This window comes from Triturus cristatus, chromosome 8, assembly GCF_964204655.1.
Source record: "Triturus cristatus chromosome 8, aTriCri1.1, whole genome shotgun sequence".
In the NCBI taxonomy this organism is placed as follows: Eukaryota; Metazoa; Chordata; class Amphibia; order Caudata; family Salamandridae; genus Triturus; species Triturus cristatus.
In genome coordinates this window covers 700,981,856-701,053,944 of record NC_140591.1, presented here as the reverse complement: position 1 = coordinate 701,053,944, position 72,089 = coordinate 700,981,856, and positions in this window count along the sequence as shown.

The following is a 72,089-nucleotide window of genomic DNA, read 5'->3' as shown; positions in this document are numbered from 1 at the left end:
ATGATGTTCCACAAATGTCCTTCCAGTTCATTCACCGAGGGCTTCTGAACAGATGATATAACAGAGAACGAAAACAACGACAACATTGACTGGTCTATGTATCCTTATCCCCCTCTCTGCCCTCCCGCACACATCTCCCTAGCAATTTCTGATCAACCTAACATTTTGTAGTCTCCTGCATATATATTGTAAGGTGTTTTACCTCCCCTATTCAGCCAGTGCCTGTGCTCTGACTAATTGGAATGTTGGAGTCTGATGATGCCTTGGAATGTTGGAACTCAGAGAGGCAGAGTGACAGTTGGTCATAGGCTGAGCAGCTGACTGGTGGGGCTCTTCTATACCACTTAACTACCTGATGTCTTGAACCTTATTACTTGTTATCTTCATGAAATAAATCTTCCTGAATTACAACCTACCTGCGTGGACCTCCTCACTCCATTTTATGGTGACGAGTTGGTGACGAACCTACAGCTACGCTAGCGTAGTTTGCGAAGTTTGCGCTACTTCGCACTACGCGAATTGCACGTAGCACAGTGCAAACACGCGTAGCGTAGTGCAGCGGTAATTTTTTGCTTGCTCGCGGTCCTCAACGTCAAGTTGGGGACCGCGAGCAAGCAAAATGACATCCCGGCGAGACTTTTTCCTCGTTCACGATCAGCAACATCAAGTTGCCGACCGCGAGCGTGGAAAATAAACCACCCGGCGAAATTCTCAACTTGGGGAGGTCAGGTTCCTCATTGCGAGTGGTCGCGTATGCTCGCAACCGCTCGCGATGAGAAACTACCAGTCCGCGTTGAAAAAGCTGCCGCTCGAGTAAAAATCTACTAGAGCGGCAGAAAACTACAGCTCGCACTGTGCAAGATGCCGTTTTCAATGATTGCACAGTGCTGGATGTTTGTCCGCACTGTGCAATCGTTGAAAACGGCATCTTGCACAGTGCGAACAGGGTACTACGCAGTTCGCGAAGTGCTACGCGTAGCTCGCGTTGTGTGAAGTGCACTTTGCGAAGCTACGCGAAGCGCTACTTCGCGAACTACTCCCAGGGTTAGTTACAACCACATTGTACACAAGAGGAGATATCCACAAGGAAGGAACAACGGCAAACAAGAAACATGTAAATTCCTCACAGGATAACCAAGACGATTACAAGGAGGAAACAAGCTTCTCACAGAAAAGAAAAGAAGACATCACGAAACAAGTAAGCACGAAGCACTACGCCTTTAAGCCCCACCAGTGACCTCACCATCGGCCAGCCCTTCCCCAGGCGTGCTGTGCTCATCTACATTACGTACTTTGGACTCTGGTAACATCAACTGCCTGTTCTTTCAACCACATCAACTCCACAGGCAGAATATTCTTCTCCGTCACGCTGGTTCACTCCCAGGCACACACTCTTCGACCTTGTGGAAATACAATTACAATGCGGCATGTAATGGCGTCACCTGCTGCCTACGCTGTGTGACCTTGTGCACAACTACACTATGAATGGTGGACTTTGATTCTTTCATCTTCTGAGTGAGTTTTGAAGGTCATCTTGGTTACTGCAAAAACATTCTTCTAACCATTCAAAGCGTGAAATTGAGGACAATCAATAAAGTCTTGGAACTTGGGAACACATTTCTGACAACAAGCATATGGATTTACCTCAGATGATGTTTACGGCATCATTCCAGTCTTGTCATGACTGACCTTGATCATGATTTCACCACAGAAAGTCATCTTAACGTGTATGTTAATGAGGGGAATGTTGAGTGTCTTTTTTGCCCTCCTTTCTACAAGGATGTGTGGCGTTTTGCTTCTGCCTACGTTGTGCCTCATTCACTGGTGCTGAACTTTGCTGGTGAGTCAGTTATTCCCTTCAACATTTTCTTCATCAGAGACCGCTTTTCAGTTGGGCCTGTATTACTGTTTGGTTGTTGCGCACCGCATTCAAATTGTGAGGGAAGCGCGCGCTTCTTACCTCACTGCTGGTGCCGCGCGAATCTCTTCGTGGATGCATCATGACCACGCCACCTCTCACGCCGTAAGAACCCTCTAGTGAAACTTTTTGGTGCAGGAGCGCGCCGTAAGCCATTCGGCACGGCGTGCCTTGCGTGCCGCCATCTTTTGACTGGCCTTATCTACTCGTTCCTCTTCTGCTGTGGACTCCGTCACTTGTGGAGCTCTCGTTTACAGTTCTCACCTGGTTATGTCATTAACCGTGAGTACAGTCTGCTGTTGGTCCACTGGTCTTCTCTCTACAGCATGGTTACACGCCAATAGATGCCTGTTTTGCTACTTCTTGGACTGCCGGTCAACATGGTTAATGCCCTTATTTTCCTTACGTGTTTGTTCGTGAAATGCCACACTTTTACGTCACACAAACAGACTGGTGGTACACGCATTCCATACTTCTTGGGGGTGTGTTTCTTTAAACCCATCTCAATCTCGCTCAGTACAGTTTTTGCAAATTTTGCATGTGCCACAATACACATGTTAATTCTTCCATGTTACGCCAGTCTACAGCCGCTTTCATTACTAGGTCAGCTGTTCGATATCACTGCATATCTGGTTAACATACGTATTCCAGTGGGTGTCACAGGACTACGGTGACACGCACACCTAACAGCCAGCCAATATAATTCTAAAGTATTTTGGAATTTAAGTCGTTTTTAGGTCTCGCTGAGCCAGCGCTTGCGCTGACCTCGAGACTTTTAGTAAGGGGCTTCAGAAAATGCACCCAGGAGCCTAGAGCTTGAGTGCATGTGCGCGTGCCTTACAGCGCCATCTGGCTTTCAACCCTTACACGCACAGTGGTTTCACTTTTGTCGCCACACGTGCGCGCGCACCACTCGCGCTTCTCCCCCTCCCCCACCACATATCGCGGCCAATGCTTGTTTTTAGAATGCGTTTCATGCTCTTTTCTATCCCCCCTCCCGTTTTGCACTTTCCCAGCCGCGCGGCCACTCACTTTAATTTTCTTCCCGCGGCCATTGTGCTCCTCTCTGGAACACGCAGACTTTCTGGTTACCTTTGCATTTTACAAATTCTACCTTGTTTAAAGGCAGTGCTAGCGGATCTGAGCCCAGGATGTCTCCAGCTTGCTTTAAGTCGATGTGCACGATACAATGAAGATCTTGGGGGCACTGTGCGCACATCCTACTACTCCATCTATATTGCTTAAATCGCTCTCCCCCATCGCCGTATTATTGGTTGTCCCGCCACCCAATTACCGTCCTCCTGCTGTAGCTTGCTCCTTGCTGTGCCCCCGTACTGCTTGCCCCTATCACCATCATGGGGTATTGCTATTTTTTTGCCATCGGTTACATCTCTTTTCTCATCCCTGTCCCTCTCCATCATACCCACAGATACACCCCCATCCCATCTCTCTCCACACTCCCTTGTATATGTTTGTTCCCCTCCATCCGTTCGTCACCGTTTCTTGTTAACCCAAGGTGTTTACGATATGGAACAAAGCTGTAGTCAACTCGGGTGCCCGGCAGACTCTGCTGTTTGTTTACTTTTCGCACATCCGCTCCTACTTTTAACAGATTGTTGCAGATCAGTGCTCTACCTCTCTCGCTCTCACCACACACGCATATCTAATTCCCTCTTCACCCACTTACCTCAGGAAGCACTAATGAAAGTTTGCAAGCTTCCCTAACAGAAACAAGAGATTAGCAGCACTGAGTGAAGCAGTGCAATTGTTTTGCCCGCATACTGAACAGCTACCATGTAAGAAGCAGCATTGTGAGTCCCACCACACATAGCACAAACAGTGTGGATAGAGGTGCAAGCCTGACGCCCCCTCCTCCCCCGCGCACCGTTGTATTAACCCCTTCAGTGCCCATGACGAGATGGTCTCGTCATGGAGCGCGGTTGCGCTGTGCCCATGACGAGACTATCTCGTCATGAACCCCGCCCGCTAATGCAACGCCCGGCACAGGGCGGGGAAAGGGCGGGGCACTGAAGAGGTTAAGTGAATTGTTGTAACTGGTCGACAACTGGAATTGCTACCTGTCTACCATCGCCCACACGCTATACGCACGTCACGGGCAGCCTCAGTGCCAGCGACTCCCTAGAACACGGATCACTACAGGAAGTAATAATGCACGTTTGCCTTATTCTCACTGAACAGTGCACAATGATGAACTACAACAACACAAGCAGTCATATGTAAATAAAATACACCAATAGCAGATTATCGACACAGGTCAAGCATCAGCAGTGCCTGTGCTTGAAATTGAAAAAATAGAAGGGCTGGTACCCTGTAACAGAGTACCTGCGTGTTTCTGAGAAGTGCGTGTACACCGCAATTAATAGCATTACGTCTTTCTTGAGAAGTAAAGATACTATCCCTCCCAAAAAAAAAAGTGCTGATACTCAGTACCGGTCAGTACCGGCACATTTAAAGAACTGCAGCGCTAGCTTCAAGCAAATAGTTTAAGTTGATGTAGCAGTACAAACTGCAAGCTTTACTCTCGCTTGTAATGTGTGGAGCAGAGAGGTGCAGTCTCATGCCCCTTCCGTTGCCCACACACAATGTCAAGGGAACTCATTTCGATATATAGTGCACAATATGAGAAAGACAAACTTGCCGCATGTCTGGACATAAAGGGAGGCGTTGATGCCGGATAATCAAAAGGCAGTTGTTTGCAAAGGAAACTCAGTCATCTGGCGAGCTCTGTTGTGCTGGTGACGCCCCTTCAGGAAATCTTCAGATCTGTGTTACATGCCTGTTGAAGCAAGGCAGTCTCCCGAGGGTCACTTCTTCGTTGCATCCTCCGTTTTATCTTTTAAACGTGTCAGACGATTCCCTTAACGCTCCGTGGGGCTAGTATTTAAGTCATTCTGACTGTTTTTTTTTTCTACAAACATTTTTTGGGGCATGTGGTTTAGGTCCCCTTCCCTACCCCACCTCTGTCTCTTTGCTCCTCTCACTTTTCTTCTCTCCTCGATTTTTTCCATTCCTCCCCTCTTTCAATAATGTCTCCATTGTCTCTCAACTCACTCCTCCCGACCTCTTACCATCCCCACTTCCTTCACCTCCCGTTGTTCCTTCCCCTCTCACTCCTCCACATTTTGTACCATTCCCTCCTCATTCTTTGCCTTTATTTGCTTCTTTCCTTAAGTCCCCCACCCACACTCTTTTGCCTGTTCACTCAGCTTCTCAGCTCTTTTCTATATCTCTGTACCCTCCTCTATACCCCCTCTTCTTTAGCTCTCTGTGGCTCTCTGTCCACCACCCATTCTGTTACTACCTTCTCTGTGTTTATCCCAATTTATTTATTTCTCGCTCTTTAGCCTTCTCCGCCTGTGTGCCCTATAAGTATTTAGTTTTGCAGCACAATATCCTTGGTGCAGCAACATCAACTGTTGCATGGCTAAACACTTAGAAGGTACAAGGTTTAGCCATGCAACAGCTGATGTTGTTGCACCAAGGATATTGTGCTGCAAAACTAAATACTTGTAAGATCCAAAAAGTGAGACCTATTGGCTATGCCAATGCTTGTTAAGCTTGGCTGTGAATTCACCACATGTTTACTTATTTTTGGCTTGTGTGACGTTACATTAGGAATTGTCCTTCTCCACTGTTACCTACAGGGGTTACTCTTGGATCCTTGGTACATACCTTTGGGGGTTCATTTGTCCATTTTTGTTGTGTTCATTACACACCCTACTATTCCCTATTCAGGGATGGGAATGGGTACTAGCCCCATTTGCCCATATTCACTTGCCTACATGGGTTACATCCTTCATTTATGGACTCTGGGTACTTACCTGCATGGGGTTCATTGTGCTTAACACACGTGTACGTTTTACACAATTTTCTTCCCTACAGAAGAATGGGTACTAGCCCCATTTTCTCACATACATTTGCCTACAAAGGCTACACACGGTCTTCACCCTTACATAGGGCACCGTTACATGGGTTACAGTCCTATCTACGCTCACATCGCTACCCTCACACAGGGTGCGTCTTATGGGTCTTTGTCCCATTATTATTCTACAAGTGACCTCTACATGGGGGTTGTCCTTTAACGGGTTTTCACATTTTGGGTCTCAGTTCCATTTACATATTCACCCTTACACTGGGTACTATTTCCTGAGTCTTATACCCATTTTCATTTACACAGTCACCCTACATAGGGCGTCATATGGGTTACAGTCCCATTTACAGTGCTCCTCACACTCTTGCGTAGGAGTAGAGGACGGTCATGGGTCTTAGTTCCATCGGCTGTTATTGTCTTTCTACATAGAGTCATATTGCTGTGGTTTCAACGCAATGTTACTCTCATATTTTATTTGAATTGTCTTTTTGAAAATTGGGAGAGGATTAGTTGCACTTTTGTATTTCTTTTCCTCTTCTCTGTTTTCACTTATGTCCAGCTTTCCTCTCTGTGTCTGTGTGTAGGCTGGTGTCCGGTTTGCGTCGTGCCTTGTTCTTCCTTTCATTCCTGCCTGCCTGGCCAGAGGGTGCGTTTGTGGGTTTGTCCTTGGTGTGTCTATGTCTCTCTGTTCTCTGGTTGTTTACTTCTCTTTTTCCACTGCTTCCTTCTCCTTCCTACCCTTTGTTGGTGGGTATGCGTCTTACCTTTTCGTTCTTATTCACTCTTTGCTTCTTTCACCTATCTCTGCTCTCTCTCCTGTTCGATACTCCTGTGTTTCCTTATTAGTTTCTTTGTCGGAGTGTTTGGGTCTTTCCCACTTGTGTATTCTTGCTCTTTGCTGCTTCTTCGTATTCTCCTACCTGACTGTTCGCTCTCTCTTGCTCACACTTTTCCTCGGCGCTCTCTCTGTTACTCCGTTGTTTCTTTCTTGCTATCTGTCCTTGGTTCGCTCTCTTTATCTTTTATCGTATTTTGCATTGTTCTTCTGTTAGAAGGAAAAGGGATACATGTAGTATCCTGCATATATATTGTAAGGTGTTTTACCTCCCCTGCTCAGCCATTGCCTGTGCTCTGACTAATTGGAATGTTGGAGTCTGATGATGCCTTGGAATGTTGGGACTCAGAGAGGCAGAGTGACAGTTGGTCATGGGCTGAGCAGCTGACAGGCAGCTCCTGGTGGGGCTCTTATATACCACTTAACTACCTGATGTCTTGAGCCTTATTACATGTAATCTTCATGAAATAAATCTTCCTGAATTACAACCTACCTGCGTGGATCTCCTCACTAAACATTTGTCCCCCCCTGTCAGTGGTGTCCGCTTCTCTGTAGGCGGTCAATTAGTTTGAATGTGTCCATGGAATATCACGGCCTTTCCCTGGTGGTGTGTGTGGCTCCCGTTACTGGCTTGCACTCCTCCCGCTTGGGTCGCCCTGTAGGACCTCCCCCTTCCGCCTGCTGTAGTGCATGGAGGAAGCCCTCCCATTGGGTTGCTATCGGTTCTTTGCGCAGTCCCAGTTTCTTCCTGCTGAATGGCAATCCCCTCCGCTTTTGCCCGTGCTGGCAGCGAGCAACGCCATGCACACGTGTGAGGTGGGTCCTTCGCTTTCCACCGTTTAGTTAAAACGCGCTTAGCAACCACTATCCCCAGGTCCAGAAACCTAGATGTTACCTTTGTGGCAGGGGTCCTCCTAAAGTGGTGCAGTAGGTATACAGTCCATTCAAAGGTTATGTTGTTGCCTGTGCATGTATGTAGCAGTCTGCCTATTGTGTGCCAGTATGCATGTATTCTAGGGCAGCTCCATAACATGTGTATCAGTTCAGCCCCTTTTTCAGCACACCTCGGACACGTCGCATCCGTGCGGTGAAAGTACCTGTTGATCATTGCAGGCATGACGTATGCCCTATGAACAATGAATAACTGTATTTGTTGGAATCTCATGTTTCTGGGTATGCGTTCTGGACTCTTGAGCATCCGTTCCCATTATTTATCCGCTAATTGTCGCCCCAAGTCCAGCTCCCATTTGCGGCGGAGCGGATCTAAGCTGAGTGCCGCATGAGTTTGGAGAGACGCCGCGAACCAGCATATAAGGTGTCTTCCACGCCCCATGATATGCAAATACTGTATGGTGAGGTGCTGACTTGGCTCCGTGGTTATGTCCCCCTATCTGGCCGTTAGTGTTGCTACCAGTGAGAGGTGTGTGAGGAATTGCACCGGTGGGAGCCCTTCGTCTTCCACTAAGGACATATACGTATGAGTGCCCCATCCCGGTACAGATCTCCTAATGTCTGTAAATCGGCTCCTCGCCATTCCATGAGTGAAAGGGACATGAGTACCGTCAGCCTGCTAGGAGATCCCTCTAGTGGTATTGCTGACGCGTAGGGGACAACGGTTCTGGTAATATATAGGCACCAGCAGTAACATGTGTAACACTGCAAGTAGGAGCAGCAGTGGCGGTGCGGCCTTAGTGGCAGGATGAAAAAGCCTGACTATTTGTTCTAGCGAGTATGGTGGCAGCGTGGTCGCTGTGTCCACGTGGCCTCTATCCGTGAGCCAGCGGGCTATCCACTGCAATTGGGCTGCCAAATAGTAGTGTTCAAAACAAGGCGCAGCCAAGACTCCCTGGTTAGTGGGCAAATATAGTTTTGCTAGTGCCATTCCATGTTGGGCGTGAACCCAGAGAAAGTCCCTGAGTAGTTTAGTGAGCGTAGCAAAGAAGGTTACCGGTATATATAAAGGCAAATTAGCGAAATAGGACAGGAGTTGGGGAAGAATCACCATCTTGGCTAGCGCAACCCTGCCGGTGACCGTCAGCGTGTGTTCCAGAATCGTATTTGCAACTGGATTGCTGTTAAGGCCCTACCCAAGTTTCCGTCAAACAAGTCTTTCGGATGGCGATATATCTGGATCCCCAGGTAGCGGAAGGTGCTCTTTCTCCATTGTACTCCTGTACCATTCAGAGTGTATTCTGGGTCTTGGCAGAAAATTCCTGCAAGAGGAGCGCCAATTAGTCAGGTATGTTTTCTATGTCCTTCACATAGACCAATAGGGCATCTGTTGCAGCCTTCTCCCATGAGGAAGCTGATGCACTGGGGAGCCTAATCACAGTGCAAGACATCGGGGTGGAAATAATGGGATTGGGGTGTGAAAAAACACAGGGATCAGACGGACTCACAGCTGAATTTTATGTGGCATACGCCACGGGCCTGGCCCCCAAAATTGGAGGCCGTTTATCATTTGACACGACACATGGGCCACATATTGGACATCATGAGGGAGGTGCTTGTGATCCCCCTGTTGAAGCTGAGGAAGCCTGTGCAAGACTGCAAGTCTTATGGACCGCTATTGAGGCTCAACCTTGACTATAAAATATTAAGTAAAATACTACCCTCTAGGCTGCCCCCATTCATGCCCAAATTAGTGCACCCTGACCTGGAAGAATTTATACCTGGATTGAACACAGCATTCATTATCAGGCGACTTCTTTCCATTATTTAATTCGAGGTATATGACCATAACAGAGCAGCAGCCTTTGCGACTGATTTAAAAAAGGCCTTCGATAGCCTAGAATGGAAGCACCCATATGGAATGATGGCCAAGATGAAACTGGGACGGGACTTTCTGGCATGCACTAAGCTCCTGCACACAGGCCCCAGTGCTAGGGTACAAACGAGGCAGACTATCTTGGAGGGTAACAGAGTAGGCCAGGGGGCTCGACAAGGGTGCTTATTGTCACCTCTGCTGTTTGTCCTGGCGATGGAGGTCCTAGCCTGTCTGGCGCGAGAAGGGAACAAATACAGGAGCATCCAAGTTGGCAACAACTAACACCAAATATCTTTGTATGCGGATGACCTCATAATATTTATCAGAGGCATGGTAGTGGACCTGGAGAGTGCTAGGACAATGCTAGGAGAATTTTGACTCTGGTCTCGCTTAAGAGTGAATTGGCAGAAATCCCAGCTGCTGACCTACAGGAGGGGCTTAGAGACCTTGGCTGGGAGCCTAACTGCTTACCATATCTGGGGGTAAATAAATACCATGACAGACATATCCTGCTGGATGGTAACATAGGACTCGCCATCAGATCCTTACGTGCCTGCCTTGAGTTCTGGCGAACGCACCCGATCTCTGTAGCGGGCAGATTTGCACTGCTTCAAATGGTGGCCCTCCGCTTCTATTGTACTACTTCATGGTGCTACCGATCTGGATTCCCAGAGCAGTCTTCAAGGAGCTCAACTCTTTAGTAATGTCATTCCTCTGATGCTCAGGTCGCAGAAGGGTGGCACTAGCAACATTTTAAAGCCCATCGGACAATGGAGCGGTGCAGTACCAGATTTCGAATAATATTACTTGGTGGCTCAACTTCAATGGTACACTCAATAACTAGAGAGCAGACAATCCCCAGATCGCATTGTGGGACAATTTGTTCCAGAACTCCCCAGGCTAACAGGAGCATTTCTAAGAATTCTGTGACCCTCAGATGAAGATATACCAGACATCAAAGTGGTGTAGCAGTGTTGGACCTATTGCTTACAAAAAACACACACACACAGATTCCCTTCTCCCCAGCCACTCCCTTGAATATACTGCACTGCTTACCTTATGGCAGACATTGGGAGGGCCTGAACGAGTGGCTGGAGGCGGGAGTGGAGAAGATGAGTGACCTGTTTCGTGAAGGCGAGCTTCCCCCATTTGAGGCGTTTTGTGAAGAATTTGATCTTCCCCAGGGTCAGTTTCTGCTGCATAGAGTGGTGACAGGTGTGATTCCCGTGCACTGGAAAACAGGAATGTCTGAGCCATACCACCACAACACTGCCATTACATGGTAAGGTCTGTGGGCACTACAAAGGCAGTCTCTTGCCTGTTTAGAGCGATACAGGGGTACACACTACAACCACTGGAGATCCTGAAGACTCGCTGGGAGGAGGACCTGGGGATCCCATTCCAGAAACAGTTTAGGACAATATTTTGGCAAGACTATTAAAAGTCTCCAGAAATGCACGATTTAAAGTGATTAACTACTTTTCGCTACACAGAAAATACATGGCACTAGGCCATATCAATAAATATTTCCACACACTGATTGAGGGACCCAGACTTAGATACACGAGACCCCACCCTGGAGGGCTGACCAACAGCGACTCCCCCTCCACCTGGAGAGCCTTGCTTATCCCTATATTCTTGATGACCCACATAGTATGTGCATCTCTCTCCAACTGCGTGCGATGTGCAGTTCTCATCGGTCTAGGCGACCAGTAGTATGCTTGCCATCATTACATATCTCTTGTAAGATACAACCAACTCATGTAGGGGGGAGTTTGGGAGAATTGGGCTTATGGCAGCTGTCTATATTATATTGTGTGATGAAATGTGGAGATGTCTGATTTATGAAAAGGACTTCAGTTTACTTTTTTTCTTAGCTGGGCATCTTTCACGAAGTCCAAGAAGCCTATTGTGACAAACAGAAAAGTTACTTTCAGTTAACTTCATGAAAATGCCTGGATTGTCCAGCTTTAAAACTCCCCTAAAAGCTGGGTGTTTAGCCTGCCACTCCCTGTCAAGGGAGTGATGGAACGATGGTGACTGATGACTACTGTGGCTCAACATAGAGCACTCTCTTCCATACCATGTTCCATCAGCTGTATTCTTATCCACTAACAACTGGAAACCTAACAAGAAACTCACCATCCTTGTTTCCACTTAAAAGATTAATATACAAATGCAACAAATACCCCGACAAACCAAATCTGTTTGGTGTAGTAATTCACAGAAAAATAACTCTCTGTACATTCTGGGGCATGAGATAGATAAAGGCATCTTTATTATCAAATATTATTTTCAAAGGGATTCTTTTTGTACTTTCTGGGTTATCAATCCAAAGATAAACTATGCTGTATGGACAAAAGAAACGTTTTAAGCCACATTTGAGCCTCCTCTATATTTCTCGCCCTTAAACTAAATACTTTAGCACCTCATATGTATAATTTCCCTTTACTCCAAAGATTGGTGGTGAGAAGTGCTGCTTTTGGTGCCACTACAGACCAGCAACATCTTAGCTTCCTGAATAGGACAGCGTTGCCTTGCTACCATCTTTCTCTCAGATTGTGATATCATTGGTTCTTACCAGAGGGAGATGACTTTGTGACATCACAGAATCTTCAGGGTCGCTGAGGCGCTGGTATGTCAACACTGGCAGCTGTAATCAAAACTTTGCCGCCATCTTTGTCAAAGTTGTTACATGCTACAGAATTTGTTTCTGGTTTAGAGATTGTGTCAGACCTCAAACTACATCATTATAATATTTCGTCACTGCTACATCTTTGTGACATGACAGGTAAGGAATTCCTCATTTAAAATTTTAAATGGCTCATTTATTCCCATACGTATGGCTAGATTAGATTCAAGTCTGGACTTGTTGGCAGAGCATTGCAGTAATAAAGTAACTTGATATTAATGTCTCATTTTTCCCCTTCATTTTGTAAGCTTCACCATCAGTAGCAAAGACATATCAAGAATCAATATATAAACATCTGAGAGTCTTTCCTCCCCATTCCAACCTTATCTCAGTACTTGTAGCTCTGTAAGCACATCAGCACTGAAGACTTTCTACCTTGACTTGACATGTTAACACAACGTAGCTAGAAAGCATAGATAATCCCTGGAAAAATCCCCACCTCTGTCCATATTTTGTTTCCAATGATTAATACACGTTGTAAAGCTAAGGGCTAAGTTTCTAGGACATCAATAGCTCTAAACTCTTCATTGACATAACTGCCAGGCCAATAGAATGAGAAATGAGAGTGAGATACTAAAGAGAGTACTAAAGAAAGAAATAAGAAATGAGGAAGATTTAGTAATTAAAACATTCTCTTAATCTGATCAGCGGTTCAGGGACGTTGTACACCACAGACCTATATAAGTCAGAGACGCCTTTCCCCTCTATAGCCTCAATTGTAAGTCTGGCCTCTAGGAGGCTATACCAAGGAAGTGCCCTGACTGGCAGCTTGTATCTGTCTAGTGCATGCCAAAGTTGTAGAAAAAGGAAAAAATTGTGATTTATGCAAATCATATTTGGCCATTAGTTGTTCGTAGAATATCATGTGTTAGAGTGTCAGATATCATCCAGTTAGGAAATTCATGGCATTTTTAATTTTTGGAAAACTTGGAGCACTGATGATTTGGAAAGGCAGTTGTCTATCCATAATGGTGCCTTCCTACGGAGCACTCTATTTCACCAGATCCACATTAATGCTGCTCTCCAGCTGTAGAGGGGGATGGTAGTAAGCGCTGGAAGGTCTAGGGGATGGCCTACCTCTACAGGCAGGACCATGGGTCTTTTCCCAATAAAGCGGAGCGTTCAAGTTTCGTGGCCGGGTCGCCCAGTCTCCAAATATACAGGTATTCATTGAGAACAACTGAGCAACCAAATAATATAGTTTCATGTTGCCGCTCGCAGGCTACCGCTGTAGAGGGATTGAATACACATTTTTGGGAGGGAAACTCTCGATGCTGACCATACCCCCAAATGTAGGTGTTAATACTGGTCTGCAACTCAGTGAACTAGCTTGAGGGGAACTTAAAAGGTAGTTCTGTAGAACATATAGCAATTGTGGAAGTGCTTTAAAGAGTGTGATACGCCCCAATATATTAAGGAAGAGGGTGCTCCACCTGGCCAAATGACCCTTGATTTTCCTGAGGAGAGAAGTAATATTGCTATGCCAGCAGACCCAAGGGTCTTTATTTATGTAGTTTCCCAGGTATCTGAATGACCCTGTTACATATCAGAGATTCGTGGATCCCGAGGGTAGCTCTGGAGGGGCTCCTATTAATGTGATTGCGGCTGACTTGCCCCATAATACTCTTAGCCTGGCTGCCTCTCCGTAATTCTCCAGTATGTGCATCAGACGTGGAATCGATTGGTTCAAGTGCTGGATGTATACCAGGACATTGTCCACTTATAGGGAGATTCAATCCTTTATATCTCCACATCTCAGTGCCCAGATTTCAGCATCTCTCCCAATCCATTCCACCAGCAGTACGATTACCAGGATAAATAGAAGGGGAAGAGGGGACAACCCAGCTGAATGCCCCTGTTGATACAAAATTGTTGAGACATGGTGCCATTGACATAGACTCTTGCCCATGGGTCTGTGTATAACAGTTTCACATAGGAAAGTCCAATTGCATGAGGGCTATGGGGTCAGAGCGCGGTTGGGATAATACCATGTTCAGCCTCCTAAGGCAGTGCCGGGAGCCCCTGGTAGGCATAAAGCTGTTCTGGTTGTAGTGTACCAAGAACCTTATCCATGGGAAGTTTATCAGGACCTTCACCAGCAGCTTAGCCTCCATGTTAATCAAGTAGATTGGTCAATAGGATGCCGGCTCCCAAAGTGGCCTGTCCAGCTTGTGGAGGACCACCAACGTAGCACCATGGATATCATCTCGGAGAAGTGCCCCCTTACCGGCACTTATTAACAAGGCATGAAGAGCGGAATCAGGGTGGATTCATACCTTTTTAGGAATTCCGTGGGTAAGCCGTTTGGACCTGGTGTTTTCCCCGGTGGCATATCCTACTGGGGGGGCGAGGAGCTCTGCCGTTGTCAAATGCCTATTCAGGTCTGCCCTGCCTTTCGAGGCTAGCAATTCCACTATTAGATCTGCTACTAGTGGGGTTTGTAGTTCAGCCCGGCTCTGCTATATTGCTTGATACAGATACTCATAGTATTAGGCAAATGTTTCAGCTATTAGGAATACATCCTGAGTTGCCTTGCCTGTCCGTGTGCATACCTGAGGAACAAAACTGTCTTCCAGAGATTTGGTTGCAAGTCTGTGGATCAACTGTCCCGTTTTGTCCCCAAATTCATACAATCTATTTGGCATTTCTATAAGGGGCTGCTTTAGCTCCTCGCAGCATCTTCTATTTAAGAGCCTCTTCGGCCGCCTCAAGGTGGCGGAACTCATCTTCCTCCCTTCTCTGGTCAAAAAGTCTTTATATTTCTCTGAGACAATTAGAGACGCCATTACTTTGATTGTGCATTCTCTAGTAGTCGCTGGGACTTCATGCATAAAAGCAGACACACTGTGTGGACGCAACACTAGAAGGTCGGTCCATGTTCTAGCACAGCGCTTGCTGTTTTGAACTGCACATTGCACTTTGTTGCTCTAGATCATGTTTTACTGTTTTTAATGAGTTTGCTATTTTTAAATATGTAATACCTTTAATGTGGAAATCTTTGCTGAATGTACCGGTGCTTCTAGATCGGGGCTCTGAGAGGGGGAAGTTGCGCTGCACAGGAAAGGAGGAGAAAGGAGCCTTTCGGTTAGACAACTAGAGATGCCATTTCTTTGGTTGTGCCTGCTCTAGTGGTCACCGGGGCTTCTTGCTTAAAAGCAGTGACGCTACACGGACGTGCCGCTGGCACGTCAAAAGGCATGCCTCAGACAAGCCAGTCTTCGAGCATCAGAGTCCTGGAAGTGGCCAGTGCCAACCACACTGCCTGTGATCTTCTAGATGTAAGATGCACATCAGTTACAGTAGAGCTGATCTTCTGGATCTTGTGCCGCTGACTAAGGGCAAATAGAGCTTAGGTCATGTTCGGGGGGGGATAAGATAAACTGCTCAGACTGCCATTTCTATCATACGTGGGGAACTGAAACAGATAAGCGCACCCCGACCCGCTCCTCTAAAAAAGATACAATTCCAGTGCTTCCTGCACTAAGAAATGCACGCTCAATGCAAAAAAAACGCTTACAACATCTATGCACATATTTTTTATGTATCACAGAAACCTGGCTATTAGAAGAATCAAACCCTGTTAAAGCCAACACCATACAGAAGGGCTAAAAAATTTATAAAAAAGACAGACTAGATAGCAGGGCTGGCAGACTAGCAGTTATCCTCATAGAAGAATGGAGTTTCCAAGACATTGGGGTTAATGAATTGCTGGGAGCACAAGCCATGGGCTTTTGTATCTCCCTCTCACACCAACAATCAGTAGCTGGGATGCTTCTCTACAGGCCGCCGGGTCCTGCTGGCTCTTTTCTGAAATTTCTTGATCAAGCCATTACACATTTAGCCCTTAGATATGTGCATTTCATGATCTTAGCAGGCTTTAACATAAATCTAGATACAACAGACAATGCAGAAGTTTTGGTCTTCAAAAAGATAATGAATTTGCTCAATCTCAGCCTGCACGTGGTGAAACCGACACATCATGGAGGACACACACTGGATCAAGTTTGTTCCAATGTTGGAGGATCCACAACCACTGTCTTGGTCGGATCACCTCTTAATCAGATTTTCATGGCAATGACCAGTAACACAGGATCCTCTATGACCCATAATGGGAAAGCTTTCAATAGAATAGGCTCAAAGGAGTTCTCAAAGGTGCTAAAGCAACATCTCCCAGAGTTATCTGGCATTCTGAATGACGATCTCCCGAAATATGACAATTGGATCAGAAACGCAGCAGAAGATCTGTCCCCGGTTGTGTGGAGCAGAGCACATAGAAGTACGTCTTCTAGTCCATGGTTCTCAGCTGCCCTCATTATAGAGAAAAAACACTGTAAGACACTAGAGCGTAAATGGTGTATGAGTTATAATTCAGCCAACAAAGAGACCTTTAAGCTTGCGCAAAAGGAATATTATGCGGCTTTAATCAAAGCGAAGCAAGCTGAGGAGCGCATAGGAAAGGCAGGAAACAGATCAAAAGAGATTTCTCTGTACTCAAGAGCTTTATGTCTCTGGAAGCCTTCATTTACACCAAGGCAGCTTCAATCGACTGGTGTGAAATGCTGGCAAGCTTTTTTACTAACAATATCTCTAGCATTCAAGCCACCCTAGTGAAAGGTTGGCTACCCGAGGTCGAAGCTCAGATCGTACGCCTTACTAAGAAGATCCCAATGGCAAGGATAAACCTGAGTAGTTTTGACACTATCCAGTTGGACTGCTAGCTGAGGGCTCTTAAAGTCATCAAATCTGGCTCTCCCAATGATCCATGGCCACTGAAATTACTGGCTTTGGTGGCAGAGACTATCAATCCGGCTGTAAACTGGATTTGAAAAAAACTCAATAAGTACAGCCTCAGTCCCTAATGCATGGAAGCAGGTGAAGATCCTTCCCCTTATTAAAAAGCCAGAGGCTGACCCTGCTATTCTGGCCATTTACAGTATGATCTCCTTGCTGCCAGCCTTATCCAAAATATTGCAGAAGCAGGTGAATATAACTGTGAAACTTCTTGGAACCTAATAAGTTGCTACACCCTAGCCAAACTTGCATCGAAGTCCGCTATAGTACAGAAACCGCACTGGTTGATGTATCGGAATATATATTAAAGGAACCTTAGATGGGAGAGGGGGAGCAGCCGTACTGATCATGTTGGACCTGTCAGCGTCCTTCAATACCATACCCCACACACTGCTGCTTGACTGCCTCTAGGCCATTGTGACAGGGGCGTGCATTGGACTGGCAAATTCTTTTTTCAGCAGGCAGAAGCTAGCAAGTTTGGATTTGGAACACAGGTGTTCCTCAAAGCTCAACCCTAAGCCCAATGCTTTTCAGCTTATATCTTACGCACTGACATTTCTAGCAGGAGAATTGGGAGCAAAGGTGTTATGCTATGCAGACGGCACTCAATTGTTTTTCTCTTGGAGTAAGGGGTCTGCGCCAAAGGGCACACAGATTAAAATCTGCCTTACCGCAGTCTTCTCCTGACTAGCCAAAACTCAACTCAAATGCAATGAGGAAAAAATAGAAATCCTCTTCTTTGGGACATTCCCACCAAAACTCGGGCTAACGATTTGGCCAGACAATGCCTCCCCTCCTGGCCCTCAAAAGAACTCTGTAAAAAGCCTGGAAATAACATTTGACAATAGACTATCATTCTGTCCTGAATTCAAAAAGCTGGTAGGTACATGTTTTGGAATTCTGAGGTCTCTTAAATAAAATTCTGCCCCTGCTCTCCTTTTCAGCAAGGAAAACAGCCATCCAGGCATTAGTTACATCTGGAATACATTATGGAAATGCTCTATACCTGGGCATACCAGAATACCTAATGGGTAAATTGCAGGTCATCCAGAATGCGGCAGCTGGCCTTCTGCTAAATGTGCTGAAAAGGCAACATGTCAGCCCATATTTGCGGGAACTTCACTGGTTACCCATCAGGGAGCGGGTCAAATTTCAGTTTCTGACACTGGTACATGATGCCTTGCATCAGGCTGGCCCTGAATACCTTAGAGCTAGATTCAGCTTTTACATCCCTTCTAGACATTTACAATCTACCAGCAAACTTCTAGCTGTGATCCCATGTTCCAGCGTCAAAGATCTGGTTGCAGATCACTAACATTCCTGGGCACATCAGCATGGAATCAGCTCCCGCTTGAGCTACACTCCATTAGTAACTCATTACTGCTCAGAAATAAATTGAAGACCTGGTTCTTTGTGCAAGTCAAATGCCCACCCGGCCGACTTCTCTAACTCTGCACTGGGATACTCCTGAGAGTAGCTGTGCGCACTATAAATTTCTTATCATATCACTTTACCTTCCAATGCCTGAATTTTCTCCTCCCTTTCTCTTTTTCTGCCAAGTATAAATTCAGATATTTTCCCACTGAGAACCGCTTTTATGGCCTCCCAAAGTATCACAAAGTATTACAAGAGATATATTTGAGGTGGCTTTAACCTTGAAATAACAATCTAGTTCTTCTTGTACCTTATCCTTCAGCCACTCTGCGTGCAGGCTCAAAATAAGTCCGGATGGAGTGTATTTAGCCCCATCTCAATAGGTGAGTGGTTGGACAATATACTTGGGTGAATCCTATCTTATGACACATTAAGGAATTCCATAGAAGGGAGGAAAATGTAGTTTAACCATGAATGTGATTTGTGAGAATAAGAGTAACGTGTATAATCCTGTGCAGCTGATTTTATGCCTCCTCCATAGATCGCTGAACTAAGAGAGTCGGCCCAAGATGCCAGGGTCGTTTGTCGCCCCTCTCTTTCCCCATCTTCAATGTCCATATGCTGGTGCATATCGTCAGTCAATTTACCCACAACTATAAGCCCCCTTAACCACTGTGGAGGCTGCTGCAATAGTTCTCATCAGCTCTCTCATCGTGGCTACTGGCAGGATGGGGGGAAAGTATGTGTTCACAACAGTCCGCGGTCTCTGAAACAGGAAGCCAAATGTGTACCAACCCAATGCATCCTGGATGACTTTGTTGACCACTAAGGGGACATTTTTATGCAGCAGGGTATCAACCCCCTTGATCCTCAGTAAATCCAGCATGAGACATCCGGTTGAAGCCATATCCGGCCAAAAAGCTACATCTGTCCCCAAGCAGAGCAGATGGGTCTCCTGAAGTAGGAGGGCTGCTGGAGCCAACCTATGCACATATCTAAGGACTACTGACTGCTTGACTTTATCCAGCAGACTATTTACATTCCATGACAATATCTTACAATGTATGTCACTTTCTAGCACGGTGAGGCAGGTAATCAGTCATATGTGTCTGAAACACAGGGAAAGAGTGTTGTATATAGCACTTGTGTGTGACAAAATCAAAACAACCTAACTCCAAACAACCCCCTCTCCGCCCTCCATCCAATACTTCAATTATAGCGGCATCTGTCACCTAAAAACCAGCATACCCCTTACAAATGATAACCTAACATAAAACACAAATACTAAAGTCTGATTTAGTGGGGTTAACTCTCCCTGTGCGAGGAGGGGCGTGGCTTGGCAGCGGAACATGGGGGACGCGTGAGCTGGGAGCTCTGCACCAGTCTGCTTTTTCTCCGTCGGGATTGTGAAGCCGGGGCCAAGGCACAAGACTTTGGTGGTCCCTGGGGGTCCCGAGTGCTGTGGGACAGCCTGTGATGAGATTTGGTGCTTGACGGCGCGAGCGATTAGCACGACAGCTCGCCAGCCACGTAGGTGCATGGACACGGCCGGTGTCATGGCGGCAGCGTAAATCCCTGCAGGCCTGGTCCCATCGCTCCCTAGGTCGAGCATATGCTTGAACCCCCGTGATCTGTTTTGGAAGAATTGCGGCTTGGAGGGGGGCTCCCTACGACGAGGAGGGAACTGTGCCGGAGGAGGTTGTGACCCGCTTGAGGGGAAGCAGAGGAGCTGCATTGCCACCGGAAGGGGTCGGGTGAAAGGCAGCGCAGAAGAGTGGCTGAGTACAGCGGAGAGACTGGGCCATCGCCCATGTTGAGAGCTCCCTGGCTGGTCCTGAGGTGCGCGAGCTTCTGCTCCCAGACAACGATGGCATCGGCTACATCGTGTGAAGTGCGTCAGTGGGCCTACCAGGGTCTGCATTGGTGAAGCGGCCTGTGCTGGTGTTGCATTGACATTCCCTGAGGTGTGTGGGGTGATTCTGCGGTCTGCGCTGGAGTGGGCCTGCACTGCGGGGGCTGTGGCTTCCTCCTGCTGGCCTCTGGCTGGAGCGACGCCCTTTGACGGAGGGACTGCACCGGGGAGCCTGTGCAGGATGGTTTAGAGGCTCCACAAAGGTATTAGGACACAACACTGGCCTAGCGGGTGGTGCTCTTCAGCTCCGGGGCCTGAATTCGGAACAGCTGATCCGCCAGTGAGGCCTGGAGCATTGGACCTCCGCGGAGGGTGGCTGTTGCTGGTGGCCCTTGGAGTACCCTTTGTGTTCTGGTATTGGATCCTGGCGATGAGAGCAACGTCGATTGGCACAACTGATGGGCACCCAAGCATGGGAGTAGAGGTGCCTCTTTGCCGGTGCGGGACGAATAACTGTACCCCCAGTTCTTCTGCCGTTTTGCCCCCTGCTGGAGCATCTGTGTGCGGGGTTGGTCTGCCTAGCGAAAGGGAGAGGGCCAAGGCGCTGCAGGCAGTGGCGGAACTAATGCATAGTCAGAATTCAGCTCCGGAGGTGGTGACCAGTTCTGCCAGGGAGACGGACGGCAACGAAACAGACACCTCCCACAGTGATAGCGTGAAGTTGCCGGTGGTAACGCCGAACACTGCGGACGATATCATTTGATGTGACTGGTAAGCTGGGGCGGCTGAGCCACTTAGAGGGCCACCGTCTGAATGTTGCCCGTTTATGGCCCCGAGCTGCTTCTCCCTATGGGGGGCTGGTGCGCTCTCTTTAGCAGGAGTGTTCCCTTTCTTTTTCTTTTTCTTTTTCTTTTCCTTGCCTAGCCAACCCCCGTTGAGTGCCGAACTGGGTTAAGGCCTCACTTAGTGCGTACTGTTTCACAGGATGTTTGGGCCGCTGACCGTTGTTGGACTGCCCTGGCATTGGGGAGTTGACCACCATAAGGGTCCTTTTGTTGTTGTTTTTATGACCTGGTATGTTTGCAGAGGGGTGGGACATGATGTGCAAAGGGAGGGTGTGGTGGTGGGCCTGCTCTTAGGAATGTTACATAGTATGGTATAGTATGGTCTAGCAGGAATGACAGGGGCTCAGAGTGTTATACGGTTCCTAACGTGGAACATTAGGGGGATGGGGTCCATGGCTGAACGTCACAGCATCTACTCCTACTTGCGGCGCAGGGACATCCATATACCGTTCTTGCAGGAAACCCACTTGAACAGAGAGGAAGCTGGGAAACTTAAACGACGTTGGAGGGGCCAGGTTTTTGCAACTACCTGTTCAGCCTTTGCTAAGGCGGTGTTGATCTCAGTGAAGCCAGGGGTCCCTTTTGTAGTTGAGAGATCGTGGCTGGACGAGGGGGGACGATATGTTCTAGTTACTGGGAGATTGGCATGGCGCGAGGTTACCCTTGGTAATATTTATGCTCCCAACCAGGACCAGGTTAGATTCATTTTCTGCTGTCTTGGCGGGTGGCCTGCGGGGCAATCTGGCCTTTGGGAGCGACTTTAATTCTGTTGCGGATGTTGCTGCAGATCCGTCACAACCCCCTCTAATGGGGTACTATACTCGCCACACTGCTCCGGGGTTTCGCACTTGGATCGCACATTGGGGACTCGAAGATACCTGGAGACTGCAACATGATGGCCTCAGGGAATTCTCATTCTTTTTATCGGTGCACACAGTGCATATGCACCTTGATATGTTCTTGTGTTCCCCTGCCTTTAATAGCACCATTGCGCATACGGAGTACCTGGGCCGTACACTATCGGCTCATAGCCCGTTAATAATGACTCATCAACCCTTAGGGCGGTGTCCCCCAGGCTCCACTTGGAGGTTTAACCCGGCAATGCTGGATGACGACCCTTTTTGTACCTTGCTGCACACACTTTTAGAAACATATTTCCCTATTAATACCAATAATGCATCCTCTGCCCAGGTGGAATGGGAGGTGTTCAAGGTGGTGGTGTGGGGCCACTGCCTAGGACAGGCGACCTGTGCTTATAGGGAGCTCCGTCAGGAACTACTTGATCTAGAAGGGAGCATCCACAGGTTAGATAACATCTAGGGTACGGGAGACGCAGCTTGCTTGGCATTACAGGAGGCGCGAGCAAAGTATAATGAGGCCCCTAGGCGGTTGTGTTGTTACAACTACCACGAGTACCTCAATAGGGTGCAGAGAGAGGAAGGGAAGGCGGGCCGACTTTTAGCTAGGATAATTAAGCCTGGAATGGGTGGCTCCCCATCACACAGCTTGGATTGGATTCTGGTGAGGTATTGTATAGCCCTGAGGCAATTAATGACTCCTTCTTAACATTTTACGTGCGCCTCTATGCGGCCCTGACGGTGACCTTTTTTCAGCGGTGAGGGAGTTTTTGGAACCATTGCCTCTTCGGGTGTTGGAGGACGAGGACTGGGAGGAATTGCGGACCCTGTCACTCAGCAGGAAATTAAGGTCGCCATCCATGCATTGGCACCTGGTAAGACGCCGGGGTCGGACAGCCTCCCGGCTGCATTTTACCAGCGTTTCTCTGACCTCCTTGAGCTACATCTGGTCCGGTTGTACGCGGACGCCTATGAGGCTGGGGAATTGCCTGGCAGCACTCGGAGCGCCCTGGTAATCCCCCTCCCGAAAATCAAATCGCTAAGGGCGGGGGTTAAGGATTGTCGGCCCCTCCCCATGCTTCATCTGGATTTTAAGATCCTGAGCAAGTTGTTGGCCGGTAGGTTGGTCCCGCACATGAAGGCGTTAATAAACCCAGATCAGAATGGGTTTATTCCCGCCCGTAACACCTCATACAATCTTCGTAGGTTCTACTCCATTCTTTTTCATGCCAAGGCCCCGCTTCATCTCCATGCCGCAGTGCTTTCCGTCGAACTGAAAAAGGCTTTCGATGCGGTGGGGTGGGGATACTTGGTTGAAGTGATGCAGCGTATGGGATTGGGAGATGACTGGATACGTTGGGTGCAGCTTTTATATGCGGCGCCCACTGCCAGGCTACGAACAGGTAGAGTAATATCCAGGGAGTATGGGGTGTTTCGGGGGACTCGGCAGGGGTGCCCTCTTTCTCCCCTCCTCTTCGCCCTGGCGATTGATCAACTTGCTGAGCGACTTCGCCAGGGGGGGCGATGGGATTGGACTAGACTCTGGAGGGCGGACACATCATGTTTCCCTCTACGCAGATGACTTTTTTGTTGTACTTGTCGGACACCGTAGTGGGCACCTCGACGGCCTTGCAAATACTGGACGACTTTGCAGGCTTATCAGGTCTGCGGGTTAACAGAGCAAAGACGTATCTGTTCCCGGAGAGGGGCCCTCTCCCTAGACCGGACGCTCTGATGGCTGACATCGCATGGGCCCAGAATACGTTCAAGTACCTGGGTATACATATTTTCCATTTGCATAATGATTTGAAAGAAGGTAACCTTGGCAGAGCGGTGCGCTCCTTACGTGAGTGTGTTTATTTTTGGCGTACACTGCAATTGTCGGTAATGCCCCGGGTTTCCTTTTCTCAAATGGTTATGCTCCCACCCACGCCTGCTGTACTTCTTCGTCAACCTCCCAGTCCTTATGCCTAGAAGTTGGTTTTGCCTCCTGAATGGTCTGTTACGGGATCTGTTTTGGGGTGGTGGACGCCCTAGGGTGTCCCTTACAACGTTGCAGCGTCCCGTTCCTGAGGGCGGGTTGGGAGTGCCGAACTTTGAATATTACATGTTGGCTGGTCAACTGCAGTGGCTGGCGCAATGGATAGAGGAGGTGAACAAGGACGGTACGTTCTTGTCATTGCCAGACTCCCGCCCTCGCTTAGTAATGGCACGACTACTGTTACCAAAGACGCCCACCCCGTACTGTTCTTTGCTGCAGCGTACAGCCTTTCAAGTCTGGTAGAGATGCCAGGGCAGAGGACGGCAGGCCGCTACTTACAACCCTATGTTGCCTCTTGTGGATCTGCCACACGGCAACCCAAGTCTGTCTTCACAAATGAGCAGCTGGCCCCCTGGTTGGATGCAGGGCTGGATACTGTTGGGGACTGTTTCCTAGACAAGTCCCTGCTCCCATTTAAAAACCTTATGGAGGATTGCGGTCTGCCCCTGGGCCAATTCCTGCATTATGAGGCCCTGACTCGTACGTTTGCACAGTTATGGGGAGCTGGTAGAAACGAGCCGGAGACACACCCGGTGCTCCATGCCTTGCTCACGCTTGGGACAGTGGGACATCTAGTGAAGCGGTTTTATGTGGCCCTTCAGGAGGCATTTGTGCGTCCCTTGGTTCAGCTGCGTGCCAAATGGGATGAGACTGGGGGCGGGATTTTCACTGATGCAGAATGGCGGAGGGTTTCGCACTACCCCAAGTAAATCTCTCGTAACTCACGTCTTAAATATATATAGTTTCACTACACACATATGGCTTACATGACCCGACATCGTCTTAATGTGAAATATGGGGGGGGGAGGTTCGTTCCTGTCCCCGATGCTCCCACCCGGACGCGGACTTCAGCCATATGGTCTGGGATTGTGGAGTTCTGCGGCCTTTTTGGGAGGCGGTGCTTGGTAAGCTAGCAGCAGTGCTGGGCAGATAATTATCTTTCACACTACAGACGTGTATTCTGGGTCTGTTTCCCAGGCCGCCGAAGCGCAAGGTAGGGAATAGGCTCATAGACCTGGCGCTGGGATTAGTGAAATGCCGCATTGCTATGGAATGAAAATCTAATAGAGGACCACAATTAGAGACCTGGAACAGAGATGTCATTGTGTGGGCTGGGGCACAAGGTAGAGTACTCAGCTGGGAGGAATCTAAAGGTATGAGGAAGCTCCCCATTGCAGGCCAGTGGAGGGAAGTGCTGGTGACCTGGGAGAACCCTGAGGGGCAGGGGACTGGTGAGACGGGCTCAGACTCAGGCCCAGGTCGACAACCAGATGGGATTTAGACTGCATCACTTATTGCAAGAGTTTAGGGAGCCGGCATTTCCTGTAGTCAAAATAATATATAATATATTACTTGCTGGCCACCTGCGTCCAGGATTGGGCAGATGTTCCTGCAGATGTGGACCCCTTCCCCGTGGTGTACTGCTTGCCTCCTCCTGTGACTCTTCTTTATTTTGGGTCTTCACCACACGCTCTTACGGATGTCTACGATATGTTTACAACTTCTGCATAAGGTCTTTCTTTGCTTTTCCTTTTTTTTGTTTGTTTAAAGGTGGGTTAATTGGTTCCTTGTGTTTTCACTTTGTTGGAATTGGTTTAAGACAATTGAAGTAGCAATTTGGAAATCAAAAAATGTTATACTGATACCCATATCTGTTGGTGGGTACTTTCAAACTGTGTATTATCGAGCTCAAAATATTGTGAAGCATGTACTGAGGACTCTGGTCTAAATCTGGAGGTGACAGATTTCTGCTGGAATATGGGCTGTGCAACACCCCTCTGGGTCCAATGAACTGTATATTGTTAATCGGATTCTCCTCTTGGATCATTTATATGGACGCTGAAAAATGTATTTCAGTTCTATATTGTTGCTGACATTGCATTATTTTAATTTAAGATTGCTTTGCTTCCATATACGAAATTTATTACAAAATTTGCAAAATGCCAATAAAGATTCTTAAAAAAAAAAAAAAGGAAAAGAACTCTCCCTGTGCCAGCAACTTGTTGCGTGAGTAATGGAGCCCCAGTCAGCTATATTGCAAAGGGGTAGCGGGAGCCATGGAAGAAGCATCATTGCCCCCCCCCGCGGGTAATAGTGGCCCGGCAGCGGGGGAGTTCGCTCTCTTGCCATGGTTGGATCCAACCGATAATGTAGTCTCCCACCTCCTCTCCTGCGGTGGTCCGTCCACTCCTAGAGCATCAGTAGATCCACTTGTGCTGCTGGCAATTGCTTCCTTTCTGCTGCCCAGTCCTATGTTGGCTCCAGACTTTCAAAGAATAGTGATTTGCCTTGGAACACAACTTTGAGTTTAGCAAGGTAAATAAGCACATATAGAATTGTTATAGCCCTGAGTTTTCTTTTCACTTCCACAATGGATTTACACATGAGTGGCACCCTGACAGTGTAGTCGGGGAATACCATCACCTTAGGATTAGCACAGCGAATATCTTGTAGACAGTAGTCGTACTGTAGCATAGCAATCCTGTCCGCAATGTTTAGTACCCGCTGATCTGGGTGGTGCGCCACGCGGCGGTCTATGAGTGAGTGCTCTATGAGCCCTCTCTAGTATGACGCAGGGGGATAGCACCCAATCCAGGATCCGTGTCTTAAACCAGTCTCTAAAGAATTTCTCTGGTTGCTGTCCCTCGGTGCCCTCTTGCAGACCCGCCAACCACAGGTTATTTGTGCATGATCAGCTCTCTGAATTTGCTATTTGGTATGCGAGGAGTGCAGTCAGTTCCTTCAGTATTTGCAGCTGTTTACTGGTGGTGCCCGCCACATCTCCAGGACAGGAGATGCACCCATCCACCTCAGTAATTCTTGCTGAGAAATTTCATAATTCCTGGCATTAGAGGGAGACCTCCACCCCACCAATCTTGTCATTGAGATCTTGGTGGGAGTCCGATTTCGCCTGCAGTATAGTGGCAGGCAAATCTGTCTCTTCTTGCGGCTGGGGAGCAGGTTCCTGTGGCCTGTCCCCTGCCCTCCCAGAAGGTGCCAGTGGTTTGGCATAAATGTCTATTGAGCTTTGGCCCGTTGCCTTGTCTTTCACCAATCTGGTTGCCGAGCCAGAGTACATCTTCACCCCGTGTCTCCAGGGCAGGGAGGCAGAGTTATCACACAGTAGGGACGGGGCAGTAGACTTCAAGGTGAAAGTCCCTTATGTTTGGGTCTCTACCCAAGCATGCTGTTCCCTAGAGATTATTCTAAAGGTCTCAGGTTTAATACCCCACTGAGATCCACTGCAATCCTCCAGCATGGCTTAGTCTGCATGGAAGGTGGGTAGTGGGGGGTGGGCATTGGAAGGGCCCTTACACCCGGTCTCAACTCTCCATGTAACACCACAATATCCAGGACCCCTAAACCTCCACATGATCTCACCCCTTACCCGAGAGGGCATCATCCCAGCCACTCCTCACCTCGTGGCACTTTGTCTGTGCAGCAGCTCCCTTCGATGGCTCTTGGTCCTGCCCCACTAAGGGTAACAGCTGAATGCCTCTTCAGTCAGCAGCTGAGGCAGCCGGACAAGACCACCCAGTGTCCTCTGAGAGGCAGGTTAGCTCTGCTGTCCCCCAAGGTTTCAACGGCATGAAGAGAATCAGGAGGAGGGGCTCTTGAAACCCCTCAGGCCCCTGGCACCAGCCGCTGTGGCCACAGCAGGAACCCTGACACGTTGGCTGAACCCCCCTCCCCCCCCCGAATTTACGAGGAAGGGCACCAGGCTGTTTGTTGGGGGCTTTTCCCACAGCAGTAAGTAAGGTCTGCACTCAGCCTCTGCAGCTCCAACCACCGCAACTACAGAGGCAACCACCAGTTTCTCTGCAAGCCAACTGCTTCAGTGTATGATCTGCCTAATGGCCTTTACTGTTGATTCGGTTACCTCTTCAGTCTCCACAGGGGACGGCAGTGCTGAGGTCAAAGAAGAGAATGGAGCTTCCTCCAAGCCACTGCAGACCTGACCTTCGCCACCTCAGCAAGCCGCATTTCAGGCTAGCCGCTCTCTCACATGGTCCGCATGAAGGTCCCTCCTTTGCTTCGGAATTAGGCCTTCCATTCATGAGAACATGAGACTGAAACAACTAGGAATGTTTATCTTTTGAAACATATGTGCATCATGGCATCCAACATATATATATTTTTTTTAAAATGTTTTCTACACTAACGACGCTGCTTTATGGCTATTTTAGAAGGTTTAGAGCATGACTGTGAGTTCTCAGAGGCTGTCGAGAAAATAAGGAAATAATAAATGAGGGAATTCAGCCACAGCTCCAACTTTTGTTCTGATTGTAAACAAAGTTTTTTATTATTGTTTAGCATGTCAGTACGGTAAAGCCTTTGGTACTTACATAAAATAGCAGAATATAGTAAACAACTGGGAGTCACTTTACCGTACTGGTCAGCGCGTATTAAACAGTAAACAACAGTGAATACTCAGGTTGGTGTTTAGCGTGACAGCGAATCTCCTCTCAAGTGCAAGAGGTTTGGATGTGTACCATCCAAGCAATGGAGGTATACTTCCCTTGAGATCTATGAAATGCACCCAACTTAAACCCCCCACCAGTCCCATCAACTCCGGCGGTGTCAATCTTCTGGCCCTCTTTCGTCAGGCCAGAAGATTGATCCAAAGATATGTGAGGCATTTGCCCTTGCCCCCTATGAGTCATGATTTACTTCACATGCTGTAGTGAGCTCCAATGAATCACTGGGGGCCTGCTTCACAGCGCTCCAATGTCTGGGGGTAGTCCGGACCTAGTCAATCAGAAATAGAATCATCACCCTCAGTCTGACCTACAAGCAAGTCTGCCAGTAGTGCTTCCCAAGTTAGTCCGAGTTCTATAGGCCTCCTGCCCTGATGAGCTTCCCTCAGCAGTGCACGCCCATCCAAGTCCGCCCATCGCAGTTGGTCCACCGTCTAATGGTCAACCTTGGGGCCCATAGCATGTTTCCGGTGCATCGTAATTCTATGCTTGGCAAGCACTAGGGCCAAATTAATGAACTGGTCATGGCTTTATGCTGAGCAGACCGGGGCTAAAGGTCCAGCAGGCATAACCTGGGTGAGGGGATGTGAGAAAGTGCCATCTTTCTTGCATGGTATGCCCCCACTTTTTGCTGAATTGCTGACTCTACTTTGACTGAGTGTGCCCTGGGCTCCTGCCAATCAGGTGCCCGGGGCCTATGTTACTTCCCTAAAACCTAAAACTCAAATTGGCAAACCCTGGCCACATGTTAGCCCCTGGTAACTGGTACCCTAGGTACCCAGGGCCTTGTGTCCAGAGAAGGCTTCTAAGGGCTGCAGCACTTATTGTGCCACCCTTAGAGGCCCTGTACCCTAACACAAACACACTGCCGTTGCAGGCTGAGTGTCTGGGTACAAGACAAAACAAAGAGTCGACATGGCACACATCCCTGTGTGCCATGCCCACAACCTACACTGCCCTGGAATACATCAGCCACCCCTCTAGCTGGGTGCCCTATGCCAGTGGTGTGGGCACAGGAGCATGAGCCCTGTGCCCCTACAGTACCCAGGTCCATTCTGGGGCACTCGAAGTGCAGTGTTGTCATTTAAGAGTATATGGTGCTGGGAGCTCGTCAAACACGAACTCCACAGCACCATAATGGCAACACTGAAGTTTGGTATCAATCTTCTCAGCACATTAAACCCGCACTGATGCCAGTGTGGGATTTAATGTACAAAGCACTACAGAGGGCATCTCATAGATGCCCCCTGAATCCTACCCTACAATCCACGTCTTGTCTGAGAGGCTGCCTAGGCTGCCACACAGCAGACATGTTGCTGGACCCCTGGGTGGAGAGCCCCCTCTCTCCTGGGCCTGCAACAATGCACATCCTGGGCCCGGTGCTAGGTCTCCTCCCCCATTATGGGCAGAGGGAAGCTTCAAAGGCATGCCGCCTTTGTGAGCTTCTCCAGGCCATTTGCTGTACCCAGCAACTGGCCTCTACCGGTTCTGACCCCCACTCTGGCGGGAAGACTGGCCGGAAACCCCAAGTAAGGACAGGGGATGTGCCAGCCTCTGCCAACCCCTCCTCTCAAGTGGGGGAGGCGAGGTGAAGCACATCTCCGGGCTCTCTCCATCTTGAAGATGGGAAGCCCTGCCCAATCAGGACTAGGTTACTGCCCCCCTCCCACAGGAGAGTGGCAGGATAGGGGGTGTACCCACCCCAGGGCAGGGGCCCATTGGTCCCTGCCCTTTACCTACCTGTAACTCCCCTAAATCTAGTATTTAGGGGCACCCTGAACCTTCCCTCCTCAGATTCTGAAAAAGCAAAGAAGAACAAGAAGAAAGAAGACCTGCCGTGCAGCTGCTAAGAAGAGGAAGACACCAACTGCTTTGGCCCCAGCCCTACCGGCCTGTTGACCCTCGAAATTGCTCCTTCTAAATCCCTGCACCTCCTGTGGCCAGCAACCTCACAAACCCCGGAGGACCTGGCTACCTTGTGACTCTGAGCATCTGGGTCTCCCATGAGCAGTGGCTCTGCTCAAAGCAAGTTTCTAACCCCTGGCATCAGCCCGGAACCGCAAACCCTGCACACTCTGCACCCGCCAAGCCTGGCCTGTGCCGGAGTGGACAAAGACCCCGAGGACGCCCCCCCGGCGACTGTGACCCCGAATCCGGTACCCAAGGACCCACCTCGACGCTCCTGACAATGCCTGTAGCCTCAGAACCAGGGACCCCCCCAACCGCGATCAACAGAGGGTAAGATTTCCCGACATCAAAAGGCACCCCTGCACCCGGCGCCGGGGTCCCCCTGTGCCCGACTCCTGGGTACCTACCTATCCTCCAACTACCCAACTTACCTCTCGAAGTGGTGGTGGCACCTGAAGAATCTTCGTCCCCGACCTTGCAGCCTTTGTTCGTCCTTGAGCTTTCCCGTTGAAATCCATTGAGTGCCCGAAGACTTAAAAGCACCCTGCACCCAGCCGCCCGAGTGGCCCTGGCAGTGCAACTTCTACTCCTACCTACTTCCCAATTTGCCCTGAGCAAGTGACCAGGAGCTCAGCTCCCACAGCCGGGTGACCTGCTAGTCAGCAGGCACCAACCAAGACCCCCCTGCCTCCCATAGGATAACACTGGGCCTAACTCACTCTGCACCCGGCTGCCCCTGTGCCGCTGAGGGTGTACCAACTGTACTTACCTGACCCTGGGAGACCCCTGAGTCTATGCCCAGAACCTTAACTCTGCCAGTCGAGTACTTACCCAAAAGCCGATAACACACTTTTCTTCCATAGGGTAACATTGACTGGTTTCTTCTGAAATTTCTTCTAAGTGTGGAGTTTCTAAACTTTAAAATACTCACCTAAAATCAACCGAGTAACGAAAACGGAAATACTTACATGCTATTATGAGAGATCCCAGCGCTGGATCTTGGTGCCCAGCACTGACCTCGGAAAGTACTTACAACCGTACTTACCACTAACTCAATTTTCTCCCATAGGAAACCATTGACTGTTTTTCTGGGAAATATCTTCTGTGTCGATTTTTGCAAACTACAAATATTCTTACCACTTACCAGTGACCAGGGGCACGATAGTCCAATGCCCACAGATGTTGGGTGCTTCAGGTGAGTTGACGGGTGACTTAACTCTTCAGCCACGAGGTCCAGGAGGCATCGACGACAACCAGGAGCTGGATTCGAGCTGTGCCACAAAGTCTGTCGAGTGCTGCGGTGTCGGCAACCAGGATGGACCCAACAAGCCTTGGCAATGGCAAGTAACGTGGAAATAGAAAAAGGACGTCGGTGCAGACCAGCAAGGTCTGGGGGACTCCCCCAGCAAGGGTAAGTCAGGGCACGTCTGTCGCAACCAGGAAAGCCCAAGCAGAAGAGGAGTTGCCTTCGTGGGACCCACTAGCCAACGGGCTAGCGATCGCGTAGGAGCCTCGAGCGGTCACACTTGAAACTGGCCCATGGGTCACTCGTGGAGTGGAGGCCAGAGATCTTCGGTGCAGGAGGTGCTCAAGGCTGGGGCTACTCGGAGCCCAAAGCACAACTTCGAGGAAGACCAGGAAGATGATGGACCGGCAAAAGATTAGGGGTGGGCGGAATTTGCGAAATCCCCTTTCGCAAATTATCGTGAAAATGTTTAAAATTATCGCAAACAAGCGGAAATATCGCGAAGATGCGGATTTTTTTTTCCTGCATGTTCGCGAGATTTTCTGCATGGTTGCGGGTCGCCAACTTACCCATGTGGTTGCTCGCGGGCGCGGCCATCTTGTTTTGAGTTGTCTCGCGGTGCATGATCGCGAGAAGAAAGACGTGATCGCGCGACGCATGACGTCACTGCGGGCGTGAACTGTCGCGAGACAGCGCAAATGGCTAAAAACAATCCAACATCTCATGGAGAACGCGACCGGATCAAGAAAACTTGGCGGCGAACGCAGGGATTCAGGTGAGGCGATCGCGCGCGCTCGAGAATGTATTATTTTACAGCGCGATCAAGAAACAAATTATCGCCAAGCTGCGGAAAGCGGAAATTTTGACATTTTCGCGCTCTCCGCGGAACGCGAAAATGTCAAATTATCGCAATTTCCGCGAACGGAACGAAATTTTCGCCCAGGCCTACAAAAGATCACGGTGTCCAGGGGTCACGATTCCACGTCACCCACGATAGCCACGGGCCTCAGCTTTGCTGTGGACTCACGGTAGCCTCGAAGAAGTCTGGAAATCTACCTCTGGTGATGCAAAGACTTTGGTGTCCGGCAGGAGCTTCAGAGTTGCAGACCAGACAGTTGCTTCTTTGGTGCCTGCCAAGCAGGGGAGTCACTCCTTGACCCCTAGGGAGATTTCTTCAGTCTTCTAGTTGAAATAGAACGTAGAAGGTCCAGGATATATGTTGCAGAGTTTCATCCAGGGTAATCTAAAGTCTCAAGGACTGGGTTCCCATACTTATACTAAGTCTGGGGGTTGGACATACTCTAGGGACCCACCTATGGGAGGGTTTGGAAAGAGGGGTGGTTACACCCGTTTCCTTTGTCGAGTATCGCTCGAGAGCAGGTAGCCCCTGCAACCGGTTTGAACTGGACTATGCACAGGGACACCAAGTGTGCCCCAAGTGCAGGACTTCAAAGCACCAGATAGTGCTCCCGCCCAGCCCCAATACACATCTGCCTGTCTGGGGAGGTGCTTACACCTCCCTGGGACAGGAAACCTATTGTCCAGGCCTCCCCTGCCCGAGTTTCGGTCAGCAGCAGGAGGCCAGACCCGTGTCTGTGGCAGTGGCATCCATTTTGTGATGCCAGGGCTTTAGAAAGTCTTTACCGGTTAGACCAGTGTGAACATGTCTCTCCCTCTAGAAGGGTGGAATGCTACCCCCGCCGCCTGACCTGGGAGGTGGGGGGGATAGTATTCCAAAGCGTTTGACACCAAACACGACATGTTCTCCCAGCAAGCTGACCTTCATACAATATGCAGATAGGATGCCACTTGCATGGTGGTTATGAATTGCATGACTACTCTTATCCATCCCCCAACCTATCATGGGTCCACCCCTTTTGTCTCTAGGGTGGACATCAATATTGTTTGGCTTGGTATGTTAGACACCACTTATTGATCGACACAGGAATATGATGATTGGAAATGTTCTCGACACAGGATATATTTATTCCACTGTCCTATGTTGGATGCATTTGCACGTTCTTTAGGGATATATGAGGTGACTTGATGAGCACAGTTGGGACCACTTTTAATTCACATAACAATGACTGTATTATTGATGCCCGAATGGTTGGGATTACACTCTGCTTTTATGTATGTTTTCCAGCCCTGAGGAAGTCGCGGGTGTCTTGTCCCGAACGACGAAACACGTGTTGGCTGGAGTCACTACAAGAAAAATCATTAAATTATTAATTTGTCTTTATGTATGCACCTAGAAACGTATGTTATTGACATGTTATACTGAATATAAATGTGTGCCAGGGCTTGATTTAAAGTTTGCACGGATCTGCTGATCTGAATGGTGAGGTGTTGGATGATTACCTCCTCCCTGGGCACCTACAGTAAGAATTTGAGCTACGAAATACTTACTGCATATAGTGAGCGCCATTTCCATCCAGTTTACAATCATCCCAACTAGTAATCAAGTATTCCAAAGTGTTTGACACCAAACATGACATGTTTCCGTGCAGCCAGTCCAAAGTTAGCATTTACCGTGAGGTTATAATGCACTTAAGAGTATATAGTCTGGCTGCACCACAAACAGCATCAGAGGAGGTACTCCGAACGCTGCGGAGGGGCTCTGCTCATGCATGGGCACCCTCTCACATAAAATCCAAGCACTCTGCCTTCAGGATTGTTAAGGCCTGCCATAGGAATGACTTATAGGTTTTATATGTGTGTGCAATGGTAGTGATATATGTAGCCTATACCACAATAAGGGGTGCATGCACCACCTTACCCAGGCTGCAGTAGCAGACCTGTGGTGTCATTTTTGAGTACTTCCCAGGGGTGGCATAATACATGCTTCAGCCCCTGGTAGGCCTCTGAGGTACCTATGCCCTAGGTACATAGTATACCCTATACTAGGGGCTTATAAGGCACTCCAGAACCCAATTAGATATGTACCTAATGTACATGCAAAACATTTTAGAGAGGAAGCAGCTAGGCTGTGGGCCTGATTAGCAGGGCCACAGCCAGACTAACGTCGAAAAACAGTGAAACACCAGCAAAAAGTGGGGGTACCCATGTGAAGCAGATCCTACTCTCCCACACACCCCCCCCCCTCAAACGTAGGGACATTAAACTAATCTTGACCAGTTGAGTCTTCATGTTCTAAGTGGAAATACCTAGAGAGTCCATCTGCATTGGCATGGTTACTCCCAGGTCTATGTTCCACTGTAAAGTCCATCCCCTGTAGGGAAATGGACCACCTAAGCAGTTTGGGGTTTTCACCCTTCATTTGTTTTAGCCATAAGAGGGGCTTATGGTCTGTCTGAACAAGGAAGAGAGTACCAAACAAGTATGGCCTCAACTTCTTCAGAGCCCAAACCACAGCAAAGGCCTCCCTCTCAATGGCTGACCAATGTTTCTCTCTAGGGGTCATCCTTCTGCTTATGAACGCTACTGGCTTATCCTGACCTTCATCATTCAACTGTGACAGTACAGCCCCTACCCCCAATTCAGATGCATCTGTTTGGACAATGAACTCCTTGGAGTAGTCAGGACTCTGCAGAATAGGAGCAGTGCACATGTCCTGCTTCAGGTCATCAAATGCCTTTTGACAGCTAGCTGTCCACTGAACCTTTTTGGGCATCTTTTTAGAAGTTAAGTCATTCAAGGGTGTCACTATTGATCCATACCCTTTGACACATCTCCTATAGTACCCAGTCAGGCCTAAGAAGGCTCTCACCTGAGTTTGGGTAGTTGGAGCAATCCATTCCATTATGGTTTGGATTTTGCTCTGCAATGGTTGAACCTGGCCTCCACCTACAAGGTGGCCCAGGTACACAGTCTGACTCTTCCCTATCTGGCACTTAGTAGCCTTGATAGTGAGGCCTGCCCTTTGCAGTGCCTCCAAAACATTCCTCAGGTGGACCAGGCGCTCGTAAGAGCCACGCCGGCAGGCCCGGTCCACACGTTCCATGATGATTCCCCGGGTCAATCATGGGCAGGAGCGCCGCAATCAGGGCCTCAGCACCAGCGCCACTTCCGCTGTCGGCGGTGGTGGTTTCGGTGCAGATTATGCCGCTTGTTCCGGGGAAAATCGCCGCTGGGCCAGGCTGATGGTACGAGCCTCTCTAGCTAGCGGCCATCTTTGCCGCCGGCTTGGCTACGCCCCTGACTTTGCGTCTTTCACCTTATCTCCACAACCTGATACACCCGGACCAATCCGGTATTATGCCTGCCAGAAACACTGCACTGAATCTCCATCGCCTCTACGTGGTTCTGGGTTGGGCCCCCACCATACAGAAGGACTCCGTCATTATGTCTCTTGATGCCAAAATGGCATTCGATATGATTGAATGGCCCTTTTTGTTTGCCTCACTTGAAAGAAATGGGTTCGGAGCTCAGTTTTTGTCCTGGTTGCGCCTTCTTTATTCTAAACTCCTAGCTCGGATTGCGGTGAATGGAGGTCAGTCTGCAATCTTTGCTCTAGAGAAGGGTACAAGGCAGGGCGGCCCTCTTTTGCCACTGCTCTTTGCTCTAGCTCTTGAACTGCTGGCTATCTGGATAGGGGGGGATCCCCTCATCAGGAGTCTCAATTGGTCGGTGGATTGGAGGGACAAGATTTCCCTCTATGCCGATGATATCTTGCTTTATTTAGTCAAACCCCGTTTTTCTATCCACAGAGTATTACATATTTTTACTCTCTTCCAAAAATACTCTGGCTACACTTTAAATTAGCACAAATCACTGATATATGTCTTGAGCGGAACGCCCCATCGCTCCCCTCGGACTGCGAGGCCAAATTAGTCACGGATGGCTTTCAGAACCTAGGAATATACATCACACTTGATTCCGCCGTCTTTCATGATCGGAATATTTTGCCCCCACTGCGCCGCCTTCGAGCGGATGTGCAGCACTGGAAAACACTGCCCCTTACGCTGTTAGGCAAGGCTGCCCTCTACAAAATGATGGCACTTACATGTTTTTTGTATGTTCTACAGAACACGCCCCATTTGGTGCCCTCTCATTATTTTCAGTTCATTGACTCTGAGGTGAGGGCCTTGCTCTGGAACCATGGTACTCGCCGTATCGCCCTCACCAAGCTCACAAAAAGCTGGTATGACGGTGGCATTGCCTTGCCTGCCCTTAGAGCCTACTGTAGGGCCTTGCAGTTAGTGGTTCTGAACCATTGGATGCATCGACCCACTGTGGATCCCGCCTATAGGATGGATAGGCACAATATGCTTTCGGGTAACTACTTCAGGGCACTCTACGGCGACGCAAAACACACGCCCAGATTCACCACAACGTCCACCACGGTCGCTCTATGGCATAAGGCCACAGCTGCTCTCGGTTGGAAAGATAGAATTACGCAAGTTACTCCATTGCTTGACTCTTGCCAACTAGGCATGTTGTCCAAGCAACCAAGGTTTGATAAATAGGACCTGATCGGCCTCTCGAAGGTCGGAGATATATGGAAAACGGGCGGGGTGATTCCTTTTAACAACCTGCAGAGAGACTACCAACTGCCGGTGGCGGAGACCTTTCATTACCTCCAGGCCCATAATGCTCTTCACAGAGCGATCCCTAAAGCAACGGACTTGCCTGTCTCCTCGCCCCTGGAGGATAGACTGTTGGACGATCACCTTCAGGAGAAAGCTATCTCATTGACCTATCGTAAAATCCTCAACAACACACCAGATGCCCAGGAGAAAACTCGTGCAAAATGGATGGATGAAACAGGTGACATAAATGATGACGACTGGCGGGAGGACCTAGCCTCTCCGCGTGAGGTGGCTATCCGCTCTCGTTTTAAACTCATTCAACTTAAACTGCTCCACCGAACCTACTATACTAGCTCGTTACTTGTCAAAATTGGTGTGCTTGATTCCCCGGCCTGTCCTCTGGGATGCGGCCAAACCAGTACCTACATACAGCAATGGTGGGAATGCCTGATCCTCCAGACATACAGGGATAAGGTTATTTCCACTATGTCCCGGATAAGGTCGGTACCTAGTGACGTCTCTCCCCGGCTCTCTCTCTTAAATATCTGGGAAGCCTCGGATCTGTCACAGACGGAGAAACTATGGGTCTCTTTGGGTTGTATGGTGGCTAAACGCAATATTGCCAGAACATGGAAGGGTGGGGTTCAACTACGACGCACTGACTGGGAGACAGATGTGGATTGGTGTATGCAAGCAGAGAGGGTTATCTACGAAAGAAGGGGCTGCCCGCATAAATGACAAAAATTTGGTGTCCGAGGAATGAGAGTAGGGGTTTGCTCTGTACCCCTTTCAGTGATATCCCCCCATCGGTGATTGATAAAGAATACATTTAATGTTTGGATTATAATGGAAACTACAAAACATGTGATTGTATTGTAGACCCTTTGATACGTTTTGCCTTTATTGTATGAATATATTGTGACTACCTGGGAATGTTGCTGACTGCACCGCACTGCATTTGTCTTTGTTGTAATGTTTTTATGTTGATTCATTTAATAAAAAAGATTATAAAAAATAAATAACATAATAGAACGCAATTGTGATTGCCCGTGTTGTAATATGGACAGATCCTGCTCTTGTACATCAATAGCAGAAGATACAATGTTGCCTAGTGAATATATCCTGGATGTTAGTGTAGTTAACTCATTGTCAACCACTGCTAGAGCTTTCTCTAGGTTTATATGATCTATTTCTCGTAATCTCTCAGCAGCGTCTTGTGATATTTTCAAATCTCATTATAGACAGCATAATAGAAACGTTTATGACGTGGCTCCCTAGGACCTAATAAAAAACCCAGTAGGTCCACATCCTCTGTAAGTAAGGATAAGTGTTGTTTCACCTGAGTAAGTGTTGAGGTTTTTAGCCAATCGAGGCATAAGTTCCCAACACTGTATGAAGTCACTACCCCTGGATGTTCTCTCTGTACATATCGTGGATCTGGCCTGTTGATACTAAACCCTTCGGCTGTACCCTTGAATCTTTCCTGACATCTATTGGTGTCTGTCAATCAATCAATCAAGGACACTTATAAAGCGCGCTACCTACCCGTAGGGTCTCAAGGCGCTGGGGGGGGGGGGGGGTGCAGCTACTGCTCGAACAGCCCGGTCTTCAGCTTCTTCCTGAAGGAGAGGTGGTCTTGGGTCAGGCGCAGGTTGGTCGGGAGGGAGTTCCAGGTCTTGGCGGCCAGGTAGGAGAAGGACCTTCCTCCTGTAGTCGCTCTTCGGATGCGGGGGATGGCGGCGAGGGCGTGGGTGGTTGATCGGAGGTGGCGTTTGGGAGCGTAGAAGTTGACTCGGCTGTTGAGGTAGCTCGGGCCTTGGTCGTGTAGGGCTTTGTGTGCGTGGGTGAGGAGGCGGAAGGTGATTCTTTTGTTGACGGGGAGCCAGTGAAGGTCTCTCAGATGTCCGGAGATGTGGCTGGTTCGTGGGATGTCGAGGATGAGTCTGGCTGAGGCGTTCTGGATCCGCTGGAGTCTTTTCTGGAGCTTGGCGGTGGTACCGGCGTAGAGGGCGTTGCCGTAGTCCAGTCGGCTGGTGACGAGGGCCTGGGTGACAGTATTCCTGGTCTCGGTGGGGATCCACCAGAAGATCTTCCGTAGCATGCGTAGGATGTTGAAGCACGCCGAGGAGACGTTGTTGACTTGCCTGGTCATGGAGAGGGAGGAGTCCAGGATGAAGCCCAGGTTGCGTGCATGGTCTGTCGGTTTGGGTGCGGTGCCCAGGGCGGGAGGCCACCAGGAGTCGTCCCAGGCGGAGGGTGAGGAGCCCAGGATGAGGACCTCCGTCTTGTCCGAGTTCAGTTTCAAGCGGCTGGTCGTCATCCACTCGGCTACCTCTTTCATCCCTTCGTGCAGGTTGGCTCTGGCGGCGGCGGGGTCGTTGGTCAGGGAGAGGATCAGCTGGGTGTCGTCAGCGTAGGAGATTATGCTGAGGTTGTGTTTGCGTATGATGGCCGCGAGGGGGCTCATGTAGACGTTGAAGAGGGTGGGGCTCAGAGATGATCCTTGAGGGACGCCGCAGATGACTTCGGAGGCCTCTGACTTGTACGGTGGTAGGCGGACTCTCTGTGTTCTTCCGTCGAGGAAGGAGATGATCCATTCCAGCGCCTTGTCCTGGATTCCGATGTTGCTGAGGCGCCGTACTAGGGTGCGGTGGCAGACCGTGTCGAATGCCGCGGAGAGGTCTAGGAGGATGAGGGCCGCTGTTTCTCCATTGTCCATCAGGGCTCGGATGTCATCGGTGGCGGCGATGAGGGCTATCTCGGTGCTGTGATTGGCTCGGAAGCCGGACTGTGAGGGGTCGAGGGATCCGTTCGTCTCGAGGAAGGCGGCCATCTGCTTGTTGACTGTCTTCTCGATGACTTTGGCTGGAAACGGGAGGAGCGAGATGGGGCGGTAGTTCTTGAGGTCGGTGGGGTCCGCTGTTGGTTTCTTGAGTAGAGCGCTGAGTTCGGCGTGTTTCCAGCTCTCAGGGAAGATGGTGGTGTCGAAGGATGTGTTGATGATGTCTCGCAAGTGGGGTGCGATGACAGCGTCGGCCTTGTTGAAGACGTGGTGAGGGCAGGGGTCGGTCGGTGATCCGGAGTGGATGGAGTTCATCGTGCGGATGGTGTCTTCGGTGCTGATCGGGGTCCAGGCGTGGAGGGTGGCGGTGGGGGGTGGTTGTTCGGTCATGGTGTGCGTTGGTTGGTTGTTGAAGCTGTTGTGTATGTCCGCGATCTTGTTGTGGAAGTATGAAGCAAGGGAGTTGCAGAGGTCTTGCGATGGGGTGATGTCGTTGTTTCCTGCGCTGGGGTTGGAAAGCTCTTTCACGATGTTGAAGAGTTCCTTGCAGTTGTGTGCGTTGTTGTCCAGCCGGTCCTTGAATGCTGTTTTCTTGGCGGCGCGGATCAGTTGGTGGTGTTTCCGGGTGGCAAGTTTGAAGGAGGTCCTGTTGTCCGGTGTCGGTTCCCTTCTCCAGACTTTCTCGAGGGCTCGGCAGTTCTTCTTGGAGCTCTTGAGTTCGTCGGTGAACCATGGGGCCTTCTTGCTGCCGGGTCTGCTAGGCGGGGTCCTCAGTGGGGCGAGTTCGTCTGCGCAGTTGCTGATCCATTTCGTGAGGTTGTCGGCTGCCTGGCTGGGGTTCGCTGAGCTGGCAGGAGGGTGCTGGCTCAGGGAGGTGGCGAGCTGGTCTGCTGTGATCTTGTTCCAGCTTCTGCGGGCGGCCTGTTGCTGGTGTTGGTGGGTCGTCGTTCTCTTGAAGGTGAAGTGGACGCATCTGTGGTCCGTCCATTGAAGCTCTGTGGCGTGGCTGAAGTCGATGTCTGTGCTGGAAGAGAAGACTGCGTCGAGTGTGTGTCCGGCGAGGTGGGTGGGGGTGGACACCAGTTGCTTGAGTCCAAGGTTGGTGAGGTTGTCGAGCAGGGTGCTGGTGTTGCGGTCGTTGTTGTTCTCCAGATGGAAGTTGAGGTCTCCCAGGAGGATGTAGTCAGCGGAGGGGAGGGCATGCGGGCTGACGAAGTCGGCGATGTCCTCGCTGAATTGTGTGCATGGTCCAGGGGGTCGGTAGATCAGGGTGCCTCTGAGGGTGGTCTTCGGGTTGGTGTGGATCTGGAAATGCAGGTGTTCGGCGCTGGTCAGGGTGTTGTTGGTGCTGGTCGTGAGACGGATGGTGTTCCTGTGGATGATGGCGATGCCTCCTCCCATCTGGTTGGCGTTTCGGTCCCTCCGGACGATCTTGTAGCCCTCTGGGATAGCGATGGCGATGTCGGGAGCTGAAGAGGCGTTCATCCAGGTCTCCGTGAGGAAGGCAACGTCGGGGGCTGTGGCGTCTAGAAGGTTCCAGAGTTCGATGGCGTGTCTGTGGACGGAGCGGGTGTTGAGCAGGATGCACTTGAGGTGGGTGCTGCTGGTGTTCGACTTGGTGGGTGCTTGTGCGAGGCTGGTCCGGATGCAGGAGAACTTGCAGGCGTGGCAGCTGAAAGGTCCGTGGGTACTTCGTGGAGTGGCTTGATGGCATTCTGGGAGTCGGCCGGTGTTGAGTGCGGTGAGGGTTGCGGCGGAGTACGTCAGGCGGGTCGGTCGGGGTCCTCGTCGTGGGCCAGGGGTCCTGGCACTGGGCGCGGTCCAGGCGCGGACGGGCGCAGACGGGCTTACCTTTGGCGCGCCTTCGGCACGCAATCGGCGCGCCCGCTGCGCGTGGCCGCTGCGCGTTCGCACGGTCGCCATTTAAGGCGAAGTGCGCGGGTGGGCGGAGCAGCTGGGAGGCGGGAGCGGGGAGGGTACAGAATAGAAGAAGGGGCGGGGAAAAGCGGCGGTGGCGGGAAGGGAGAGCGGAGGGCGGCGAGGTAGGCGGACAACAAGGAAGGAAACCAAAACAGAGGCACAACGAAATAATAAAAACAGGCACAAATTACAGTGAAAACAGTGAAAACAAGGCAAAAACAACTACAGCGGGGGCAGCCGGCAACGAGGCAGGCAGCGAGGCAGAGGGCAGGCAGGGGGCACACGCAGCAGCTGGTGGCCGTGCGGCGCGGGGGTGTCCCACAAGTGGGTCACACTCACCTGCGTCGCACGGTCGCCTTTTAAGGCCAAGTGCGCGGGTGGGCGGAGCAGCTGGGAGGCGGGAGCGGGGAGGGTACAGAATAGAAAAAGGGGCGGGGAAAAGCGGCGGTGGCGGGAAGGGAGAGCGGAGGGCGGCGAGGTAGGCGGACAACAAGGAAGGAAACCAAAACAGAGGCACAACGAAATAATAAAAACAGGCACAAATTACAGTGAAAACAGTGAAAACAAGGCAAAAACAACTACAGCGGGGGCAGCCGGCAACGAGGCAGGCAGCGAGGCAGAGGGCAGGCAGGGGGCACACGCAGCAGCTGGTGGCCGTGCGGCGCGGGGGTGTCCCACAAGTGGGTCACACTCACCTGCGTCGCACGGTCGCCATTTAAGGCCAAGTGCGCGGGTGGGCGGAGCAGCTGGGAGGCGGGAGCGGGGAGGGTACAGAATAGAAAAAGGGGCGGGGAAAAGCGGCGGTGGCGGGAAGGGAGAGCGGAGGGCGGCGAGGTAGGCGGACAACAAGGAAGGAAACCAAAACAGAGGCACAACGAAATAATAAAACAGGCACAAATTACAGTGACAACAGTGAAAACAAGGCAAAAACAACTACAGCGGGGGCAGCCGGCAACGAGGCAGGCAGCGAGGCAGAGGGCAGGCAGGGGGCACACGCAGCAGCTGGTGGCCGTGCGGCGCGGGGGTGTCCCACAAGTGGGTCACACTCACCTGCGTCGCACGGTCGCCTTTTAAGGCCAAGTGCGCGGGTGGGCGGAGCAGCTGGGAGGCGGGAGCGGGGAGGGTACAGAATAGAAAAAGGGGCGGGGAAAAGCGGTGGTGGCGGGAAGGGAGAGCGGAGGGCGGCGAGGTAGGCGGACAACAAGGAAGGAAACCAAAACAGAGGCACAACGAAATAATAAAAACAGGCACAAATTACAGTGAAAACAGTGAAAACAAGGCAAAAACAACTACAGCGGGGGCAGCCGGCAACGAGGCAGGCAGCGAGGCAGAGGGCAGGCAGGGGGCACACGCAGCAGCTGGTGGCCGTGCGGCGCGGGGGTGTCCCACAAGTGGGTCACACTCACCTGCGTCGCACGGTCGCCATTTAAGGCCAAGTGCGCGGGTGGGCGGAGCAGCTGGGAGGCGGGAGCGGGGAGGGTACAGAATAGAAAAAGGGGCGGGGAAAAGCGGCGGTGGCGGGAAGGGAGAGCGGAGGGCGGCGAGGTAGGCGGACAACAAGGAAGGAAACCAAAACAGAGGCACAACGAAATAATAAAAACAGGCACAAATTACAGTGAAAACAGTGAAAACAAGGCAAAAACAACTACAGCGGGGGCAGCCGGCAACGAGGCAGGCAGCGAGGCAGAGGGCAGGCAGGGGGCACACGCAGCAGCTGGTGGCCGTGCGGCGCGGGGGTGTCCCACAAGTGGGTCACACTCACCTGCGTCGCACGGTCGCCTTTTAAGGCCAAGTGCGCGGGTGGGCGGAGCAGCTGGGAGGCGGGAGCGGGGAGGGTACAGAATAGAAAAAGGGGCGGGGAAAAGCGGCGGTGGCGGGAAGGGACTGATCTATTCTATTGCATCATGTCCTCTAGTGTAATCCCTTCCTGTGATGTATTGTTGCCCTCAGTATGTGATGGTGTTGGCAACCGAGGTAAGTTTAAATCCTTGTTCTTGGCTATTTCAAGACAGGTAGTTTGTTGCACAGTTTCATTTGAAAACATGATTTGCTGAGGAATAAGGCATGCTCGAAATAGCGCTTCTGTTCCCTGCCCCTGCCAGTCTCTAGTACCCCAGACAGATGTTAAGTCTATAGTGCCTTTCCATAAGTCGTAACCTTGTTCAGACAATTGGGCAATAAAGGAAGCAGAAAAAATTTGTTTGGTGTTTGTCAGTATATTTTTCTGTGCTGGTGTTTGTGCAACCGTATAATAATATGAGGCTGGATCTGACGTGTTAAACCCTGAAAAATATGGAATTTTCAGTGCAAACGTCCTTGAACTGCTTTTCGGCATTGTCGGGCAATGTTCCCATTGGTGGTATGTGAAAACATTCCTAGGATTAGCAGTTTTATGCAGAAAATGATGGCCATAATGTTGATAGCAATACATTGTTTCAAAGTCTGATGTGTCTTCCAACATTTCATTGTTAGAAAACGCAGCAGATTTTTCTAAATCAGACAACATATTATTTACAGTTTCATAATCCCAATCATCGGAAAAAGTACTGGAGGTAATGATATCCCTCATTCAAATTTTAAATAAATGTGGTATTGTTAAAAGTTCGATCAGGCCAAATATATCGTAATCAACCTTGTCCCACACGATACCGTCAGGTATAGGAACTGCTGTAATGTTCACTGATGATAGGTCTCTTTTTTCCAGGTCAGGGCGTAGTTTTGCTACATGAAACTCCGCAAAGTTACAAAAAAACTCCGTAAAGTTTCGCGAGTGGTGGAGTGCAGTAGAAACTGCAGTTTGTGCTGGTAATCCTGCTGCTCGGGTAGAAATTGTGAGCAGGGAAAAAACTCTGCTGCACATCGCGAAGCAGTGTTTTCTGCACTCTGCGAGCTCCGCGGAGTGCATAAAACTCTGCAAACTCCGCGAATGGAGCAAAGTTCACCGTATAGGCCTACTTTTTTCACAATGTGATGTTAGATGTGATTTCAGAATCACATTTACTTTTGTGCTGCAGAGCTTTCTCGAAGATAAGTTCCATTTATAAACATACTAGACAGTCACTAAGCCTGTCCAGAAAAGAAAGAAAAGTATCCCGGTAGTTACCCAGAGTTCCACCCAAGGTGATACCAGGTGAGTCTTTCTAAGAAAGTTCCGAAAATCTTTAATTTGCTGTTGGCAAGATTTTTGGGCTGAAATCGTTTCAGGTTCACTTGGATCCAATGAAAAAGTATCAAAGTCAATAAAATAGCCAGATGCAGTTCGATCAATTTTCGGTATTTCCGCAGGTCTTGTGGAAACTGTAGCTTGTTGGGGGATGTTGACATAGATATTCGTGTTTGGTCGAATTGAAATTTGTCGTTCATTTAAGTTCTGAGTTTGAACTTCAGTTTCAAGAGGACCGAGTTCCATGGCATTGTTGCATAGTCCATCATTTCGTGCAGATGACTCTCAAACGTGATGAGTCTTTCTGTTTGAACTTCTTGTATAGTTGCGAGAGGAGGGTGTCTGTTACTCAGGAGTCCACATGGCCTACTACTCAGTATCGGCCACATAGTGTGGTTTGATTAGGTCTATTGAGACAAATGTTTTCTCCTTTTTTACTGGCAAGAGGTAGCAGAAGTACTGTTCTTGTTCCTTCAACTGCCAGGACAGGTACAGGCTTTCTGTATCATGGCCCAAATTCCTTTTTGTCAGCCATTTTTTTCTCAGACCAGGACCCCAACTTAGACAGGTCTTGCCGTGACAGACTAGACTACCCAGTGGCGGTCCGCTTCACCAAGACATTACTTTGTAGTGCCCTGGATTCATTTAGCTCCTGTAAAACAGCCAAACGTTTATGGATGTCATAAGGTTTTTCATCCACCACTGTGCATTCACAATCAAGATCAGGAACCCACATTCTTGTCCCAAATAGGACCTCATAAGGAGTGACACCCGCTAGAGAGTTTCTTGGCATGTTATTCAATGCTCTTTGTACCCCATACAGATGTTTTACCCAACTCACACCCGAGCCTAATACACTAGCTGTTAAAGACTGCTTTAAGTCCCGGTTTTTCTTCTCCACAACCAAATTTCCCTCGGGATGGTACAGAAAGGAGCACTGCAATGCTACACCCAAACGTCCTATTGCTTTCTTGTAAGCCCTAGAGCTAAACGCAGGGCCACAGTCAGAATATAATCTGCCAATTGCGTATGTCCCTATATTGACTCGCAAATCTTTTATAACAGATCGAGCGTCAGCCGAGCGCTGGGGCCACACCCATGGGAATCTAGGAATCTAGAGCAGGAATCCACTTCAACCATGATATACTTGTAAGCCCCATATGTTTGTAAGGGGCCGCAGTGGCCCAAATAAATACAAGCGAGTGGTTTGTTTGATATTAGCAATGGTGTCTGCGCTGGACGTGTTACGGTGGAGCCTTTCATTTTCTGACAGATGTCGCATTTCAAGACATAGTCCTTAGTTTGCTTTGTTAATCCTGGTGACCAGTAGTGCTGTTTCAGAAGACAAACAGTCGCTGTAACTCCTGTGTGTGCAGAACATATACCCTCGTGTGCTGCTAATATCAATCCTAAACTGCGATCCATATTTGGTATTACTCTATCCCCCACTCCAGGAATCTAAGCAAATGGAATGTTATTTGCATCTAATTTGTTGGAGTACTTGAGTGGAAATTTTTTCGGTACTGCCATATTATTGCATGAAGCAATAATCGCATTCATAATATGACCGTCTATTCTCGTTTTTGAATGAGTGATTGCAGCTACCGAAGCCGTACGTACACCCCCCTTTGCAGCTTCATCAGCCAATGAATTCCCTTCAACGTGAACGCCATGACGTTGATGACTCAGTGTGTGTATCACAGGAGCCCTTGGATTCTCGTTTTTCAACTCCACCACCTGTTCCCATGGCGTTTTGTGCTTAATTGTGCCATCTTTTGCATCCTTGAACCCATTTTGTCCCCAGTGGTGTAAATATTAATTGTAAGACTGTAAACAGTAAAAGGAATCACACACGATTAGTGTGGGGAATTCTCGATCCGTATTTACCAGTCCCAGTAACAGGGCTTTTACTTCTGCCAGCTGCGTTGTGCACTTTCCTAGAGACTGGGTTTTTGTACAACTCGGATGAAACTTTCCATCCTGAATGTGTCCTTTAACGATAGCACATGCGGTGCTGTATTGCTGTTTACTTTCTATGGTCGGCTGAGCAGGCCCGTCAGTGTAAATTATATATTCATACTGATTCAGAGGCATTATTTCATTTGGTAGAGGATATTCTTGTTCGTATTGCAGAAATGCTTGTGTTTTTAGACTTGGGTCGTACCTGTATTCTACATCTGTTGCAGTAAGAGAATTAGCCCATTGTATCCATTTTGGATGTAAGGCTTTAGCGTTGGTAACTCTTGCCTTTGTTGCAGAGTCTAGGGCCGGAACTGGAGTAACGACAAGTATACGTTTCCCTTGAGCCAGTGCTCTTTCTCTCACTACAGCAGTCTGTACTGCTGTTAGAATTTTTTCTGTTGATGCAAAGTGCATCTCAGCATTTGTGTACAAATGTGTTTTGTATACTATTGGTACTGTCTCACCTTCATTATAAGTTAGGTAGGTGTACCCTGATTGACCCGCAACTATACGGATCACCAGGTTGCGTATGTTTACGCGTGTTTGTAAATGTTTGGAAGCTATCATATCAGCTTGTAGGGAACAAAGGATATCTGTGTATTCCTGTGTCCACTGTCTAACTGAAAAGTCAGGTTTTATTAAATCGTAGAAAGGTTTTATTCTTTCTGAGAAATCCAAAATGTATGTTCTGCCAAAGTTCAGGAATCCCAGGATTGATTGTAAGTTTTTTTTATAATTTTGGATGTTGGAGCAGCGCACACTTTTCTAAAATGTTAGCTGCTAGGCTTTTTTTTCTTCACTTGAAAGCTCTTATCCAAGAAAAAAAGACATTGAGGTGGGCTACATTTGATTTTTTTAAATTAAATTTATAGCCCTCAGAGGCAAACCCAATATTATGGCATTTAGTCTGGTCAAGTGTTCCTCCAGGTCATCGTCCGTTAGATAAATATCCTCCACATAGGACAATGACTCTTCATCCAAATTTTGAAGTATTTCAGTTACTCTGGCTGAAAATAACCCCGGGCTGCTCTTATACCGCTGGGGGAGATGCAACATTGACGCTGGGCGCCTAACACAGAGAATGCGGGTAAATACCTTCTTTCAGGCGCTATATTTTTGCGTCTTTTTGTATTTTTTCCGCACAATGTTATTCATTAATGCGGCACTGTGTGCCTTTTGTACTGCAAATGTTTCAGTGCAAGTTTTTAAATGTCTGTAATTCAAAACTAGAAGTGCTCGTTTCGATCACCCCTTGGTATTCAAGTTGATCTAAGATCTCCCTGACCTGATTTTTAGCTTCTTGCTTTATTGGATACTACCTCTGTGCAGTAGGTGTATTCTTTAATGGAATAATGTGGTGGGTTGATTTCTCATCCCATCCAACATGGTTTTCGTATAATGCCGGGGCTAGGACTACCGCCCACTCCCATGCATATGTATATTTTAGATAAATGGGAACAGGGTCGGAAATGCTGGTAAAATTACTGTTTCTCCCCTAGGGCAGTCTATGATGAATGCTGGCGGCCAATCTTGTTCAGCTAACAAAATGTCATAGCCAAATGTCAGGTTCTCCCAAAAGAGACATCTAACTTTCCTGGGCTTGTCCCCCTCCATTTGGAGTGTTGTTTCTTATAACTTATGCGAGACACTTACCCTGGTATAAGTTGTTTCCACTGTGATGTAATCATTTAAGTCCGCTGTCGCCAGAAATTCCATCAGGTTCTGGCAAACTATTGTTACTTCGGTCTAGCATCGTCAGAGCCCATTCCCCGTTCAGTAGTCGAGTCCTCAGAATTCTTGGTATGTCTGACCTTTAGACCTGCAACCTTCTTCTTTTTGAATTGTGGCTTATGTTTTGATTTATCTTCTTTTTTAAAAGTATATTCTTGAGCGTGTTGTTTGTCTCTGGACTTTGTATGCTCTTCTTGTCTGAAAGACCGTCCTTCCCACTCGGAGAGTTTCGATGAACCCTGAAAGGAACGAGAGGAACGTGTATCAGTATCCTGATACCTGTCAGGTTTCCTAATATTGTCCCTATTCCTAAGGTTATACCTCCTTTCGGAGGGCTACTGTGTAGGAGATCTACCTCTGGATTGAGATCTGTTTTGTTTAACTTTATGTTTTTGTTATTGTCCCACTTCTTTTCTGATGAAGCAGGTGTCTGCTTGAAGGTGTACTTTTCGGGACTACCCATTAGTTGTGGTTTTAACGCTTTTCCACCCAAACTGTCCCTGCCTATTTCTGCATACGCAGTTTCAATTATTTTAGGTAGTTTGAGTTCCTGTTGTAAAGTACTGAACCCCCTAGGTGTTGGTGGATAGCCACTGATTTTTTTTTAAAATAAACTTTTATTGGTTTTCCGAAAAAGGAATACAAACAGCCCCATGGGCATCATAGGAAAATAGCTGGGAAGGGGACATGTATTACAATTATATACATTAATATTTTTGCGATCGTCCCAGAGCTGGCAGCAGCCAAGAATTCCTTCAAGGGGTCTCCAGAAGTGCCTCGCCAATTCCCCGCCACCTTCCAATAGGTCATCCAGCATACAGCTCGATTCGTCTCCAGATATGTTACAGTCCAGTAATGTGGATTCAAATAAGAAACTCCCAATAACCATCCCACTCTCCCAGGCCTTACAACTCCAGAACAAAGCCTCCCAACCCTATTCACCCCCGCAAGCATGCCGCAAACCACTAAAATACTCAGGGAGTCGACCAGATCTCCTGTACCACCCACCAGAATCCCTACCTCGTAGATCTCAATCCAGGGCAGTCCGGTGAACACGGGGGAAAGGTCCCTGCCAGGCCCATATCGGCCACACCATGCCTCTCTGTCATCAAGTGGCGGTCACACATTCAGCCTGAGCGCCCTCCACCCCATCAAGTATATTCTTGTCATCTTCAGTTGGGTGCTTAATCAGGTCCAAAAGCGCCACCCACGCTCGAGCCATTTCCATTGTCTTCTGGCTTCCATTTCGCCTGGCCATGCCTAGTCTGTAGTTCCCTTCACTCTCCGCCCACTTCAAGAGTTCCCTATGCCAGCGTGGTAGAGTAGGCCCTTGCCTCGCGTTCCAGTGAGCAGTAAGTTCTCTTTTTGCCAGGACTAATCCCAAATTAATTAACTTGCTGGTGATTTTGTTCTTAGCAGTGTGCGGGAACCAATGCAATAAGCAAACCCGTGGCGTCAGCACTATCCCCCTCTCCAACATAGTTGCCAAAGCAGTCGTCACACCTCGCCAATAGTCCCCCAGCTGTGGGCAGGCCCAGAACATGTGTAGAAACCGCGCCCCTTCGAGATTACAACGGGGAAAAGTGGATGACGCCCCAAAATAGTTGTTAACTTTGCCGGGTGTTAGGTACGCCCTATGTAAGACATAAAATTGGATCAGCTGCAACCGTGCATTTCGAGAGCTTTTCCACACCCTTTTGACAACCGCCCCCCAAGGTTCTTCCCCAATGGGTTCCCCCAGGTCCGCCTTCCATTTGAGTCACAATGCTGTTAAGGGGTGACGCAAGTCCTGGGTAATCCGCCGATAAAGACAAGTCACCGCCTTAAAAGTTCCCAACTGCTATGACTATATACTGACAGGCAAGAAACGTGTCAGGCTCCGCCAGGCCCCTCCGCCAGTGCCTCCTGAAAGCTGCTGTCAGGGCCGCATGAAATAGAAAGTCCCCTCACAGTAGGTCATGGCGCTCCCGAAGATCAGTAAAGGGGAGGAGATTGCCATCCTCTTAAAGGTCACCCAATGTGATGATTCCTGCCTCTTCCCAGGACTGCAGCTTACTCCAGTCACCCACAGAGGGGCAGCATCCCGCACATCCCCAGCGGGATCTCAGGCGCGTACGTGGTCTTGACGCATGCCCTCCTGGTCATGCGTGCCCAACACTGTTGCACCACGCGTAAATCTGGTGGCACTAACCCATCCGTTAGTGGTGCTTGCAGCAAAACACAGGACATAAGTCGCCAACTCGGATCCGACCCTCCCATGGCCTCCGGATGCCAGATGGGGCCCGCCACCGATTTCGTAAACCATTGGAGTTGTGCGGCATGATAATAGGCCTCAAGGTCCGGCAACGCAAGACCTCCCTCCACCCTGGGCTGCTGCATGGTGTTCAGGGCAACCCTCCTTTTCCCAGCCCCCCACAGGAATCCTGTAATCAAGTTATTAAGCTGTGCAAAAAACTTACTTGGGATCCAAATGGGGAGCGTCCCAAAGTAATAGAGGAACCCGGGTAGAGTGACCATCTTCACCAAAGCAACTCTACCCACAACGGGCAACGAAAGAGTTTCCCAAAAGTCAAAATAGGTTTTGGCAGTGCTTTACGCTCGTCCCACATTGCCTTCCAAAAGGTCGTCAGGATCGTGATAAATCTGGGTCCCCAGATAAGCCAAGCAGCAGGGCTCCCACGGGACTCCCCCCGCACTCTGTTGGTCTACCCTCCCCGACTTGGTGGAGAACAAATACGACTTGGTCCAGTTCACCAGCAGTCCCGCTATACTCCCCAAGGTCTCCAGCAAATCCTTCGCTCCTCTAAGTGCACCCCCAGGGTCTAGCAGGAACATGAGCAACGCTATATGCTGTATCTGTCCCCCCACCAATAGTCTGGAATAATATCTCCCAGTCCTGGCGTGTGCAGCCATGGGCTCCATCGCCAGAGCAAACAGTAGATAACTGCCACCCTTGTCTCGTCCCCCGAGCAACCTCACAAGCAGTGGAAGCACTGTACAACAGCGCCGTCCACCGTATAAAGTGTTCTCCTAAGCCAAATTCCCGCAAAACGTTAAAAAGGTAGGGCCACTCCAGGCTATTGAAGGTCTTTTCACTATCGACTGCAAAAATGCAGTCCTTCTCTTTATCATAGGTGTCGGATCCCAAGATATGCATGAGTCTGCGAACATTCATCGCTGTATTCATCGCTGTATTCCGCGATGGTATGAATCTGGCTTGATCCCTGTGAACCAGCGCCATCATATGGGGCATCAGACGACTAGCCAGTACCCGACTTAAGATCTTATAGTCCAGGTTAAGCATCGCGAGGGGCCTGTACGAGGAGCGATCCCAAGCGGGTTTGCCCAGTTTAAAAAGGGGGACTATGATGGCTTCGCACGTGGTAGCAGGGAGGACGCCCTCATGACACACTCTATTACACAGTGCCACCAGGCAGGGAACCAGAACATCGGCATAGGCCATGTAAAATTCCACTGGTAGCCCATCTGTGCCTGGCGTTTTGTTCCTGGCCATGTGCTTTATAGCGCTACGCACTTCACCTGCCTCAATGTCCCTACCAAGGGCTTCGGCCCCCTCGGCTTCAATTTTAGGAAGATCTGCTCCCGGCAAGAACCCCTCATCATCAGGGAGCCCAGGACCCAGCCTACTTCGATATACCGCGGTGTAATACTGTAAGAATTGATCATTGATACCTCGTTGGAAGTAGAACACCTCATCACCCTGACCTCTTAGTTCTAAGATCACCGTCCCTCTTTTTTAAGATAAGTGTGTCTCTTGCACCGGAGCCTCGCTCCTCTCGTCAGGTGACAGGCACCTCGGTCGACACCAGTACCAGCAGGGCCCAGGCCTCCCCTTCCGGGAATCTTTTGCAGGGCCCCGCGCACCTCTCCCTGTGTCCCGGCCTCAGATTGCTCGCTGCTTCCCCCGGGTGATGCCCGCTTACCGGCCTCCGGCTCCAGGGGTCCGCCTGCCGTTCCTGTGCTTTATCCAGCGCAGCCTCTCTCAGTTCGCCCGCATTGATGTGGGCTTCTCGGGTCAGCGTCTACCGCGGCGGGTGCCACTGGGTGCCCCAGCCCCAGCCGCGCTCCACGCGCTTCCTCTGCGCGTTCCTTCACCTTAGGCCGCACTTCATCGCAGGTTCACAGCCCGGTCACGGAACTGGCGCAGCCCCAAGCTTCACAGGCGCCTTCGCTCAATGTCACAGCTGTCCCGCTAGTTTCCGGCGTTGAAGGCAGCACTTCAGGATCGCTTTTGAAGGATAAATCGGGGATATCAGACGGAGCTCTACAGACGTGCGTCCGCCATTATGGCTGGCTAGCCACGCCCCCCCTGCTCTATGCCGCTCAAGGCGGTGGTCCGGCGACGAGAGGACCATCGGCGGGCAAGGGGACCCCCTCTCCACATTACTCGCTACAGAACTCCGCTTGGTCCTCGCCTGGGGTATCTCCACTGCCATGCAGCTTGAGGGGTGGTGTGCCGGTGTTGTCCACCACTCGTAAGCGCTCCGAGAAGAGCATGGCATACGAGATGTGAAGTTGGCGTAATTTCCGTTAAAGGGCAATGAAAGAGGCGCTCTCTTTCTGAACCTTCCTAGTATAGTCCGGAAAGAGCATCATCTTGGAGTTCTCAATTTGTAGGTGTTGTTTCCCCCGGGCCTAATGCAGGAGATGGTCTCTGTCGCAATAGTACAATAGCCTCGCCACCATCGGCCACGAGGTGTGCCCGGCTTGGGAGGTCTAGCCGGGACCCTGTGGGCTCTCTCAAGGGCAAAATGGAGACAGCCCCTCCAGGGCATCCACCGACTTGAGCCACCCCTCCAAATAGCGAACAGCATCGTCCACCTCTGCGCGCTCCAGAAACCCCACTATGAGGAGATTATTCCTGCGGGAGTGCCCTTCGCTGTCCTCTGCTCTCAACTCCAAGATTTGGACTTTATCCTCCACCTGTCTCAACGAGCGCTGTAAGGTGGCCACCGTGTCCGGGACCCCCTCCAGTGTTTTCTCTGTCACCTTCACCCGCTCCTTTAATTTCCTTTGGTCATCTTTGAGCAGAGTGAGGTCCACTCCAATGGCGTCAATTTTAGTCTCAAGGGCCTCTCGTGATGAGGTGATGGCCTGCATTATGTCCGCCAGCGTAGGGCCTCCGGGGGCATCAGTGCCAGTACGCTCCGCCACCTCCTCCTGCTCGTCAGTCTGCTGCCCAGTTTCTTCCACCTGGAGGGCCGCGAAACCCTTTTTCCTGGATACTCGCCTCATTCCAGTGGGCCACGAGAGGCTGTGCGGCACCCCACCAAGGTCGTGACCTGGCAAGCACCAGTATCGCCGACCCACCACGCGCGGCCCTGCTCCTCACTCAGGGTACCGTAGTAGGGGTGGGCCCCAGCCAAGGGTGTGTGTCCAGAGCAATGGCGTCCAGCCGCAAAGGCAGTGACTCTAGGGGTCTTGTCGGGCTCCTATACCACCCCAGCAACTAGGAAAGGTCAGACAGCGCACTCCCGCCCAGTATCTCGTTCTCCCCGGGAAGCACAGCAGGGAGAAAGTGCCATCCAGTCACACCAACTCGAGGGGGAGACAGAGCGGGCAACTCGTTCTCAAGCTGCCCAGTGCGCACTCACTGATGTCTTATAGTCAGCTGAAGCCTCCGCATCGCACCTCCAGTGCAGCGATGAATCATGTAGATCTAGCCCTCCACAGCCAGCCTCTAGCGTCTCAGCAGCGCAGGTAAGTCTCAAGCGCTGCCTGTTGCTCAAACACCATCCCGTCTGAGCTCCAAGTCCCCGCAGTCAATGCCGCTGACAGGTCTTGAGGGAACCAGCCGGAGCCTCTGGCATCAATCGCACCACGCCATCTGCCCGCACCCTCATTAGGGAGCTCAGCCAGGTCTCGGGGGCGCCATCTTAGAAACAGTACTCGGTGCTCGGTCCGGACCTTCCATGTCCTTTGCACACTGCCCCCACACTTGGGCGACCATAGACCTCCCTCTCGAGGTCAGATTCAGGATGCAGTCTGCAGGGCATGGGTCAGCGCGGCCCACGGAGACTCTCCCGTCCGGTCACGGCCGCCATCTTGGGTCGCAGCAGTCGGAGTGCGACCAGTGCAGGAAAACAGTGCTTGCTCGGTGCTACAGCCGCCTGGGCCGCCGACAGATCTCTCACAGGGGCACCAGGTGTTCCGACGGAGAATGGGCGATCGGGGGCACCCTGATAACATCAGGATAAGTTGTAACGGAGGGAGGCCATGGAGGAGCTCCAAGGTCTGCTGCTTCCTACATCGGCGTCAAGCCATGCCCCCCCTTGGTGGATAGCCACTGATGCTGCTTCCCCTTTAATATTTGGTAATATTGGTAATATTATGGCTGATACCTGGGCATAATTACCTAGTAATTTCATCCCTAAGTTCAGAGCAGGCTCTGCTCCGTACTCATTTTGTATTTGTCTTAATACATTTGGTATTACTGCTAATGACGGGATACCATGAGTTCTGGTATATATGGCAGCGACAACTGTACCCCATGAGGTACAATCCTCTATCTGTGGTGTAATCCCCATGGTCAAGCAGATCGTCAGCATTCTGTGTTTTTCATAAGGGCTAGTATTCAGGAATACTGCTTCTAGCTGTGTTATTTTCCGAGCTACCCAGAATGGCATTTGTTCACGTTTTGCGGGCATTTTACCCATTACTGAGGGTAACATTTGTGGTGTTATTTTAGTTGCTGTATTTTCAACAGGAGTTGTATTTGTTGTAACCATTGCTTGTTGGACTGTAACTGTCCTCATGACAAATTGCGTCATGTTTCTGTAAATTTTTATGAATTCTTTGTGAAGTATAAGTAGGTCTCCTCCTGGCATTGTTTCAATGTCCAAATGTGGTGTGTAGGCCGCTAATATTGACCATGTCGCTTCTTCTCTTCCGAGCGTACCAAGTCTTACTCTACTTCTTGTATGTGGGAGGGTGCCTTTAAACCATTATACGTGTTCCTGGAACGTGAGCGGAACTTCAATGTCCTCATACGGACAATATTCCATTGGTGCTTCATCTTCTTTGTAGTAATGAAATGTTTTTGTTCTTGCATTTGCTGCTGGCAATGTAACCCACGAATAAAGTACCTCTGTTCTGTATGATTGAAGTGCCTCAGTTACGAAAGCTACTACGCCACCCCTAGGTGTTAGACCATGCAGAAGCAGTTTCAGTGTGACCGCATTTCTAACATTTGCCGCAATATGTATTGCGTTTGCATCTTCCTCGTCCTCCGAGACGGGCAATGATTGCTCTAGTGGGTCTGTGTCCTGGTTAGTCATTGTGTTTAGAACACGTATTAACTTTTCATGGGAACTAAGATACAGTGTTTTGCACAATTTTAGGAACACTGTGTCTTTCAAACTTGATTAACCAACAGCCAATATATAGGATTTTTTGCCTACTCTGTGGCAGACTTTTTTGCCCTCCCACTCCAGAGGTCTCTGGCTTTTTGTGAGTAGGGGTCTCTGAGATAGCACGACTGAACTACTCAGATTCTAATGTTAAATAAGTACTCAGCCAACGTTGGTGGTGCCATGTCGTGTAGCTGCAATGATAATTATACAGGATCTGCGCGTTTGGGCAGCATACACTGTTGGATCGGTGTCAGACTGACTCTGATCACCCCCACCAAGCATGTTGGCCTTTTGTACCAACTAGCTCACAGTGCCACTAGAATCTCTTCTTATCAAGGAGAGAATAGTTCTTGGCAACCATCAAACATAACAACCCTGATCCCTCAGGACCATGGAAACAATATACTACTTTTCACTCAGCCACTCGTGCTTACTTAGTCAGTCTCAGAAATATACACAGAATAAACAGGCTGGGGGTTTCCAATAAGTATTTATTGAACAGTTGTAATTCGAGCTGTTATTCTGGTGTTGAATAGATGAGCTGCAACAACTATTAGACAGTATATGATATAAATAATTAGCAGTACTATACAGGTAAATGGATGGTATAGCTCTACCATCTTGTAATAATCATAAATACATATGAGTATATAAAACACATGATAAAGAGATGTGTACTCCTATAATGACTCCCTAACTAAATGTACCGAAGTATACCTTGCATGTGTGTAGGTGTTAAGCCAAGAATCCCTCTAGGATTTAGTCAACCCCATTAGCTGAAGTGAGAGACTGTGGGACTCCGTCGTGGTCTCAATTTGGACACCCCGCGAGGGATGTTTAGACCACTGCAAGCTGTAGTGTCTGCATGCAGGAACCTCAGCGTCTCTGGCAGTGTGTCTGCCAGGAAGTCTCGGGCTCCTCTGTCTTATCTTAGCAAGATGTGATGTATATATACCCACAGGTATCCTGCATGGCGTTCACGATATACTAGAGTGAGCACTGAGACTAGCAGTCATAGTTAGGCGGGCTGCTATGGCGCGGATGGTGGGTCATAGATGTAGGGCACACAACGGCGCTGGGAGTATTTGTAGGTTTTCCAGGCGGTGGGATACATTGTTTAGAGTTGTATATTTGTTTTTATTTACTTGCTCATGGTTCAAATCTGTATGCAAAGATAAAATGCTAAGGACCCACAATTGGAGCCCCTTGCTGGGGCTGGAAATGTGGAAATGCGGAACATCACAAATGTATTAGTTGTTTACACATAGATTCAATCTGTATGGTGACACACTCTAGTGTAAATGTCCTGTATACAGTGATTATCATAACAATAATAATAAAAACAAAATAAAACAAACAAAAACAAAAAATATATATATATATACCCATAGGTCTCCCCAGGGCTCCCACCTCGCTGTATTACTGTGTTGGCCTAAGGATGACGTCGAGCATGAACTTTATACATAGATATTATACAGGAGATGGTAGTCCTGCTGTGCTTCCAAGAATCCTCATGCATAATGTATGAGATTTCGAACTAGGGGAGACCGGCGTTCTGAATGCAGTGTCGTATCTAGGTAAAAAGTCAGTCCCTGTAAACCGCTATAAGTGTAATGTGGGGAAGAATATAGGTGAAGGGTAAAGAAGTTACCGGGGCCTATATTATGGTACCTATATGGAATATTACACCGACATCAGTGGGCATTCGTCTACTGAGCCCCTGGTCTCTCCTCAGTAACTCAGACTCGGTCCCCTCTGCTTCCAGGTACTCTTCGACAAGAATCCACCTTTGGGTTCCAACTGACACTTTTCTTCCTTCCAGCAACAGCTCTTCTTCGAACTCCTCTATTGGGTTTGACTGCAGTTTCCGACGCCACTTCAGACCTATGCACCTGGCTTCCTTGGGATAGGTAACTTGGGCACCTTGGTATCTACGGGTGGGGTGGCTCTCCAACCTCCTACCTTCCACGGGGTTTCTTCGAAGTCCACTGGGAAGGGTCCTTAAACTCTAAATCTTTAACCGCGACTTTCCCATAGAATTGTACGGAGCATGCGGTCGTGTCCCCACACTGCCTCCGTCCTCCGTGGGGTCCCTATGTACTCACCTTGGGTGATTCCTTGGGATCCCAGAGATTTTACATCCTCTCGACACTGTCTTGACTCGAGTTGTGGTTTGTATACCACTTTCTTAGTATATGGTTTGGTCCCCCCCTGGGGCCCACTGGTTATTAGTGCTATTTACTATCATTTCTGTGCTTAGGTATTGTGTGCTTTGTGATTATCTCAGTGTAGGAGATACTGTGTTGTACTAAATACTGGTATATCAATAAATACATATTTTTATAACTACCATGTGGTTTTCCTTTCATTTAACCAATACTATAAGGTTGCATTCTGGTAAAATAAGCTGCCTAACATTCCTTCAAGACTAAGCTTGAAGCTGTTCTCCACAGCTACCACTTGGATAGCTTTCTAAGGTTATCTTTGACCTCTTGATTCACCATAAGGGTTGTTTGGACTGGTGCAAGGTGCCCACTTTAATTAGTGGACAGCATATAAGAGGACAACTTCTCACAATGGTGTGCAGCGGTTGGGATTTAAGCCTGCATTGTTTTACCAGATAAATCTTTGTATTGATTAACTGAAAAAACTACTAGTACTAGGTACATATAATACAAGTTTAGAATAAGTAAATTCTATTAAACTTAGGGTTGGGTAAGTCAAGGGTCTAGCACACCCTTTCTCCAACCTCAGAAAGTTTAGTTCCCACTAGGTTATGTAGGTGCAACACCACACCACATTTAGTATGTCTGCTAAAGGAGATGCCAGTGGCTCTCTGCCTTCTAGATACAGTGATCTTTCATTCCAAAACTGAAAGCCCTGTGCGCCTCTAGAAAGTTGAAGACAGGGAGAAGCACTAACACTAAAAGTCTGGTAGAGGTGTTACTTCTAGATGACTTAAGGAAAACTCCTGGGTCAGATGAACAGGAGATAGTGGGTGGGACAGGGAAAGAGAACAGGTCAAGAGGTGACACCTTTTATGACCTAGACTCTAACCCTGACCAGGGGGAACCTGATGATTTCCACCTGGATAACTCAGATCTTAAAGAGGAGAATGGAGGAGGCCATGAGGGCCCTCTCTTTACTCCTCCTGGAAGAGTGCAGAGTTTACCAAGGAGAACTAGATCTCCCTCTGCAGAGTCTAATCACTCAGTACAGTCTGTAGGGACCTCTGTATCTAGCAAGAGGGACCACTCTTATAATAACGAATACCAACTTCTTGAACTTGAGAAAGCTAGGCTTATGCTCAGGCAAGAGCAGTTGGCCCTTCATAAAGAGTCTCTAGAAGTCCAGAGAGCTAGAAAGAAGTTGGGACTAGAGTCCCATGGTGGCAGCAACAGTGTTCCTAAAGTTAAGGAACATTCCTTTGATAACAGGAACCGGAGAAAGATTGTCCCTCCCTACCATGTTGGGGATGACATCCATGAATGGATAACTGCTTTGGAAAGGGCCTGTAACGTACAGACGGTCCCTCAAGAGCAGTGAGCAGCTATCTTGTGACTCTTCTTAGTTGACAAAGGTAGAGATAAGCTCCTCACTGTTAGAGAAGAGGAAGCTGACAATTACTCAGTTTTGAAGAGTGCTCTCATTGATGGGTTTGGCCTAACCACTGAACAGTATAGGATTAAGTTCAGAGACACCCAGAAGGCACAGAATCAGTATTGGGTAGACTTTGTGGATAGTACCATGAAGCCTCTGGAAGGCTGGTTGCTTGACAGCAAAGTGAATGATTTCAAGGGATTATACAATTTGATTATGATGGAGCAGATCCTTAATAATTGCCAAAATCAGTTACTGCATCAATACCTGGTTGACTTTGATCTGATTTCTCCCCAAGTATTGGGAAAGAAGGCAAATAAGTGGGTCAGAACCAGGGTAAAGCAGAAAACCCAGAACTCCGGTGGTGACCAGAAGAAGCAAGATTCTAAAACTACAGATAAGGGTGGGGACAAGTGTAAAGATCAAAAACAGTCTTCATCTGGGCCCCAAAAACCTGCAAATAGGGGGGAGTCACAATCAAACAAAGGTAATGGCAAAAAACACCTTGGTGTTACTTTCGTAAGGTAAAAACCCATTGCACAAAATATATTGTTTGTCCAAAAGCCAAGGAAAATCCTTCTACCACCACTGCCCCTAAGGCAACTGCACCCCCTAGCACAAGTACAAGTAGTGGTACAGGGAACAAGGGATTAGTAGGGTTAACCTTGGGCTCGGAGGTGTGTTCTACCCTAGTCAGAACTCCAGCTCAGGTTGTGCTTGTCTGTGATAGTGGCATGGATATTGCCACCCTATTTGTCAGTCCCAGTAATCTGGGCAAATACAGACAACAGCCTTTAATCAATGGGAAGAAGGCCATGGCATACAGGGACACAGGTGCAAGTGTCACTATGGTGTCAAAAGATTTTGTGGCCCCTGACCAAATCATACTTTGAGAAATGTATCAAGTGACCAATGCAAACAATGTCAGGACTGACCATTCCTTCGTAGCTGGCCCTAAGAAAGTTGTGGTTAGCTGAGACCTACCAGTAAAATGTTTGTTGGGCAATGATTTGGAGACTTCAGCCTGGGCTGAAGTGGAACTTGGGACTCATGCAGCAATGCTGGGCATCTCTGCAGATGTGTTTGCTGTGACCAGGTCACAGGCCAAACTGACTAACACTGAACAGACCCTGGATCCTGGAACAAGGGACCAGGTGCCTTCCAAGAGAAGGAACAGGAGGGGTAAGGCTGTGTCCTCAGAGTGAGATCAGTCTCTTGAGGGAGATGATCTTAGTCCCTGTGAAAGAACTGTCTCAGATGAACTGGAACCTGATCAGGGTGAGTTCTTAGGGACAGGTGGCCCTTCTAGGGCAGACTTGAGTTTGGAGCAGCAAACCTGTCCTCTCTTGAACCCCCTCAGATAGCAAGCTGCTGCTGAAGTTGCTGGGAGTGTCAGTGGATCCCAAAGGATCTAATGGGATGACAGACTCCTGTACTCAGAGGGTAGAGACCCCAAGCCTGGTGCCACTAGGAGGTTAGTCATACCTCCGAAGTTTAGGTACTTCCCACTCATCTTGGCACATGACATTCCCTTAGCAAAACACCTTGGCCAAAGCAAGACTTGGGAGAGGCTTGTCCCACCTCACTTTCACTGGCCTCACATGTCAGAAGACACCATGGAGTTTTGTCGCTCCTGTACCATCTGCCAATCCAGTGGTAAGTCGGGTGGTACCACAAAGGTCCCTCTCATGCAACTACCAGTGGTGTGGGTTCCCTTTGAGAGGGTTAGGATTGATATCATTGGTCCCATGAACCCTCCTACAGCATCTGGACACAGTTACATACTAGTGGGGGTAGACCATGCCACTAGGTATCCAGAAGCAATACTCCTTAGAACCACCACAGCCCCTATGGTGGCCAGGGTCCTCCTGGGAATCTTTTCCAGAGTGGGTTTCCCTAAGTAGGTCTTAACTAACAGAGGTAAAAACTTCATCTCAAGTTATATCACTGCAATGTGGAAGGAGTGTGGGGTGATCTATAAGTTCACCACATCCTATTAGCCACAATGCAATGGGTTAGTTGAAAGGTTCAATAAAACCTTCAAGGGCATGATCATGGGCTTCCCAGGAAAGCTTAGGCAAAAAGGGGATGTCCTGCTGCCCTGCCTTCTCTTTCCCTACAGAGAGGTCCCACAGAAGGGGGTTGGGTATAATATGCAATGTTACAACGCATGCGATACATGGCATGCCATTACAAAGCAAGTTGTTACAACAACTTGATGCAGAGGGCGCTGCATGTTGGAATAGTATAATTTAATATTCCAACTCCAGTCTGAGCAACAGTAGGGAAGGTGTTGGATTTTAAATCCAACACCTTCTGCCCCCTACAGCAAGTCATTGTAACGACTTGAGTTGTAATGGCATGCGATGTATCGCATGCGATGTAAAGGATGTCTCCCGTTGGCTACATCCCTTTTGAACTTCTGTTTGGGCCTCCAGTTAGGGGTCCCCTGTGTTTAGTGAGGAAGGGATGGGAGTTACCGCTCAAGCCTACTGAACAAGACATTGTGGACTATGTACTTGGTCTCCGCTCCAGAATGGCTGAGTACACGATGAAGGCCATCAAAAACCTTGAGGCAAGTCAAGAATTACAGAAAGCTTGGCATGACCAAAAGGCTGTTCTGACTGTTTACCCGCCAGGGAAGAAGGTATGGGTGCTGGAGCCTATGACCCCAGCAGCCCTCCAAGACAAATGGAGTGGACCCCATACTATAATTGAGCAAAAAGGTGACGTCACCTATCTCGTGGACCTTGGCACTCTCAGGAGCCCCCACAGGGTGCTCAATGTGAACAGTCTCAAACCTTTTGTAGACAGGGCTGACATGGGCTTGCTCATGGCAACTGATGAGGGACAGGAAGCAGAGAGTGACCCTCTGCCTGATTGATCTCTCCCAGAACCCTGATGATGGGACAGTTGATGGTGTAGCCCTGGCAGGCAGCCTCACTGCCCAACAGCAGATTGATTGCAGGAAGGTCCTCAATCAATATAGGCACATGTTCTCTCTGACTCCAAGTCGGACCACCTGTGGACCCATGAAGTGGACACAGGTGAGAGTCTACCTGTAAAAAATAAGATTTATAGGCAGCCTGACCATGTCACAGATTGCCTCAGGACAGAAGTCCAAAAATGCTGGTATTGGGAGTGATTGAACTCTCAGATAGCCCTTGGGCTAGTCCAGTGGTCTTGGTACCCAAACCTCACACCCAGGGTGGTAAAAGAGAGATAAGGTTTTGTGTGGACTACAGGGGGCTCACTGCAGTCGCTAGGACTGATGCTCATCCAATTCCTAGGGCAGCTGAGCTTATTGATACTTTGGCCCCAGCCACATTCTTGAGCACATTTGACCTCACTGCTGGCTATTGGCAAATCAGACTAGCCGAGGATGCCAAACCAAAAACTGAATTTTCAACCCCTAGTGGGCATTAGTAATTTATTGTGATGCCCTTTGGTTTGAAGAATGCACCTGCCATATTCTAAAGGCTGGAGAACAAAGTCCTTACATGCCTGGAAGCCTATAGTGCAGCGTATCTTGATGATATAGCTGTCTTTAGCTCCACCTGGGAGGATCACCTGCTCTACCTGAAGAATGTTTTGGAGGCCCTGCAGAAGGCAGGCCTCACTATCAAGGCTACTGCTACTTAATGACAGATAGAACAGAGCAAGGTTGTGTACCTGGGCCACTTTGTGGGTGGAGGCCAGGTTCAACCACTACAGAGCACAATCCAGAGCACAATGGACTGGGTTGCTCCAACTACCCAGACTCAGGTCAGAGCTTTCTTGGGCCTAACTGGGTACTGCAGAAGATTTGTGAACAGATATGGGTCTATAGTGACCCCCTTTGAATGATCTCACATCCAAGATAATGCCCAAGAACATTTAGTAGACAGTTAGCTGTCAGAAGGCATTTAATGATCTCAAGCAGGCCATGTGCACTGCTCCCATTCTGCAGAGTCCTGACTACTCCAAGCAGTTTATTGTCCAAACAGATGCATCTGGATTGGGGGTATGGGCTGTGTTGTTACAACTTAATGTAGAGGGTCAGGATCAACCAGTAGCTTTTATCAGCAGAAGTTTGACCCCCAGAGAGAAAAGTTGGTCAGCTATAGAGAGGGAACGCCTTGCTGTGGTCTGGGTCCTGAAGAAGCTGAGGCCATACCTGTTTGGCACTCACTTCATTGTCCAGACAGATCATAAGCCCCTCCAATGGCTAAAACAGACGAAGGGTGAAAACCCCAAACGTTTGTGGTAGTCCATTTCCCTACAGGGGATGGACTATACAGTGGAACATAGACCTGGGACTAATCATGGCAATCCAGATGCACTCTCCAGACATTTCCACTTAGAAAATGAAGACTCAAGTGGGCAGGGTTAGTCTCATCTCCTTACGTTTGGGGGTGTGTGTAGGAAAGTAGGATTTGCTTCTTACGGTTACCCCTACTTTTTGATAAATGTAATACTGTTTTCGAATAGTCTGACTGGGATCCTGCTAATCAGGACCCCACCCTATCTGCTTTCTCCCTAAAAAACAAGTTACTTACCTTCGGTAACGAAATATCTGTAAGAAAAATTAGTTAGTTATAGATTCCTTACCTTAGAATTACCCCCAGGAGTCAGACTGGATCAGGAAATTTTCTCGTCAGCAGTACCTCTGCACGTCGAAAGGTGGAGTCGGTCAGCTCCGCATCCGTCATCAGCGTCGTGGTCACCGGAATGACGTCGCGGCAGCTACTTGGACACCGCCATAGTGCGCTGACGTCAGTTCTGTACACGACTTTCCACGCCAGATACGCAAGCCATGCAAGGCACTGACCACTGGTGCACAAAACTAGAGCCCTGAAAGGATGTCCTTAACCCTAGAAATCAGTTAGCAGAACGGGGAGGATGGGTGGTGCGGTAAGGAATCTACAACTAACTAATGTTTCTTACAGATATATCGTTACTGAAGGTAAGTAACTTGTTCATCTGAAACAAACACATTAGTTATAGATTCCTTACTGCAGAATATATACCCCAGCAATACCAACCCCAATGATGGGTCTGCGAACCAAGATCACACCAGAAAGTCCTGGAGAACAGAACGGCCAAAGAAGCCGTCTCTCCGGACTTGGCTGTCCAGGCAGTAGTGTTTAGTGAACGTGTGCAACGATGCCCACTTGGCCGCCTGACAGATGTCATTCAGAGGAACTCCTCTTTCCAAGGCAGTAGCTGCCGCCGCCGCCCTGGTGGAATGGGAGCGTAGCCCGACTGGAGGCTCCTTTTTAGCCAGAGAGTAACATGCCTTAATACACAATACGACCCTTCTAGAAATGGCGCGTTTGTGTACAGCCCGACCTTTCTTTGCCCCCACGTAGCTAACAAAGAGTTGATTATCCACCCAGAACTGTTTTGTGCGATCCAGATAGAAGGAGAAGTGTGGCTCAATGATTAGAGCGGCAGACCCTGATGCAGAGGTCTAGTCTGGGACCAGGGTTCAATTCCCCGCCTCGGCGGGTCTTGGGCTCAAAATTCCACGGACCTGATAATTCTTGCCTCGGTGCCATTCCAATCATGAAGTCCCACTCTGCAACTCTGGGCAATAGCTTGCTTAATCTCCACAATGGCCCCCACAACACTAAGGATGCCTGGCCTCCACCTTGGGGGTGCCCAGGAGTGGATGCCTCACAGGGAAAGCCAGGATGGGTTCCACAGCGATATTCGTACAAGCGCCTTGAGACCCTTGCGGGTAAGTAGTGCGCTATACAAGTATAATTTTAATTTTACTTTTTGGGTCCAGACGGTGGAGGATGCGGAGGCGGAAAGAAGGTGGGCAATGTAATGGTCTGCCCGATGTGGAAGGCAGTGACCACCTTAGGAAGGAAGGATGGACGGGTCCAGAGAACCACCTTGTCCGGATGAACAGATAGGAAAGGAGGTTTGGAAGAAAGGGCCAGGAGCTCACTCACCCTTCTAGCAGAAGTGATGGCTACCAGGAAAACAGTCTTAAGAGCCAAGAGACATAAGGGACAGTTATGAAGCAGCTCAAAGGGAGGGCACATTAAATAGGTTAGAACAATATTCAAGTTCCACGGAGGCATATCGAAGGGGATTGGAGGAAAGAGATGTGTAAAGCCTTTTAAGAAATGGTTAACTACCGGGGACATTAAAAGAGAAGGGTGATCTGGCAGCCGACGGAATGCAGAGATGGCTGAAAGATAGCCCTTGATAGTGCCACGAGCAGAGCCCTGATGGGCTAAAGAGAGAAGGAACAAGAGAACCTAAGAAAGAGGGGCAGAAAGTGATCCACAGCATTTGCTGTGCACCCTGCCACAAATTTGTCCCACCGGCAGGCGTTTACCATCTTAGTGGAGGGACGCCTGGCTGCCAAGATTACATAACAGACTTCAGGAGGCAGGTCAAAAGACGTCAACTGCCGCCGCTCAATCTCCATGCAAGGAGGTGGAGATTGGACAGGTTTGGGTGGAGGACCGTCCCCTGCTGCTGCGACAGAAGATCCTCCCAAAGAGGCAGTCTGATTGGAGGATCGATGGCCATGTTGAGCAGCTTGGGATACCAGATTCTTCGTGCCCAATCCGGAGCCTCAAGAATGACTTGGGCCGGTCGCACCTGAGCTTCTTCAGCACTCTGGGCAGAAGTGGTATAGGCGGAAAGGCGTACAAGTAACAAGCAACTCCACTCGCGACGAAAAGCATCGCCGAGCACGTGCCGCCTTGAAAATTCCAAGAGGCAGAATTGCTGACATTGTGCATTCTCTTCGGTGGCGAATAGATCTCTCCAAGGCTCTCCCCACTATCGAAAGAGACCTTGCACCACCTCCGAGTGAAGACGCCATTCGTGATCCATCATGCAACTGCATCTGAGTTCGTCCGCCCTGGCGTTCAGAGAACCTGCCAGGTGTTGAACCACCAGGGATATGCCCCGATGTTCCAGCCATGTCCAGAGGCAATGGGCCTCTTGACAGAGGGTCCACGCCCCCACCCCGCCTTGTTTGCTGCAGTACCACTTGGAGGTGGTGTTGTCCGTGAACAACTGCACTACTCTTCCCCGGAACAAGGGAAGGAATGCTTTCAGTGACGAATGGCCCGGAGCTCCAGAATGTTGATGTGAAGCCCGGACTCCGCCGGAGACCAGAGGCCTCTGATCTCCACCTCTCCCATGTGTCCACTTCATCCCAGAAGGGATGCGTCCGTCACCAAAGTGTGGTCTGGCTGGGGAAGGGAGAGGGATCTGCCATTGACCCAATGCTGGTTCGTGAGCCACCACTGCAGTTGTTGAGCAGTGCCCTCCGAGATCTGGACGCAATTGGACAGATTCCCCTGATGCTACGCTCACTGGAACTTCAGGTCCCACTGCAGAGCCCGCATATCCCTTCTGGCATGATCCACCAGCAGGATGCAGGAGGCCATGAGGCCCAGCAGCCTCAGGGTCATTGTGACCGAAACCCGGGATAGAGGCTGAAAGATCAGAATCATAGTCCGACTATCCCGGACTTGCTGTTCGGGAGGATAGACCCGAAACTACATAGTGTCCGGAACCGCTCCGATGAAGAGGAGCTTCTGAGAGGGAATCAGGTGCCACTTTGGCACATTGATGGAGAACCCCAGCGAATTCAGGAAGTGGGTCGTAGTCTGGGGGTGGGAGACGACTGCATGGTGCGAGCCCGCCTTGAACAGCCAGTCGTCGAGAAAGGGGACGACTGAAACCCCTGATCTGCGCAGATGAGCTGCGACCACCGCCATCACTTTCGTGAACACCCGAGGGCGGTGGTAACGCCATAGGGGAGCACAGTAAACTGAAAATGCTCGTGGCCTTCCCCGAACCGTAGGTAATGCCGGTGGGCCGTCAGGATGGGAATGTGAAAATAAGCATCCTGCAAGTCATACGCTACCATCCAGTCTTCCGGGTCGAGGGCAGACAAGACCTGAGCAAGCGTCAACATCCTGAACTTCTCCTTCCGGAGGAAGCAATTGACGTCCCTGAGGTCCAAGATAGGGCGCAGGCCCTTGTCCTTCTTGGGGACCAGAAAGTAATGGGAGTAACAACCACGACCTACTTCTGGGACAGGAACGCGCTCGATGGCTCCCTTGGCCAAGAGAGCCATAACTTCCTGCTGGAGAATGGCCAGATGACCCTCCACCATGAGGTGGTATCGCAGTGACATGGCTGAAGGAGTAGTCTCAAAGGGGAGGGAGTAGCCCCTTCGGACTATTTGCAAAACCCACCTGTCTGACGTGATGGTGCGCCAGTGGGGGAGGTGATGGCGAATCTTGCTGCCCACTGTCATTTGAAGGGCCTGAAAGGTCGGACTAGGAGGGTTTGGAGGCTGCTGCAGAAGGGGGTTGGTGGACTGGCCCGCCTGCTGGCCCCCGGAACCACGACGGTTGTTCCCATGTCCCTGGCCGCACGAAGGTTGGGTAACTTGCTGCGGCCTGTGGCTCTGGGCAGGATGTAGCTGGGCACCCCTTCCGTAGCCATGAAAGGGGTGAAAAGCAGACTGCGCACGGCGGGTAGAGAGGCCCAAGGACTTGGCATACCCGTGAGTCCTTGAAACGCTCCAGAGCGTTGTCTGCTTTGTCACCAAAAAGGCGACAGCCATGAAAGGGCATGTCCATCAAGGTGTTCTGGAGATCCCTGGAAAAGCCATTGAACCTCATCCAGGCGTAGCGACGAAGCGCTACAGACGTGGAAATAGTTCTGCCCAGAGAGTCGGCAGTATCCAGTCCACAACGTGTTGTAAACTGTGCTGCATACCTCCCGGCGGCAACAGCCTGGGAGAGCACTGCCTGGGCCTCCTCCGGACACTGAGGCAACTGAGCAACTGCGCCACCGTATCCCACACCGAGTGGGAATAACGGCCTAAGAGACATGCGGTATTTACGGCGGAAGAGAACATTTTCTTGCCAAAGTGGTCCAGCTTCTTGGATTCCCTTTCCGGTGGAGCGGTAGGGAAGGAGCTTTTGGAAGTGGAGCCGGGCGGTGGCGTCGGGCAATCATCCTGACCACGGGAGCCCCCGTGTTGGGCCTGGACCATGTGCCCAAAAAGACGTCGGTGAGGGCCTCATTAAACGGCAGAAGGGGCTCAGAAGAGCTCGCCGCCGGTTGAAGCACCTCAGTCAGGAGGTTAGTCCTGACTGCCACCATAGGAAGCTTGAGGTTGAGTGCCTCGGCCGCCCTACGCAACACCTCTGCCTATGACGCTCCCTCGTCCGTAGCCACGGTAGGAGGAGACAACATGCCAAGGTCAGGTGAAGTGTCATGACCACTGGCATCCCCCAGTTCCTCTCTCCAGTCCTGGTCAGAACCTAGTTGATCTGTCAAAGGGTCACCTGACCCCTCCCAGTCCTCCTCCTCATCGTCTGGATGTAACTCATGTTAAAAAGGGGCTCCAGGAGTGAACAGGGGCACAAAAAACCCCGCTCGCTGCCAGATCCGGCATCGGACAAAGCCGGTCCGGCTCCGTGTCCACTTCGGAATGGAGGCCTGGGTCGACACCGGCAGGGGTGTCGACCAGAATTGAGCGCGGAAGTGGTGAGGTGGAGGCGTAACAAGGTCAACCTCGATCCAGGGGGGGGGCTACGGCGCCAGGGCCGGAGCCGCCAGCAGCAAAGACCAAGGCACCCCAACCGAGTCCGCGGGGCCCGAAGGCGTGACGGCTGGGTCACTCCTCCCTAAGATGGAATTCATCACCTCGTAGAATGTACGAAGCTGGGCGGGACTCGCTCCAGGTCCCAGAACGGGAGAGAAACTCTGAGTCGACTCTGCGGGCTCCTCGCGCGGAGCCACGAGAGGTTCACCACCCGCGTGCCTCATCGGATCAGCCGACCGATGAGGAGAAGTCGAAGAGCGACGGTGCTTCTTCGACTTCTTCTTATGCTTCGACATACCCGACCCCGAGTGCGAAGACTTCGAAGATTTCAAACCGGAATGGTGGTGGCTCCGCGACCGGTCCCGCGACCTCCCTCTTGTCGGGGACCTCGAACAGCGCAGAGCCGACTGCCGGTGCTCAAGCAGCTTTCAGGACCGCTCCGGCAAAACTTAGTCAAGAAATGACTGAGCTACCGCTCTTCCCGGATCTAAGCTGACTGGCGCGGAAAAAGAAAGAACTGACATCAGAGCGTGAGGGCAGCATCTAAGTAGCTGCCGCAAAGTCATCCTAGCGACCACAACGCCAATAACGGACGCGGAGCCGACCAACGCCACCTTCCGACGCGCAGAGGTACTCCTGACGAAAAAACTTTCCGTATCCAGTCTGATGCCTGGGGGTAATTCTAAGGTAAGGAATCTATAACTAATGTGTTTCTTTCAGATTCGTTAAGCCATGTACTTAGGTACACTCCTGATTAGATACTGGGGTACCCTTGTCAGACCCTAGAATATGGTACACATTTACCCAGGGCATAGGTACCCCAGAGGCCTCCCTTGGGCTGAAGCATGAATTATGCCACCCATGAGAGGATATGCAAAATGAAACTCCAGGCCTCCCATTGCAGCCTGTGTAAGTTGGTGCATGCACCACTTAATTAAGATATAGGTTTACTATGTCTAAGGGTCAGTGCTTTTAAAACCTATGTGTCACCCCTGTAGTAGGCCTTAACAATCCTGAAGGCAGGGTGCTTGGATCTATGTGAGAGGGTGCCACTGAATGAGCAGGATACTCCTGCAGCCTATAGAGTCCATTCTTTGGGGTTGTCAGCGAGGCAGCTATTTACGACATATAGAGTGGCTGAAACAAACCCTATCATGTTTGGTGTCAAAAGTGTTGGAATCATACCCCCACACCGTGTGAGAGGTATGATTCCCCCCTCTCAGGAACGAGCTTCGTGAGGTCTCTAGTGTGCCCAGTACCTGCCTTCTAGTCCTGGACAGCACAAAATGGTTGCTGCCGACCAGAGGCACATATCCGGCCTCCTGCTGCTAAGCCAAGCACGATCATAGGAAGGCCGAACAATAGGCATCCTGTCACAGGGAGGTGTGAACACATCCCAGACAGGATTTAGTGCATTAGGACTTGGTGGATGAGCTTGACAGCGACTGAAAGTCTGTATGAGGGGCACATTTGGTGTCTCTGTGTATAGTCCAGTTAAAACCAGTTGGCTCTAGCTCTGGAGCACAACTGGACAAAGGACATGGGAGTAACCTCGCCACTGTCCAGACCCTCCCCTGGGAGGGTCCCCTGAATCTTGCCAATCCTCTTCCTTAGGTACTTAAGGGCTTACCTGGCTGTATGACCTTTAGATTCGAAGTGGACAAGATTCTGAACCAGAAACCACTAAACTTCGACCCTCTGGACACTCTGGACTTCGCTGGACTTTGTTTGGGTCCAACTTCGTCTCCCACTCAGTCTGCTGCATTGTCTGTGCCCATGCACCATGCAGGATACGTGCAGGACCTGTGGAGCATCAAGGACAACCAAACATATCACCCTCGGAGTGAAGGAGTCACGCCCCTGCATCTGCAGGCACCACAACAAAGCTGTACGGTCTGCTGATCCTGAGCTCCTATGGCCTCCGAAGGCTTTGGCAACACAGGAGGTAAGTTTCTATGTCCCACGAGGTCCGAGCTGCCCTCCTACTAAGTTTGAGGTCAGAATTCCTCATGGGGACTGCAATACTTGAACCCTGTGCACCGCGTACATTTGCAAGTGCATATGCTTGTTGGCGTTTCCCAAACAAGTGCATTAGGCTCAGAGTACCCCCAACCACTGGCACCATTTCCTACAAAGAACTTTAACCTCCTCCCACCAAATGCTCCGTAGGGCTGCAACTCCTTTGCCTCCGCCCGTGGGTCCACTTGAGGGTCAACTTATCTTTTCTTGGGCTCCCCTGGTTGCTCCAGGCCTGCGCTAACTACCCTGCATTTGGTGAGTCCCCTGGACCTTGCTGGTCTGAACTGTACACATCCTTGACCTGCATAGGTTGCCGTTGACAAGGTTTGTTCGGTGCTCCCGCCAGGCACCGACCCTTCAGCATTCGACATCCTTTGTGGGACAGCTCGTATGCGGCTCCTGGTCGTCCTCAACGTCTCCTGGTCACCGTACAGAGTCGAGGACTCCATCAGCCAACCTGATGCACCCGACATCGGTTGGCATTCAACTTCCGAGCCCCATCTAAGTGACCCAGACTCTATCCCCTCTGCTTTCAGGTACTCTCTGACAAGAATCCACCTTTGGATTCCAACAGACACTTTTCTTCCTTCCAGCAGCGGCTCTTCTTCGAAGTCCTCCATTGGGTTTGACGGCGGTTTCGGACACCACTTCAGACCTATGCACCCGGCTTCCCTGGGATAGGTAAACTTGGGTACCTCGGTACCCATGGGTAGGGTGGCTCTCCAACCTCCTACCTTCCACGGGGTTTCTTCGAAGTCGACTGGGAAGGGTCCTTAAACTCTAAAACTTTAACCGCGACTTTCCCATAGAATTGTACGGAGCACACAGTTGTGTTCACACACTGCAACCGTCCTCCGTGGGGTCCCTATCTACTCACCTTGGGTGGGTCCTTGGGATCTCAGCGATTCTACGTCCTCTAAACACTGCCTTGACTTGAGTCGTAGTTCTTATACCACTTGCTTAATATA